Raw genomic sequence first — 69931 nt, 5'->3', positions numbered from 1 at the left:
ACACAGGTGCCATCACACCTACGGGTCCTGTCATCTGGCTTCTTTCTTGGGGCAGTTTCCACATCCATCCATGAGCCGGATGTCGCCAGGGCTCTGTTCGTGAGGGAAGAACACAGGCTCACGTTTCCTCAGCCCCTACCAGCGGCTTTTGGGAAAAGTATTGAGGCCCAGTCAGAAGGGACAGTGCCAGGTCACCCACGGCAGCCTCACACCTCCGTTTCCCCGGAGGAGCAGAACGAGTGAGCAAACCTAGAGGACTGGGCCGGTGGGGGCCAGTGGGGGCGGGAGGGGGCGGCAAGCCTGGCTGCAGGGAGCCTGGGAGAGCGGGCGTGCAGGGGACACATCCCCACTGCGCTGACCGTCACCGTCCACGGCCACGCTGACCTTCACTGGCCCAGAGAGGGGGAGGCCATGCTGAAGAACAGGCAGGGGCCGCCCAAGGCATCCCGGCCAGAAAACAGCTGGGTCTTGCTGAGCTGGAGAAGCCAGAGGACCGGCCAGCCAGGCCCTGGTCCCCGTCCCGACCGTGCAGGGTGAAGCCGCAACTGCCCAGGGCTCCTTACGCCTCTCCCAAGAATGGGTACGTTGGCAAGACCAGGGTCCCACATCCGGGGAGGATCCAGAGGGTCTGGGAACCTGACCGGGAAAACAGTTCATTCCTTCTGCACACGTCGCTCTCTGACCACTTCCCAATCACCGACGCAGGCCCTGCCCAGCTGTCTCTGCCACGGACACGGGCATGTCTGTGGCACGTGCCAGATGGTGCAGACATCATGAAGTATCACCTGTGCTGGTCGTGACTTGCGGGCTCAGGTGCCTCTTCAACCCGCCACCACATCGTTTTAAGGAGTGCATTCAAAAAGGAGCGCATTCAGGGCACCTGGGGGCTCAGCCGGTTGAGCGTCTGCCTTCGGCTCAGGTCAGGATCCCGGGGTCCCGAGATCAAACCCCGTGTCGGGCTCCCTGCTCAGGAGGGAGTCAGCTTCTCCCTCTCCTCCCGGCTTGTGCTCTCTATGGCTGACTCTGTCTCATGCTCTCAGAGAAATAAGTAAAATCTTTTTTTTTTCCCCCCCTAAGGAGCATATTGAAAAGCCAAAAAGTAGAAACAACCCAAACACCAACCGTGGATGAACACATGAGCAATTCTGTCCGTCCCGTGGAATGTATTCGGACATAGGAATGAAGTCCGACACCTGCCACCACGGGGATGAACCTTGGAGACAGTATACTCCGTGAGAGGACCCAGTCACAAAAGACCACATTTTTACAAAATACTCAGAACAGGCAAGTCCACGGAGGACGATCCACAGTTACCGGGTGAGGAGGGGGATGGGAACCATCTGCTCGACGGGTTCTGGCAGAGGCCATGGAAGTCGGCGGGGATGGGGAGTGTGTGAAACAGCGGAGCCCTGAAGGTCACTGAGCCGTACACTTTAAAGGGGATTATTTCCTGTTATAAGAACTTCTCTTCAGGGGCACCTGGGTGGCTCAGTGGGTGGAGCTTCTGCCTTCAGCTCAGGTCATGATCCCAGGGTCCCGGGATCGAGTCCTGCATCGGGCTCTCTGCTCAGCGGGGAGCCTGCTTCCTCCTCTCTCTCTGCCTGCCTCTCTGCCTATTTGTGATCTTTGTCTGTCAAATAAATAAATAAAATCTTTAAAAAAAAAAAAGTTTCTATAGTCAATGTCAAAGAGATTCCTACCTATGTTTTTTTAAAAAAAAGAACTTCTCTTCAACAAAAAAGCATATACAACAATGTCTCATTTCCTAAATATTTCAATCATTATATTTTAATACGATAACCCTAGGAGATCTCTTTTATGGATTTGAGACTATTTTGCTGAGAAGGGGTCTGTTGGCCTCTCCAGAGGCTCCAGGGCTCCTTGGCACAGAAGGGTTGGAGTCCCCTGGACCGGGCTGTCCGTGGCCCACACTTCACTCTGTTCAAACCTGGACAGGTACAGCCCCGCCCCCTGCCCTGCCCCGGCCCTGCCCATCTGGCCGCGAGTACAAAAGCCGCTGGTGAAACCCTGAGCGCGCCCCTCATCCCCACTAGGTCTCTCATTCGGGGGGAAGACTCTCGGATCCCCAGCAGTCGCTCTAAAGCTGCAGAGGTCCCAGGAAAGGTGAGACTCAGCAGCTCACCGGGGGGACGCTGCAGACAGGTGAGACTGGGCCAGGCGACAGGAAGAGGACGCGGGGCTTCGGAGGGGGCTGGGGGCACAAGCAGCAGAACGGGAACGGGGAGACCGACAGAGCCCCCGCGTGTGCAGGAGCTGCCCGGCTGGGGCTGCCAGGCGCGCCCAAGGCCGGCTTGCCGTCCTGAATGGGGACACCGTGTCGCTCCGCACCTGGCAGTGCTTCCCGCCTCCAGGGACGGGGGCAGACGGCCCTGAGCACCCCTCCCTGAGCCCGCTCGGCGATGAGCCTACCTCCAGCCCTCGCCCATCGGACAGCACGGCCTCCCCACCCCGCCCCTGCCGGCAGACCCGGGCCCACCGTTCCTGCCATCTGCTCCTCTGCGTCTGCAGCCCTGGGGAGCATCACGTGCCGTCTCTCCGCCGGCGACGTGCCCGGTGGTCCGTAAGCAGTGAGCGCAGGCGGCCCCTCCGACGAGCCCGAAACCACTGCTCGGAAGGGGACGTGAACCAAGACCCGCGCTCTCTCCGGCAGAGCCCCCCTCCCCCGAGAACATCACCTCTGTCTCCAGAGTCCCCGCGACCCTGAATCATGCGTCGCCTGCACGGAACGGGGCTGGGCTTCTGCGCGCCGGGCCCGTGCCCGTGGGCTGGAAACACAGCCGTACACAGGTGCTCGGGTTCTAGACCGAGAGGGGGGAAGGACACGACAGACGAGAAATCCCACAAGGCGATCTCAGCTTGCAGTCGGAGCTGCGCGAGTGAAGACGGTCTGCCTTCTGCCCCCGGGCGAACAAAGCCTGAAAGCCCCGTGCTTCCTGGGAAGGTCACCCCTTACCCCCGGTCCGTGTGGCTCAGCAGCCACCCTCTCCTCCCGCCGGCGACTCCGGCCCCGGGCTCCGTACGTCCCGGGCTCTTCTGTCTCACACGGGTGGCCGCCTTGGTCACTGGCGAAGGGAATAGCGAGTGTGGACGGTCCCATAAGAGGCTCTGTGGCGAGGTCTAGACGTGGCGTGTGTCACTTCTGTCCCCGACCCACCGGCCCCAACCTAACTGCAAGGAAGGCCGAAAAACACGGTTTTCTTGGAAATCCGGGAAGACGCGAACAAAATGGAATGCGATGGCCACAGGACGTTGTCTCCACCACAAGAAGAGTAGAGGAAACAGAGAGAATGATGGACCAGAAAGTGGCTGGGACGAGGGGCCCAGGGTCAGGGAAGGTCGCTGGAGAGGTGACCTGGGGGAACCAGGCAGGACACAGCCTTCCAGTCCCAGGGGACACACAGGCAAGTGCAAACAGTCGTTGCCTGAAGCACCAGGCATGGTCAAGGGACAGAAAGAAGGTGGGCAGGAACAGGCAGGGGAGGAGGAGACACGAGCTTGGCCACGCAAGCCGGGTCAGATGGGCAGCCCGAGCACATGTCGGAGTCACCTGGACCCTCTCCCGAGGACCCTGACCTGGTTATTCTGGCCTGGAGCCACGCCTCAATTCATTGCTGCTTTTCTCTTTAAGAAAATAACACACGTGCCCCAAAATGCACAGATCCCGTGTGTGCTCCACGATTAGTCACGAGGTGGACCGTCCAGGCACACGTCACTGGGATCAAAACACAGAACATCAGAAACCGCCAGAAGGCCCCTAACTCCCCACTCACTTCCCCTTCCTCCTCCCTCAAGAGCATCACAGTCATGACCTTGCCTGTTCCTAAACCCTGTGTGAACAGGTTATGCGGCGGACACCCAACTTGGGGCCTGGGTCCTTCAGGCTACGTCGTTTCTGGGAGGTTCACTGGCTGGTGGGTATCCCCCCGGGTGAGGTTTTATCACCAGTTTTGTTTGGGCTCTTGGACACCTTGCTGGCTTCCCATCTAGAGCTTTGAAAACAACGGCGCCGTGCCCCCTCTCCGGCACAGGCACCTTGGTGTCCAGGCATGTCCCTCGGTGGATGTCCGGGAGTCGGGCAGGTGTATGCGCAGCTTCAGGAGATGCTGCTAAACGGTTTTCCAAAGGAAGACTGTTCCCGTGGTCCGCCTTCTTCACCGGCCCTGGGGGTCACCAGTCTACCCGTTTTAGGGGCCCTCCTGGGTTTTAGCGGTGTCTCCGTGTGCATTTCTCTGGTGGCAAGTAAGGCCCTTGGTGAAGAACTTGTTCAAGTCTCAACACCCGTCTTCCCACGAACCCCTCTGCAAGTCTGATCTCCAGAAACGTCTCCTCCGGTTTTGTGCCTGCCTTTCCGCTCTCTGGATGGCGACTCTCGGTGAACAGGAGCCCTTCGTTTTAACATAACCCGTTTGTCTGTCATCTCCTTACGGTTAGTGCCCTGTGTGTCATGAGAACTCTCCTGATGGTCTTCTGTATTATCTTCTAGAGGACAGGACTGACTTCCACGGATGGTGTGAGGTAGGGGTCAAGCTTCCTGGGATTTTCAGGCGGCGGTCCGCCTGACCCTGCGCCACTGATGGCAAAGAGCATCCGTGCCAGCGCCTTGAAAGGGCCACCTTAGTCTAATGCGTCGTTTCCCCGTATATGCTGGGTTCTCTGCTCCGTTCACCGGTCTGTTGGTCTGGCTCTCTATTCACTGTTTCAACCTCTCTTGGTGGCCCTAACGTGCAGCCAGGGTTGAGAACCACAGATCTAGGACCTCGCAGTTTATGGCAACAGGTTCGAGTGTTAGTCTAAAGGCAAGTATGTAGATGCCCGACAAGGGATTTTCAGAGAAAAACGGATTAAATTCACAACGTGGGAAGAGCGATGCCAGAACCAGAGGGAGAGGTTCCGTGGCATGGGTGGGGAAACCGGGTAAGGCGCCGGAAGCCGAGATGCTCAGGTCAGGCCGTGCCGCTCCCCACTCCTGCCCTTCTGCCCTCCCCAGACCTCCAGATCCACCCAAGCCACAGTGCAAAATGCCAACAAAGGCCAGAAGAAAGTTTCCTGCCCGGGTCCCCAGCCACGGCTGCAGAAATCTGACCCCACTGGCAACCGGTTTATTCTCAAGTTGCCATGGCACTTTCTGTAATTAATGGCTAGGTTTTAATTAAACATTGATTAGCCACTAATTCGTCTAATGATTAGTCCTAGGGAGGAGACAGGACTGTCAGACCCCATAAAGGAGGCAGGAGAGAGAATGAAAGATTACGGCTTAGGTGGAAATGCTCTTCCTCCCGCCCTCCAAGCCGAATGTTTTCTATGATTTTGGTCTTTTATAAACGATGCTTTCAATGTGAATTTTTCTAATCGGTTTGAGTCTGATGAAGTCCCAGGCGGTTGGTGCAAGGAAGATTGAAACCACTCGCCTTTTCATCAGACTTCAGCCTCTTACCGCCCCTAAAGAGCCTTTTCCCACTTAGAGAGGAATCAGTTTCTGTCTCCACAATGAAGTCATCCTGGGCTGAGGCCGTCCCCCTCCCACGTCCTTTGTGGGGTCCCAGACCTTGCCAAGGACTTCTGAGATGTGAGTGCAGCCGGGCTTCTCCCCCGGAGCGGATCCTGCAACGCCTGATGCCCCACGTCCCCCTCTGCTCACTCCCCGGCCCTCCGCCCTCCCCGAGAAAGAGAGGTTGGGCCGCGGCACGTGGACACCGCTCGGCGCCAGCTGCCTTGGACGCCACCCGGTAGGAAGTTCAGAACGCGGAGCATCTTCGCGGCAGACGGGGTATGATGACGCCGGTTAATGAACCCTAGTGCCCTTTGTAAGTTTGGGTTTATGAACAACAATACAAAATTCCCAGAAAGCCCCGTGCTGAGCACAAAGCTTGGGAGAGAACAGAAGCATGAAACCGGGAACCCGGGGAGGCCTCCAGGTCCAGGGGGAAGACGCCCAGCCCCAAGAAGGCAGGTCCTGACGAGCAGGACTCGCGAGCCTTCGAGAGCCTCGAACGCCCCAGCCTGGGTCAGGTAAGGCCTGAGAAAGACCTGGAAGCCGACAGAAACGCTCACGCTGCTTTTCTTTCTTTCTTTTCTTTTCTTTTTTTTTTTTTTAAAGATTTTATTTATTTATTTGACAGAGAGAGATCACAGGTAGGCAGAGAGGCAGGCTGAGAGAGAGGGGGAAGCAGGCTCCCCGCTAAGCAGAGAGCCTGATGCTGGGCTCGATCCCAGGACCCTGAGATCATGACCTGAGCCGAAGGCACAGAATCAACCCACTGAGCCTCCCAGGCACCCCATGCTGCTTTTTTAAAATTATTATTGTAGTAAAATACACATAATATAAAATTGAGCATTTAACCGCGTACGAGCACACAGCTCTGTGGCTCCGCATCGTGGCGCAGCCGCCAAGACCGTCCACCCACGTCCTTGCGTCTCAGAGCAGAAACTCTGTGTCCATGAGACACCAACCACCTCCCGCCTCCCCCAGCCCGACACCCCCCGCCCACCTCCTGTCCCTACGAATCAGACGACTCCGGGGATCTCGCATCAGTGGGGTCTTACGGGACGTGTCCTTCTGCGACTGGATTACTTCGATCCACAGAATAATCTCAAGGCGGCCCGCGCTGTAGCCGGTGTCAGAAGCCACTTCCTCTTCAAGGCTGGGTAACACTCTGTGCGTGGCTGTTCCCGTGTTCATGCGGCCGTCAACGGACCCATGGCCGCTTCCACCGTCCGGCCGCCGTGCGGAAAGGTGGCACTTCTCCATCTAGCAAATGTTACCTGCGTCTTCAGGTGGAAGAGTGGGTGACACGGGACCCCCGCAAGCCCCCCGGGCTCTGCTTCACTCTCCTGAATGGACAAGAATACCCAAGACCTGTGGCGGCTCCCGAGACACCATCCACGTTCTCACGCCTCCTCTTACCAAGTTTTCTCGTTGTGTCCCGAGAGCTTCTGCCACACGAGCACGTGGGACATGTTCTGCCCAGACTTGGTCATCCTGCTGACACCTGCCGCGAGCTGGGGGAGGAGCCCTCTTCATCGGGAAGGGGGCCGGGGGCAGAGCCCAGAGGGAGGGCCTCGAAACCAGAAGGGGGGTCGGAGCCCAGTCCTGCCCTGAGGCAGACAAGTCCTTGGGCCTCTCTTTGCTCAACTGTAAATTGGGCACGACCCCAGGCCAGCTCTGGCGAAGCCACATGTGGGGCCGTGGGCTGCGAGCCATGCCTGAGGCGTGGTACCCGTGGATTTCCTGGCTTTCGAGCCTGGGTCCCAGGAGCGGGACTCAAAGGGAGCGCTCGCTCTCTGGGAGGAGGAACCGGGCTGCGGCAGCACAAGAAGTGTCCTGAGCTGTCACTGGTGCCTCTCCAGGCGCTTCTGTCTCCATGAAGCGCTGAGTAGCCACGGAAGGCAGATACGCACCTGGTGCCAAGCCTCACAAAAGCCACTTTCCCGATGGTGGGACATGAATCCCCATGATAGTTCTATTGTGCTCACTTCAAAAGTCAGGAAATTTGGGGCACAGAGCTGTCACGTACCGTGGCCAAGCTGAGCCTGAAGTCCCTGGCAGAGGCAGTGAGCGGGCCCCAGAGCAGGCGTCTGGGGGGCCGGCCCTGCGCACACCCCCACAGCATGCCAGCGAGACCAGATGTCCGGTGCCGGCCAAAGAGGGAGGATTGGAAGGACGTGCTGTCACTTCCAGACTGAGGTGGCCGCGTCCTGATGGCCTGTCCCTATGTTGCCTCCACAGCCAGCTGAGTCCCTTCTGGGGACAAAGTCAGCTGGACATTGTGAGCAGAAATAAGCAGGCTGTGTGTTGAGTCCGCGGCGTCTGAGGACTGCCTGGCCAGCGGTCAGCAGGACTGACCGATACATCCTGCTCACAGTCAAGGCCACGCTCCCGGGGTGGCCTCCAGCCCTGCTAGGTGAGGATGAGGCATGGGTTTCAGAGGCAGGCTTCGGCCCTGACAGAGAGCACGGCCACGGCGCGGGCCGCGGTCATGCCCGCTCATCATGGACGAGGCCAGCCTGTCGTCTAGCCTCACACTGGGATCCTGGAGGGCTGTCCCGCTCAGCCTCCCGTGGTGGGCTCCGCAAAGGCTGCGCCAGGAACTGGCAGTCCAGAGAGAGACAGAACACAGCCTTTGGCCTTGGAAGCGGACAAGTTCAAGAGAGGGGGGTGAGGTGAGGTCCAGACATGCAGCGCAGAGGCTCAGGATTCCTGAGGGATTCCTCAGTTCAGTCTTAAAGGCGGACCAGCGGCAGAGACAGGGAGCGTCCGGACACACCAGGCAGAGGGCACCGGTGAGCAAAGACGCAGAGGCCCAAGGAGGCACGTGAGGGGCCCTTACTATGGGGCATGGCGGACCAGCAGACGGCAGGTGACAGGGACCCGCAGGCTGGGCTGGGCAGCCAGGACCACCAAGGGGCTGGGTGTGAGCAGAGGAGGGACCCCCGCCGGTTCCCACCCTAAATCTATCCCCTTAGCGGCAGCAGGGAGCAGGGCTAGTGGCAGGGGGGCGGGGGGGTACCTGATGGTCCTACTGGCCACTGCAGTCCAGACAAGACGAAAGCACCCCACGGTTAAGGGGTTGGCAGCCGGCAAAGGCCCGGCACCGGGCGCCCAAAAGAAAAGAGGTCAGATCTAAGACTTGGCTTCAAAGTGTTGGCGCGGCAGCAGTATTTCCAGCTGAGGCCCAGAAATGAGGGGACGTTCGGAATCCAACTTCCTCTCAGAAAGAACCCAGACGAGGCCAAGGACAGTGTGCCATGACTGCACAGTTAGTGAGAACAAAAAAGCAGCCATTGTTACTGAAGACCACTAAGCACGCACCCTGAGCTCAGGGAGGAAAGGACCACTTCTAGCTGGAGACAACGGAAGGCTTCCCGAAGGAGGTGACATTTGAGTGGGGTTCTGAAGGATGTGTAGGAAGATTCCCAAGAGTGGAAATATCCAGGCACATGCCCCACACACAAGTCCTGGCCCAAGGGACGAGAAGCTCAGTGACCAGACACAGTGAGAGGGGACAGGACAGCCCCCCCAGAAATGCACTCAGTCATTCAACAATCATGAATCGGCTGCCCAGGCCTGGGTTCAAGGCACTGAGACCACAAACTGGACTGAGCCGGTGGGTAACAAGGCTGAGCGTCGCGGGGGCAGGAGCAGATGGAAGGTGAAGCCAGAGGCAGAGAGGCCCCCGGCGGGCCGCTGCTGGAGACATCAGATGAGACGAGCGGCGATCCAGCCATGCCTGCCTGAGTTATTTTCCATCCAGCAGAAGCCCGCTGGGGTCCCGTGAGCCACGTGTGGCTGACCGTCCCTCATCACCGTGCTGATTCTGGGGTGCGGCTCAGGCCGGGGGGGTGGGCTCTCTGTCTGATGGCCGGCCCGGGGCTCCCTGCCTCCCACTTCCCTCTGCATTCGCCTGCAGAAGTGCGTGGGTATTGACCGCCGCCCATGACTCATCGGACGCCGATCGGGGGATCGATGGGGTCAGGTCACAGGGCCAGCACCCCGACAGGACCTGGGCAGCGCGCTCCTTGCTGACTTGCATTTTAAGGATAAAGAGGCAGCTGTCCCTTTTGCCAGAAGGCATTTAAGGATTTTAATCTCTTCGCTGGGGGAGAAGAGGCGGGTCTCGGCCGTGGCACGGTTCGGCGCAGCTGCAGAATGAAGCGGCCTCCTTCTGGGGTGAAGGTCATGGCTGGGACTCACTGCTGCTGGCCGCTCGCTGTGCAACGTGTCCAGCCGGCTCAGCAAACAGAACTGCTCTGGACATTCCCGATACCGTCAGTGCCGGCGAGGACTGAAGGCGGAGCTGTGGACAGAGCGAGGGCTGGGTGGGCAAGAGAGGCGCAGCCCCAGTTGCGCACACACCCCCCCCCCCAGCTCCAGAGACCCAGATGCTCCAGCCCCTGGGCGCCACTCCGGTCCCTGGAGCCCCGGATACACGCACGCACCCCGTGATCTCGCCGTGCCGGCTGCAATCTGCTAGCGGCCGGAGGAAGCCAAGGCCCTGTCTTGTCTGCAAGGGACTCTTCCACTCAACGCTCCTTCCCCAGCAGCAAACAGCGCCTTGCAGACCAGACCCTCGGCACACCCATGCATCCCAGGAGCTGGGGCAGAGGGCTCCAGACGTCCTCCTGGCGGGAAGGGTGAAGAGCAAAAGGTATTTCTCTCCGGGTGTCTGTGGCAGGTCCCAGCGGCTCCCTGCGTGTTCACAGCCCTCTCAGCCTGGAGGGAAGGTGGGCAGCCTGTGGTGGGGCAGGTGGGGTCTCCCTGGGGCACGGTGTGGGGACCGAGGGCCAGCCCATGCCCGTAGGCTGCCTTCTCCAGGCCAGTCCCGGAGCCGTGCCCTCCCAGCCACCCCCAGACCCCCAGGAGTAAAATGGACACTCGTGAACACATTTCCTGGTGCATGGATCGCACTGGGCACCTGGAAACTGCTTCTGTCCCGGTGGCATCCAGAGAGCTGTTTCCCAGGATGCTGATGGGCTGGAGTGTGCCCTCTGCGTAGGGAAGAGGCCCGGCCCTGGTCACCAGCCCCAAAGAACACAAAAGGCTGACAGCCACACAGGTGAGAGACAGGGTCCAGATTCCCACTGTGGCCAAGGAGAAAGCCCACGGACCGCCTCGAGCCTCCAGAGAGCCAGGCCTCGGGCTTCCCCCTGGGCACAGCACCAGCCCTTGAGGAGACACAGAGCACGTCGGCAAGAAGAGTCATCATGTCACCGCAGGTGCCTCTGAGTGCTGTGACAAGAAAACCGAATGCTGTGGTAGGAGGTAGCGGGCCAAGGGCAGAGACGCGTCAGCACCTGCAGGTGGACGGGAAGGAGAGCAGAGGACCGTGGGGCGGAGGCCTCTCCCCAACCCCTGGGTCAGCAGAGCCCCGGGAGCCTGGCCTGTGCACCTACACACACACGTGTACACAGAGAGGTGTGCACGCCCACGTAAACGCACACACACGTATATGTATGCACACAGAGATGTGCACATGCGTGTGTACACGCAGATACTAGACTCTTGTGCATTGATGTACATTCACACGGAGCCGTGTACATGCATGTGTATGCATGTGCATCTACGCACACCAACACAGACAGACACGCGTGTACACACGTGCACATATACTTCTGCAGGGGTACCTTGTCCCGAGACCCGACACAACCCAGCTGCTCCCGGTCGCACCTCCCGGGGGACCGATGCTGTGATGGCAATTATCGGCACCTTCCGGGCTGCCCAAAACCTTTGGGAAGACGCCTCGGGGCCTCACAAGTCCAGCGGAGCAGACACTGATAAGAATAAGGAAAAGCCCGGGGATCCGGGCCGCATCGATTTCTTGTTTTGTTTTGCCCCACGTGGAGGTCATCTTACGGGCAGGGCAGAAGAAATTATGTCCTCACTCCCCTCCAAGGAGACTCTGCCCTCATCCGGTGACACGAGCTTGGCGCAAGGCTTGGGGCCCCGGCCCCGCCGTGACCGGGGACCGGCGGCCGTGAGCAGCTGCCGCTCCTCCGACCCGTCCCTGCCGCCCCGGCAGACCGTTCGCGCCGATTCTGCGTCGTGTTGGCGGCTCCACACACCTTCGTCAGGCACGCATCGGCCCCCGGCGCTGACAGAGCCAGGCTGCTGGGACGATCAGGCCCGACACAGAGGGGTCGGGCTGGTGTGGGGCCGCCGGGCAGAAGACCGGGCAGCCGGCGGGCCCTGGCAGATGGGCACAGGCTTGAGTCGCCAGGGCAGACAGAAGGTTCCGGGAGACGCCCTCCACCCCAGCCTGCCTCCCCAGGCCGCACCAAGCCTGTTCTCGGCTAATGAGCCCTAATTAACATGTTGACGGGGATGTGCGCTGTTTTTATTTGGAAACTGTACCGTCTTGGTTGTTGCTTTTGTTGGATTCGTGGTGCCCAGGTTGGACCCTCTCCTCCTTCCTGTCCCCAACCAGTACTCTGAGCCTGATCACCTCCTGGGGCCACGTGCTAGCTGCATCCACGGCTCTTCTCCAGACCGTCATGGGCTCCCGGCTGTGCATCCAGACTTCCAAGCCCAGCCTGCTTCCCTCCAGGCAACTTGTTGATCCTGGCACCTGCCTCTGGGTTCACCACTCTTGGGCTGGGATGTTAGGGAAGGAGGGTCCTCAGAGACCATTTGGATGAACTGAGGGCCAAGGCACCAGAACCAAGGTAAAACCCAGAGCCTGGACCTGCTCAGAACACTCTCGGGTACCGAGCGCCTCACTGAAGCATCCAGGTGTTCTGCGGGGAGCAGGAGGCACCTGTAGTCATCCGGAGAAAAATACCTTTTTCCCAAGTTCTATGGCAATTCAGGAGCAAGCTTAGATACAGAGGTCATGATAAGGGGGAGGACTGTGCCCTCGGGTAGGGGATCTTCTCTAGGACCACCATTAGCTCGCACAGCCTGCTGCCAATGTGCTTTTCCAGCTCTGCCTCCCACCTCCTCAAACCCCGTCCAGACTCCCTGCTAACCTCACACACTCAGAGTTCTGCCCCCGTGCTTCCGCACCCCTGCACAGCCCTCCTCTCCCCGTGCTTCCGCACCCCTGCACAGCCCTCCTCTCCCCGTGCTTCCGCACCCCTGCACAGCCCTCCTCTCCCTCTTCCAGACCCAGCACCTTAGTCAGCTTCTCCCACTAACGCTGCATAACAAAATTCCCCCAAAGTCAGTGGCTTACAAAAGAGTCTGCCATCATTCCGACATGTCTGCAGACACATCTCCTTTCTGCTGGTTAAAAACGGGCTCAGCAGGCCAGCCCTGTCTCAGGATGGCTATCGCCTGAGCTTGACTCCGGGCTGTGGGCTTGGCCCAGGTCTGCTCCCCAGGTATCTCTCCAACATCCAGGCTGGTGGGGCCCTGCTCCGGGCATATGCACCGGAGCACAGGATCCAAGCACGCACTCTGCTCGTGCTTTGTCCACTGTCATCCCACTGACCAGCACAGGCCACTTGATCTCCCTTGGCATTGATGGGGAAAGGAAATGACCTTTCTTTCTCTGCCCACAGTGGGAGAGAGGCTATGAATATTTGCTAAAGAGCAACCCAAACCATCTCCCCTGTCTCAGTGCCACTTTCCCAGGCTTTCCTGACCACCCAGCCCTCCTCGCCCACCTCGGAACCTCCTGCTTCATGACAGCCTCCTCTGGTCCTGGCTCAGTCAGCAGGAGGTGACGTGCGTCCTGTGGCCTCATCTGGATTGCAAACACCCTGCATTTGAAGCACCTCCCGAGGTCACATTTGCCCTCCACAGCCCGTAGCATGGTTCCTGGAACACAAGAGGTCCTCAGTAAATAAGCGAATGTGAGTTGTGCCTCTGACTCAAAGGTGACTCCACAACCATAAGGCTTTCTTCAAGTTACGTGCAGAAGGGCCAGGTTCGTGGGCGCCAGGCTCCACAAGGGAAGGAGCCTCCCCTGCCTGCTGGGATGGCTTTGACCTGCTGGCCCCACCTCTAGGCTCCCAAGGTCAGGGACAAGGAACTAGGATCTTTCTTCAGCAGCCAAAGATGACCGCAACAAGATGTTCCCTCCCTCCAGACTCCTCCGGCCCGGGTACAATTATCAACCATCCCCACACAGCTTTTCTACCATGGCAGCAACCCACGCTCTCTAAAAGGGATAAACCACCAAAACTACGAAGTCCAATTAACACCCAGGAATGGGATGAATACGCAGTTCTTCTGCTGATGGAAATGTGGCTTCACATCTCCCTGTATGGGCAACCCTCTCACTGGCTCCACACAGTTGTGGGACACTGAATTGTCAGACTCACCCTGGCTGTGGGTGCTGGAGTTCTGGGAGCTGGAACCAGGAAAGGGAAGCCATTCTATAAGAGTTAAAGCAAATCAGTGAAATACTTGAAGGTCTTGTTAAGACACAGTGGTCACCAAGGAAACATTTGTTGGATGGATGGATGGATGGATAGTTGGATATATGGATACATGGACCTCAGAGGTCAGATGGATGGATGGGTGGATGGTTGGATATATGGATACATGGACCTCAGAGGTCAGATGGATGGATGGATGGATGGATGGATGGGTGGATGGTTGGATATATGGATACATGGACCTCAGAGGTCAGATGGATGGATGGATGGATGGATGGGTGGATGGTTGGATATATGGATACATGGACCTCAGAGGTCAGATGGATGGATGGGTGGATGGTTGGATATATGGATATATGGACCTCAGAGGTCAGATGGATGGATGGATGGATGGATGGATGGGTGGGTGGTTGGTTGGATATATGGATACATGGACCTCAGAGGTCAGATGGATGGATGGATGGATGGATGGGTGGATGGTTGGATATATGGATACATGGACCTCAGAGGTCAGATGGATGGATGGGTGGATGGTTGGATATATGGATACATGGACCTCAGAGGTCAGATGGATGGATGGATGGATGGATGGGTGGATGGTTGGATATATGGATACATGGACCTCAGAGGTCAGATGGATGGATGGGTGGATGGTTGGATATATGGATACATGGACCTCAGAGGTCAGATGGATGGATGGGTGGATGGTTGGATATATGGATACATGGACCTCAGAGGTCAGATGGATGGATGGATGGATGGATGGGTGGATGGTTGGATATATGGATACATGGACCTCAGAGGTCAGATGGATGGATGGGTGGATGGTTGGATATATGGATACATGGACCTCAGAGGTCAGATGGATGGATGGGTGGATGGTTGGATATATGGATACATGGACCTCAGAGGTCAGATGGATGGATGGATGGATGGGTGGATGGTTGGATATATGGATACATGGACCTCAGAGGTCAGATGGATGGATGGATGGATGGGTGGATGGTTGGATATATGGATATATGGACCTCAGAGGTCAGATGGATGGATGGATGGATGGGTGGATGGTTGGATATATGGATATATGGACCTCAGAGGTCAGATGGATGGATGGGTGGATGGATGGGTGGGTACGTAGATGAGGCATTGCCTCTATTGTACTATGATGACAGGCCCCTGGCATAACCAACCATCCTAACTGGCCCAGCATCCCAGAGAGGTTTCCGAGATGCAGAAATCTCAGGACAGTTCCGGGCAAGTCAGGGTAAGTTGGTTGCCTTCCATGAAAAACAAAATCCATCAAGTCCTTCAGTGTAGCTTTCCTGTGCCTGGCCTTGGGGAGAGAGGCAGAAATCAGAGCCATTAAAGTGGGAGGTAGACCACCCCACCTGCACACAATCTTCCCAGGCAGGAAGGAAGGACCAGTTCCTGGAGGAACAGACCATTCCATCAGGGTGACTCTTGCTGATGGCACCAGCTAGCTGCTCCTGAGGAGAAACAGTGGAAACCCCTGGAAGCCAGGGAAGCAGGCTCTCATGGGCTTCTTAACTGCTAAGAGCAGCTGTGCTGGGAGAAGGCAGGCTTGTTTCTGGAAGAGCGGAAAAGCAGAGAACTAGGGATTGCCTCCAAATCTGAGGCTTCTGCCCAGCGCCCTCAGAGGTCAGTTGGCCAGAACCCAATGTTTATAGCAATGCAGGCTGACATCCTTAAACACGTGTCCAACCACCGGAAGATGGGGGCTTGTGGTGCATTTGCACGCAGGAATTCTACCCGGTACTGAAAAGAAATGAACCACGTTTCGCATGCGTGAAGCTCAGAAAAAACAACGATGAGTTAAAAAAAATAAAAATAAAAATAAAGGTGCAGAAAAAAATACAGGGTGACTCTATTCAACTAAAGTCAGAAATATCCAAGTAAATCCTACGCCATTTGGAGTAGGCACAGAGCAGTTAGAACCACAAAGAAAAGCGAGTGAATGAACAATCCAAAACACAGGACAGAGTTCCCCTTCTGGGGACAGGGGATAAAACCGGAAGGGGCGGGGGGCTGGAGGCCAGGACCCCCGCCTGTGCCTCGGGGCCGGTGATGGGCCCACAGACACACAGTGCCTATTTATTATTTACACCTCGATGTCTATGCATATTTCATGACGCAAGCCAGGAACCGAAAGGCAAGGCAAGACGCTAACACGGGTAGACAGGGAGCGAAGGGAAGGTGAACCAGGCAGGGAAGAGCTGCCGACGTGATCTCCCAGCCAGGGGGGGCACCCCCAGCCCGCCGATGGGGGTGCCTCCCGGCCCCACACGATGCTTTGTCCTCCTGTCCCGCAGAGGGGGCCATCTCTGAGTCTGACGTCCCACCAGAGCATGGCGTGGGCCAACCCATCTGCCTCCTGCCCAGGGCTCCCAAGGTGTGACCCTGGGGCTCTCCCTAGGGCTGAACTGGGCTGGCCAGGGGTGCTGGCCTGGCTGCTGGTGGGATGTGTCCATGGGGGCACCGGCCAACTCAGCCTGGGGGGACCTGGCCTGGCCCTACCTTCCCTCCTTCCTCATTCCCACCCACAAGCCTCAGAATGGGGGTCCCTGCTGCTCTCCCTCCACTTGGGTGCATTGGGGACGGAGGAGCCGAAACCCAAGGTCCTCAGGGGTCACGCCTTTCTCTGCCAGGGGCATGCAGAAATGCCATCCTGTCCCCTTTGGCCAAACCCTAATTCTGCCCCAGGAGGGACGCCCTAGAAGCCCACTCGGCATCCACATGCACGCAGCAGGAGAACGCCACGGGCCAGCCTTCTCTCTCCCTCTGGCTGGACAGACCCTCCTGATGGGTGCTTTATGGGACCCCCTGGAGGCTGGTCCTGGGAGCTGGGCTGTGCATCCCGCCTGGGGAGGCTCCTCCCCACTCCCCAAGAAGCCAAGATCCTGCCTGTCCGGCTCTGCCTCCCTGTGATGCTGGGCTGAGCTCTCCAGGACACCCCCAGAGCCCCCGGCGCCCTGCTCCTCCGCACCCACCCTGGGGTCTAGCCGCTCCGCTGCACTGCAACGGACCCAACTCCAGCACGTGCGTTCGGTTTTACCGAGCGCTGCGCGAAAATGCTGTGAAATCAGGTCCTGGCACCAATATCACGCTCTGCCCATCCGTCTGCTTTTATGCCCGGCGCAGAGGGGAAAGGAGAGGAACCAGGGCAGGCGGGGGCAGGGCGGGGGGAGCCTGGGGCCGCGGCTGGAGTTTCCAGTCCAGGGAATGGGGGAGGGAGGCGGAGGCGCAGAGGGAGGCCACGTGTGGTCCAGCCGCGCGGGGTGGAGGGGGGGGCAGAGAGCACGTGTGAAAGGTCGGGGCTCTCGGACTCCGGCCCGGCCGGTGCACCTTTGGGCCTGGGCCTGCTGGTCTCGCTAATGCCACCAGCAGAGAACAGCTTCTCTGGGGCCCGAGAAGGAGGGAAAGGGGAGAAGGGGGAGGGGAAGGAGGGGAGGAACCACCCACGGGCCAAGGCCAGACCCTTTCCCCCTGACAGCTGTTCTGAAGGGGCCCACGGGTCCCAGAAGCCCAGGCAGCCTCCCCTCCCTCACCCGCTCCACCCCGGGGCCTCTGGGCTGTGAAAGCCTCCAGCACGAATCTTCCCACAGCACCCCCAGCCCCGGCCGTGCGCACGGGTGCGCAGGAGAACAGGGCACATGCGGCCCCAGCCACGCTCCTCCCACCCCTCGTCCCTCGTCCCAAGGCAGGGCTTCCTCCCCGCTGGCTCCCGCCGGCTGGGCTGGCACCGGACTCGGCCCTCGCGGGGGCCGCCCTGCGCGTTGGAGGCGTTGGAGGCGTTGGAGGCGGTCAGTCCTGCTCCGCCAGGGGCAAGCAGCGGAGGGACTCGCCACAGCTCCCTCGGCCTGTCAGGGGTCGGGGTCGAAGGGAGACTCCTCCATGCCAGAGGCTCCTCCTGGCCGCCCCCCAGGAGGCCTGATGGGGGGGGTCGTCAGGACAGGAGCGCAGGGATAGGAGCTGGCGGCCCAGCGGGTCAGGCTGCAGAGCTCAGCGGCCGGCGGGGCTCCAGGGTCACTGGGAGGAGAGCGAGACCCGGGCACCGCCGGCCGCGCGCTGCCCACCCCGCAGAGAGGGCGTCCCCTCCAGGAGAGGGTGTCGGGCAGCTGGGATGAGGCCGTCTCCAGCTGACCACCCCCCGCCCCAACGGGTGTCGCTTATTTTAAGTAAGCACAACTCTGGCCAGCACGACCATCTGCATTGTTTGTCTGACTCAAAGGGAGAAAAAAGAAGCCGGTCGAGGCGGGAGGCGGGTGCCGGGAGTGGAAACCGGCCGAGCCCCACCCGGAGCTCAGGACCGGCCGCTGACTTGCCCTAAATTTAACCAGCTGGAGATCTTTTTTAAGTCCCATCCTACTGAACCTTTTGAAATAAAGATTTGCCTTTTAATGGGAGATGTGCATTTCATTGTGCAGCGCGAGCTGAGCCGACGCCTGGCTTTGACTGCAAACCCAGGGAAGCTCCCGCGTGGGCACCCCCAGCGCTGCCCCTGGGCTGAGGGGCCGGTTCCCAGCCGGTGGGCACACAGGCTTCCTGGAAGCCAGCAGGGGACAAAGAGAGCCAACCGCGACGGAAAGGTGCCCGCCAAGAAAATAAATAAGACGCTCTTGCTCCTGCGGGACAGGCCCCGCGATCATGGGAGCCCGCGGCACCGACCCAGGCCGGGCTCCCAACCCTCCACTGTGTCTCAGGCCTGAGAGCGGGGCCCTCCTCGTGGGCTGTGTGCGACGTGCAGCTGGACAGCCACGGACTGCGGCCCCACAGGAAACAGGAAACGTGCTCTCCGTGGGGACAGCGTGTCACCAAAGCCCATGGAGGGAGAGATCGCAAGCACGCAAGAAACACTCACTGCATTCGACTCCATGAGCTTGTGCGAGAGGCCAGCTGTGGGGAGCAGAGCCCGGCCCTCCCCGACCTCATGATCTCCGCGGAGATCCCCGACAGAAAGGGGGACCCAGTGCGGGGCAACTCCAGGCCCAGATGACACAGGGCAGAGGTGCAGAGAAGGGAGAGGAATGTAGGGCTAAGAGCCCCCGGGCCCTCCTGGCCGGCTTCTGCCTGGGACGGGGCCGCGGGCTCCCCACCCCACCACAACGCCGTGACGGTGTCAGGATAGGAGCCAAACCCCCAAAGCCTTCTTCCCCAAGGAGGCGAACGGGTCTCTCATTAACCACTGGCCATCTGTTTTCTGGGCTAGCTTGCTTGCCTGACTTCCCTCGTCCTTTTGCCAAAAGAGCAAAATTCACCATTTTTATCTCAACGGCCATGCGAGCCAGCAGCCAGGCCACGGATCGGCTGAGTTACCGTCCTTTGTTCTGCGTCTGTACGTACGTACGACCTGGATGTGGCCGCGCCTGCCTGGCCCTGTAGGGGGGTGACAAGAGCCAGCCCTGCTGCCCCAGGTCCAGGGGCCACATCTGCCCCCCACTCCCTAGGCCCAGCTCAGTGGGACCAGGACGCGCCGTCCGCGTGAGCCGGGATGTCAGCCCACTGAAAGCGAGCTGGAGGAAAGCCCGTCCATCCCTTGGAAACGAGTTTATGGGTCAGGCCATCACGGCTCCCCCAGGGCCTAGACAAAATGTAGAAAAATTCAGGCTGCAATGTCGTCCACACCCACACGCTGTCCCCAACAGTGGGACAATGCTGTCACCCGTCTGCCGGTCCCGCCGTCCCCCAGGGTTTGTGGAGAAGGCAGGCGAAGGGGGAGGAGCCGGCCTCTGGCTGTCCACCGGACTCCTAACTCCCACCCATGGCCTCGCCTCCTCTCTCCCTGCTTGGAACTCCCAGGACGGCCCTAACGTGCCAGGAGAAAGCGGGGCTCCGTGAGCGCATCACAGGAGACAGAGCCCTCCGGGCTGATGACAACTTACCCCCCAACAACGTACTGATCGTTCCTGGAGCTTCCTGCCTCCTGAGTGTGACGGGCGCAGGGGCAGGTGGACTCTGCCCACAGAATCCATCCTCCGCCCATTCAAAGACAAGGGAGCCACGGAGCCACGGTCCTGAGGAAGCAGAGACGCTGCTTCGCTTTGCCGCAGGGGCCTGCACACGTGGAGGCGGGCACAGCCCTGCTGGCATCCCAGTGTTGGGGCTCCATGGGCTGCCGTCCCCAGGGCAGCCAGCGTGCGGTTTCATCAGAGGCTCGCCCGGGGAAGGAGCCACTTCCTAGCTCCCGCTGGCTGTCGGCGCAACTCCCTTCCTTGCGGTCACAGTCCCTCACGTCCTGCGGGCTGTTGGCTGGGGCAGCCGGCAGCACCCGGGGGCCCCCCCCACAAACCCTGCTCTCCCAGCCCCACGCCTCTGCCCCGACTGCCCGTCTGGGAGCAGGGTCCTCCTGAGCGTCCTCGTGGCCTCTGAGCTCTGGGAGGCTGCGGGTGGGACAGTCAGGAGGACAGGCTCCAGGGGCCCCTGGACACCCACGCCCTGGGGCTCTCGGAGGAGACGCTCACCTGCTTCACCCCTTCCTGCCCCCAGCAGGGCTCTAGGGACAGACCCCGGGGGCGGTGACAAGTTCTTTGGCTTCAGGTGGCCCCGTGGGCTCCAGAGGCCCCACATCACGGGCCCGGTGGCTCCCTCTCAGCCACCAGCACCCCACGAAGTGTAGGTGGGACGTGAAGATTCCTGATGAGCCCAGAGAAGCCGGAGGGTGGCCCCTGGGCCACTCCGAACCCGTCTTCTGTCTTGGGGCTTTTCTGCTAGGCCTCAGGGACCTAGAGCTGCAGCTCCATGAGAGAGCAGGGAGCAAGACGGCAGTCGGGAAAAATCCTATGAAAAAGGACACATTTCAATAAAAGGTGTTAAAAGATAAAGCAGAGATACACTTTTAAACATTTCTCACTTGTTTTCCTAAAGGTCTCCACGACGGGCTTGTAGAAGAGAGGACGGTGCGCTTTAGAAAGGTGATTTTGATTATCTCCTGAGTAGCACCCTGGCCCCCCGCAGCCCACCCCCATTTATGGAGGTGGCTTTTCCAGCCCCCACTGGCGGCCCATCCGCCAGGGCAGTGACCGGGGGACCGGGCTTCACAGGTGGGCGACCCGGACACGCGCGGAGCCACCCGGCCTCCCCAGGCTCATCACGCTTACCCGACGCCGGCCCCTTCGGTTCAGGGGCTGCAGAGCTTCTGTTCCCAGCAGAGGCAAAGGAACCAAAGAAATATTTGCAAAAAGCTGAGTTTAGTAAATATTTTATACCCGCTAATGCGATGGCTCAAAATGATGCGCAGGCTTGGCCCAGGGGTGGGGAGCACATGCCACGAAACGTGAAGAGGGTCCCCAGGGGGTCCCCGCCAATGGCGAGCTAAACTCGCCCCCCCCAATTCTCAGTGTGCCGGCGAGGACTCGCTCACCCCAGATACCCGCTGTGCCCCCTCGATGGCTTTCAGACACTGGCTTGGCTTCCAGGAGAGACTAAAAGGAGCAGAACATGAAGTCCTGGGGCCCGGGGCCCTTCCTAAGAGGGGGAACGCTCCCTGAGTTCCCTGAGTTAACGTGGCTCTCAAACTGGGGTCCCTGGAGCAAAGGCCAGATGAAATGTGGAATCTTGGGCCGCACCCAAGACACCACGGAGTGAGGTGCTCTGGGCACAGGACCCCACAACTGGGCTGACCAATCCCTCCAGGAGACTCAGACACAAGATCAGCGCCGGGCGCTGGGGGAAGGGGGGCCAGCGGGTCCCGGGTGAGAGTGGCGGGGGTTCCCAGCTGGCGGCCGCCATGGCTGCTGCCTGGCTACAAGTGTATTTCATAGCTGGGGGGGGGGGCACATGCACCCCCCCCATCCCCAGCAGAGGGGGTTTGGGAAGGAGCCAAGGGATTGTGGCCACTCAGAGCTGGGTGGCACCAAAACTGCTAATCTGGGAGCCCCCCACTGCCCTTCCCCACGGCCGGGGGCCTGGAATCTTGGGTGGGGCCGGGCATGTGGGGACGAAGCAGAAAGGCAGGAGCCCCGCTACAGTCGAGGGAAGGAGAGAGCCGAGTCCACCCCCACCGGCCTGCCAGGGCACCCACACTGGGCTATGTCCCTTCTGTGACACTGTCCTTGGCCTGACCTTTCAGGCAGGAGTCCCTTTCCTCAGCAGGAAGCAGGAGCGGCCAGAGGCGGGGGAGGTGGGAGGGGCAGGGGGTCTGCAGCAGAGGGACAGCAGCCCAGCAAGAAGCCTCCACACGCCCCGCCTGGCCCCATGGGCCCCATCTCAGGGGGCTCCGCCACGCCCCCCCAGGACTCCGCGCGTCCCCAAGGGAGGGGCCTTCCTTGCCGACAGAGGCTTCCCTCCCAGGCAGGTCGGAGTAAAGCCCAGAGGAGGGAGCCTGAGGCCCAAGGCTAACAGGGAGCTGGGGAAAGGGCCTGACCCCTGTCGTGCGTCCCTCCCTGGAGGCTTCACACCAGAAAGTTCCTCTATCAGCTAGATGAGTCCGTTGGTGCCAGGGGAAGAGAGAAGCTCTCCTGGGCCTGGTGAGAAGGGGGCGGGTGGTGGGTGTTCTGCTTCCTTCTGGAGGGCCCCGAGGAGAGGGGACATGGCCTGGGGGAGGGCAGGGATGATGTCAGGAACAGCAGGACCCCAGGAGGGACGCGGAGTTGAGGGGGAGGGCAGGGTGCAGCGGGGGGAGGGGAGGGCTGGCACAGATGCCGGCAGATGTCTCAGGTGCCGCCGTGGGGTGCCGTAGGAGGTGCCCCGACTCTCCCTCCTGAGGATCAGCGGCCAAAGCCATTAGCCATGAAAATGAAATGGAAGAGAAGGGCCTGGTCAGCAATCAAGAGCAGGTTAAGCAGGTCGGGCAGGAGAGGACCCAGCAGAGGACGCCAGGGTCCAGCCATGGACGTCTCAGAATCTCTCCTGCCCCCACCGGGGCCCTGCTCTCACCACCACAGTCGGGCTCAGTGTGGCCCAAGAGAACCGTGGGGGCTCCCAGGGGCGGCTGTGCGGACAGCACCAAGGGAAGGCGGTTTCCAGGGGGCTGGGGGTCCCCAGGGGTCGCTGCAGCAGCACAGGGGGTGGGAGTCCAGGGGGCATGGCTCAGAGGACATGGGAGGCCCAGGGCAGGGGAGGAGCGGAGGAATCAGGCTCAGAAAGGCAGGGCCAGGTCACTGCAAGGGCCGGTGAGCCCGCCTTCCCATCTGAACTCGCCCCCTGTGCCTGAGACTCAGAACGTGCGAGAGGTGTGCAGGAGCCTGCTTCGGGGGCAGTCCCACCGTTGCCGAGAGCGGTAGCCCCCACCAGGGCAGGGGTGGAACCCCCATCCCGCACTTCCACTCCCGCAAGTTCGAGGACACGAGTGCTATATGGCCTCAAGCAGGCCACTGGACCTCTCTGGGCCCCCTCAGAGGCATCTACGAAATCAGTGGTGTAGACGGAGGGCTTGTGCAAAGCCCAGCCATAGCGCCGACGCGGCCGGCCTGGCCAAGGGTGCACAATCTGTTCACAGGGAACAGCAACGACCCTCCTGAGCCAGTGAGAGCCCCTCCTGGATTTCTAGGTCTCAGCAAAAAACACATGTCCCATGAAGGAGAGGCAGAGGGCAACCACGCTGGGGCAGCGGACCACACGCCTCCATCTCTCCATCGCTGACCCGGGGTCCTGGTCCCCTTTCCCCAGGCCCCTCCAAGATCTGGGCAGCACCTGCAGGTCTCCGTCCCATGAGGCATGGACCTGGGTCAGGGGCCAGCCCCCTGCAAGGACTTTACAGAAGCTCTGGGCCACTCTGTCCTCGCCTTGAAACAGGAACGAACAGCAGAAGAGCCCAGGAAAGGGCGGAGTCCCTGTGTGCCTCAGTTTCCCCCATGTGCAGCGCAAGGCAGCATGGAGTCAGCCTTACCCTGAGAAGGAGCCTGGCACTTCCAGGATATCAACAAGGAGCTTCACCATCATCTGTGGACCCCAAAGAAGGACCCAGATAATAGACCTGCACCAGGACACGGGCTTCAGCAGGACCTGGGCTGAGACTGGAACCCGCGGGACACTCGGTGCCACCCTGCGCGGGGACAACGCACGTCTCTGCAGAGGGGTCCATGCATAGAACAACGCAACAGGTGTTCAAGTGAAAGTCTGCACACACACGTTCACAGCCTCATGCCTGACAGGAGTGGAAAGGCAGAAGCAGTCCAGATAGGCGTCGAGGCGCAAAAGAAGATGCGAAATGTGGCCCGGCCACACCGTGGACTGTTCCTCAGCCATGCAAAGGCACGGACTCAGACACGTCCTGCAACACGGATGGGCCCGGAGAACACGGCGCCCCGAGGGCACAACCAGACCACACGCTGGACGATTCCATCCACCTGAAACGTCCCGGGCGGGCGGCTCCAGAGGCAGAGGGAAGGCTGGTGGCCGCCAGGGGTGGCCGCTGAGGCCATTCCAGAAGTAGACAGCGGGGGTGCTGGCAGACACAGCCAGGCACGAGAGGCCACGGACTTTACCATGGTTTGTCTAACGTACGTGGGTTCCACCCCAACGAAATGAAATGAAGACCACAACGCGGTAAGAAAGCGGGCTCCGGCTGGGTGCAGGACGGGGGTCTCAAGGCTACCATCGGGGAACGGTCCCAGCGACCCCACGAAGCACAGATGTTACTGCCTCTCTTTCACACGTAAAGGAATGGAAGCCCAGAAAGGGTGAGCGACCTGTCCCAGGCCACCCACCACTACGGGATGTAGTAGGATTTGCTCCAGGAGAGATGAGTTGGGGGAGGAGCCTAGGGAAGACGGTGGTGGGACACGGGCAAGGGACGGAGGGCGACCTCCAGCGGCTGAAGTGTGGGCGGAGAGCGACCTACGGCGGCGGCCCGGCCCTGAGCCCGCACTGGGGCAGACACCGGGATCACACTCTACCCGGCGTCCTGGGGACCTTCTGGAAGGTGACCTGGAGCCTGTCACACCCCCTCCTCCACCCTGACACCTCCATGCCCCGACTCGGTCCCTTCCCTTCTGCCTGGAGCAGGGGAATGGCCCCCCTGGACAGAGCTGTCCCCGGGACCAGGAAACCCCCAGCACCCAGTCCACACCAAGCTCTGTGGGGACAGCCATGCGTGGCACTCTGTCAGCAAAGGTTTTGCTTTGTAACTGGTCAGAAAGAAAGGAAGAAGGAAGAGAGGGAGGAAGAAAAAGAAAAAGGTGTTTTCTAGCGTCATTAGCAACAGAAGAACACACAGGATCAATTCTCCCAACCCCCTCAGGCCTAGGACACAGCCATGGCGCCCCGCACAGGGGTCTGAGGACTGACATCACAGCGGGGGACCCCACAGCCTCCCTGGGATGCCCAGAGTGCTCACGCCCCCCACAGGGGCGCGGACCACCCCCCCACCTCCTGCCCTAGACTCCCTCTGCCCACCTGCCTGCCCTTGTCCCACCCTGAAGCCTGCATGGGCTCAGCCACCCTGTCCTCTGCGAAGCAGGGCTGACCCCCCACCGGGGTGACCCTCCCTCCCCAGTGGACCCCTCGTCCACGGTAGTGGGCTGACTGTTGACGACAAGGGAGTGCTTGTCGTCTGCCTGTGCCAGGAGCCCCCGGGCTTCGCCTAGTGCCAGGTGCTCTACCTGGGCACCCCCGGACCCTCGGGAAATGCTCGGGAATCCCTCCAGCTCTGTGAGCTCCGGCCCGGTGCCGGCTGCGGGGGAGGGGGCTACAAGACCCCTGAGCAGCCCTAGGCAGGAACACCCAGCCCAGAGCTCTGGGACAGAAGGGACCCTGCAGAACACAAGCAGGCCTGGGCCTCCTCCCAATTCGGCCCCAGGTGGACAAGCAAAGCCCCACCAGGGGCCTGGAGCAGATGGGGCAGGCTCCGGAGCCCTGCCCGGCCCACCATCTGTCCTGAGAGTCGGCCCATCTGCCCGGGCAGCCCCCCCGCCCAGCCCACCATCTGCCGGCCTGCCAGGCCCTCCTCCTGGCTCCTCCGGGGCCCTCGGGAAGCGATGGGGCAGGAGCCAGAGCCCGGACCTGGCTGCCTCGGCCCGACCCCATCTGGCACCCCTGAGGGGAAGGGGCCAGCAAGATCCCAGCCAGGGCAGGGCAGCCTCCCTGGAGGCTGCTCCATGACGGGGGGTGACAAGAGAAGGACAGGAGGGCCTCGCCCCTGGAGGAGGCAGCAGCCACACCCCTCCTCTCCCTGCAGGGCCTGGCGTCCCTGCTGAAAAGGCCTCGACCGGCCCCTTGTCCAGGCCTTCCCTGCCCACCCGGCTTGCCCACTCCACCCCTGCCCGGCAGCTCCTCCAGGGTCCCTGGAAGCTGGCCAGCCCCTCCCCCTCCCTGAGAAAGGAGAAGAGAAATCTCCCCCAGACCTCCGAGGACCGGCTGGTGAGGGCGGACCGGACTGGAAAGTCCTGCTCTGCCTCTAAGGCCCGGCAGCCAGGCCCCCGTGTCGGCGACCCCAAATCCCCCTGCGGCTCGCTCCCGAGGAGCCCAGTGCCGAGAGGGCCAGGCCTGCCTTTGGCGGGTCACCTCGGGTGCGGGGCCTCGCGGGCCCTAGGGGGCAGTGGCTGAGTCGTGGTGACAAACGCACCCAAGAGGTCATGCAGTGCGGCCTCGGACCCTCGCTCTGCTTTGGGCCCTTTGCTCATGAAACCCCCTGGCTCCCCACGTCCTCCCTGGATCCCCTCACAATGTGACATGATCACTCGGCCACAGAAGAAATGTGGGGCGCGTGAGATCTACCTGGTGAGGGGGGAGGGACAGAAGGGCCGGCGGGGATAAGGCAGGGCACGGCGGCCTACCAGGGCCTCTGGCTTCTTCCTGGACGGTCAGACAGGGAAGCAGGTCCACGGTGCAGCCCAGCAGGGGGTCAGTCCCTCTGTCTGGTCCCACAGCACCCCCCACTCCCCATCCTGCCCTCAGAGCCCCAGGATGGCCCCCAGCAGCGAAGGGGGCGAGGGGCTGGAACACAGGAGCCCCCAGCTGCCCCTGCAGCTCCCTCCCTCCCCAGGACCAAGCAGCCGACCGGGATGTGCCCCACCTTCCATCCATCAAGACCGCCAAGCGGGACCCCGGGAAGAGCTTCCTTTTGCCACGGGAGTGGGGGTGATGCCTGAGCTAGACCCAGAGAGATTTAAGAGGCGCAGCGATCACACAATGTGTGGACCTTGTTGGGAACCCAGTTTAAACAAACCAGCGGCAAAAAGATACTTCCGAGGCCATCTGAGACGTCAGTTACAGTTACAGACGAGGCCTTAGCCCATAGGGAGGGATTCTGCTGATTTTGATACTGTGTTACCAGAGCTGTAATTACGTCACGGAGGATGCCTTCCCAGTGACCCGCCACTCACCAGGCCCCCGGGAGCCAGGGACCCCCCTTCCTGCCGTCCACCACACTAGTCCACCCCCCCGCCATTTCCATCCAGGGCAGGAAGCTGGAACCCCAGGTGCACCCACCAGCTGGCCTCCTCACTCCGCGACAGCCACCTGCCCTCCCGGCCTCAGCTGGCTGGCCAACAGACACCGGTTCTCCTTGTAGGAGCAGGCGGAGGAGACCCCCGGCAGCAGGGCTCTGTGGCTGTCACCATGGTCGGCACAAGCGTGCTGGGGTTGGGAACTGCACCAGCAAACCCACATCCACGCACCCTGGGGGGACACGGGGGGACTCTGTCCTCCCTTGGCCCCAGGGCCTGGACAGGAGCAGCGGGCCTTGGAGCCAAGTGGGTTCAAAGTGGGGGAGGCCCCAGCAGCACAGAGCGTGAAGCGGCAGATCGGTGGCTGGACGGCGCCACCTGGTGTCCGTCTCGGAGACTACAGGGCCCGGGGACCTTTTTGTTCCTGATCTGTGGTTTTCCCGTGAGGGATTTCTTTCCCTCTTCCCGGCAGGGCTCCGTGACTATCAGAACGCACTGCCCTCTCATCGGATTCTGCTTAGATATGGCTACTTATCAGAGGGCCCAACCCCGGCACTTCAAACAAGACAGGACAATAAACCCTCCGACAGTCCCCAGGGAGCCTCCGACAGTCCCCAGGGAGCCTCCGGCACGCCAGCCCCCGGGTCACCGGCCGCCCCAGGGAGTCCCCCTTCCTCCTGTTCCTGGTGTGCCACCTCCGAGCGGGGAGAATCAGAAATCCCCGGCCAACGACGGACAGATCAAGGCTAAAGTAAAGACTATTGGTTAAAACATGCTAAATACATAAATATGTAGAAAAAGAGAAAACAAAATCTCCCTAGAAATCCCCTGGACGTAATAGGCCCCCCCCCCTACTTTGGAAAGTGTTCGTGGAAAGAAGCGAACTAAGGCTCTTCCTTGTGGAGCGGCGTCCCAGGGTAATCTGCAAGGCCAGCGGAAGGGGACAGTTTGGTTTGATTAACGGGAGGATTCTAGCTCCTGGCGGCAGATAGATGATGCCATTTGGAAATCGCCATTTTGCAAGCTCTCGTGACCTAGTTATTTCTTGCAACGGCCATGGGCGGATGAGACCATGGATGAGAGGCGTCAGCCAAGAGCCGGGGCGCGCCCGGCGGACGGGCGGACCAGCATCGCAGGTGAGCCTCAGAGGGAGACGCGCGCCTGCCCGGGAAGGGGTCTGGCAGAGAGACGAGCCTGCGTCCCATTAGGTTTCCCAGCTAGACTTCTGTTTCCAGGAGAGAGGGGGACAAAGCGACGCCTCAGGCGGCGATCAGCTCAGTGGGATGGAGAAGGGGCAGACGCCGGCCGGACAGCGGATCCGGCTTCCACAAGTCACGGCAGAAGGGAAACTGGTGGGGAGGGCGGTGATGCCTGAGCTAGACCCAGAGAGATTTAAGAGGCCCAGCAATCACACTTAAGGTGTGGACCTTGTTGGGAACCCAGTTTAAACAAACCAGCAGCAAAAAGATACTTCCAAGGCCATCTGAGACGTCAGTTACAGACGAGGCCTTAGCCCATAGGGAGGAATCCCTGCTGATTTTGATACTGTGTTACCAGAGCTGTAATTACAACACGAAGTTTCCGCATTTGGAAGAGCAAAACCACAGACTGTCCAATCGGGGTTGGAGGATACCTCAAACCCAGAGAACAGCAAAGCTCAAGAAGACAATAAAGCAAACGTGACCATCAGTGACCGTCCCATCAGGGTGACCTTGCGCAGGAGAGCATACTATCTGTCTCCTGGGGATTATGAAATCTTCCATTATACAAATTTTTTAAAAGACATGTCCTGCCTCCTGCAAACTTCACCCAACATGAACGTCCTGGTAGAAGCATCATCACAGAAGCTGACCCATCCTGCATCCTGGACCCCCGTCTCCTCTCTTTCTCAGGGGCCTGTCTTGGGGAGGGAACATCTCTGGCATCATAGTTTACAGTCCGTAGTGTCCCTGAGTCCGTAGGGCTCCTGCAACGGGGCTGGGCCCCTGGGTGGAGTCCCCGTCCCGTCCCCACAAGCTCCAGCACCCCGGGTCCCTGAGCAGCCCGCGCCAGCTGTTCGTCCCTGGTGATAAGGATTTGATGATTCCGCACCACCTTATCCTTCCCAGAAACCAGCTTAGATATGGTTGGTTAAAAAAAAAAAATTTCTCAGCTGGCAAAGCACTTTCTCTAGCCACCAAGACCCTCTGTCCTTCCGCCCACCAAGGCGAGCCATCAATATCCCTGAGAGCAAAGACACACCACCCCTTCCACAGGCCAGGGGGCTTCACAGCTGTGCCCCCAAGCAGGGGCCTCCAAGGGTCACTCCTTCCCTGTCCCCCGCCTACTCTCAGACCTCAACCAACCTGTCCGGGAGGGTCCTGGGTTTCAGATCTCCATCTATGCCCCCAGCCTTCAGTAAGCACCTCTCCCATTGCCTGTCACACAGCAGGTGCCCCCACTCCCGTCTGCTGACCAGTGTGACAGGCTGAGATGGAGGGTCACGGAGACACATGTAAATTAAGGTGTCCTGCTGTGGCCGCATTTCAGGGGACGCAAGGCCGGCCTCCAGTGAGATTTCCCGAACCTTCCCCTGGAGGGTCTCCGCCGCTGGAGCATGCTCTCTCTCCTGCCCTCCCTCAGACCCGGGCCAGGTGGGTCACGGTGGCCGACAGTGTGGTCCTTGACTTCGGCCCTGCACACTTCCCCTGGCCACCGGGAGGGGGACTCTGTGACGACAGCAGCACCCACGTAAAGGGGGTTCTCTGCCTGAAGACCTTTTCTGCCCAAGAAGGACACCATCCTCCCCCTAGGTGGGGGCGAGGAGTTGGAGCAGGTGTAGCAGAGACATGTTACCGTCCCTTATCTGCCCGGGCACGGCCAAAGGTAGTCCCTTATCTGCCTGACATGCCCCTTCTTCATTATCTGGGCACACAGCACCTGAGCGGCTATAAAACAGCTGGTTCTGGAGATAGCAGGTGCTCTGAGCTCCCCGAGGGAAGATCCCGCGACAGTGGCCCTGATGGACCCAGATGCCGTCTGTCTTCTTCCTGCTGCCTGGCGTCAGGAAGGGCCCTGGTCAGGCCTGGCCCTCGGGCAAAGTCAGCACCACCACACCCCCCACCAGGTGGTCGGCCTTGTGTCGGGAGCCAGTGGAGGGACGGGCACCCCTTATACTGTGAAGACAGCCCCAGACACAGCCCCTGGCCCACCCGCCCACTGAGGGCTGCGGGCCCCTCCACACCACCACCCGCCCCCAGAGCTATGGGCCCCTCCACACCCCTGCGCAGCACAGCTCAGCTGCTAGGACAAGATGGAAAGCCTTGAAGCCAGCACACACCCAGCACACCCCAGACACCCCACACACTTTGGAGAGGTTCCAAGCCTGAGTTCTCCTGGAGACCGCGGCTGGGGCCAGAGGCCCAGACTAGCTGGAGCTCTGAGGAGAAAGCAGAGGGAAAGATTGAAGCCTGAAACACCTAGGGGACAATGACAAAGTTCCAGGGGAAAAAAACCCTCATGGACTAGCTGTAGGGGAGTCGAGCTTGCAAGGGGGTGGCAGCCGGCAGCGGGCTTCCCCTGGGGGCGCTGGGGAGGGCTCAGCCACAGACGGAACCAAGGGGGTGACCAGCCTGGCCAGCCAAGGCCAGGAAGAGGAGGGTCCTGGACACACCATCCCCTGCCTCAAGACACACGCAGAGTCAGGGTCACGGGGGGATCGAGGTGGGAAGGCAGGAGTGTCCCCTCAGGTCCCCTCGCTCTGGTCCCCTCTGCCTTCCTGCACCAGCCGGCTGACAGTGCTGCTGACTTCCCCACCCACACAGCCCCGCCTTGTCCTCCAGGGGTCAAGGTCCCTGAGAGGGTGGGGAAGTGCCCACCCAGGCCCTGGCTGCCCAGGAAGAAAGCTCATGCTCCAAGGACAGACACCGCGATGCTGAACCCCTCGTTTCTCGTCTCCCTCCTTGTGATGGACCTGCTGGGGTCTGCTGGCACCGAGCGGGGGAGGGAAGCACGACAGGCCAAGGAGGACTCCCCGGCGCAGATTCTCAGGGTTGGGGCACACTACAGGCCACAGACCCCCCAGCTCTCTCTCCACAGCCCAGCGAGCCTAGCATGACCCGGGGTTGGGCTGAGCTCCGGGGCACCTCCCCTCTCCTCCCCCACGCAGCCCTTCCGGAAAAGTCCACAGACCCAGATGAACCAGCAGGGGCAGAGGCACTACTGGAAAGTGTGGCTGGAGGGGGAACCTCCATCCCAACGAGCAGCAGAGGCCGCCAAGACCTACAGCTGGCAGGAGCAGGAGAGCTGGGTCGGGGCCACCTGCCCGAGGCCTGAGACCCCACGCGCATCTTTCCCAAGCAACTAAGTCCTTCCCTGCTCACCTGTCCTCAGTGGGGACGCAGGGCCTGTGCCTCTCGGGCTAGGGACCTGGGGCCCACCCTTCACCGCCCAGGTGCCAGAGGCAGGAAGGGCTTGGCTGATCCAAGCAAAGCACAGACTCAGCCCCTGCCCAACCTCCCCAGCCAGGCTGGCTCCCCAGTCGTGGTCAGCGCCCACCCAGCCCCTCTGGGGTCCTCCAAGCCAGGCTGGCGGTGAGGGGAGGGGTCTCCTCCAAGCTGATCCAGAAAGTGGGCTGCTTAAACAAGCAGGTGCCGTCGGGCACCAACCAGAAGCACAGGAAGGGCCACACAGAGCCACACACCCTGCCAGGGGTCCCCCTGCCCCCCACCAACCTCCAGGACGCCTCCCCAGGCCCATGCATGGAGGTCCCAGAGGCGGGTCCTGCCGAGTCTGAGCGTCCGGCCAGCCCAGCCCCTGACCAGCTCTCCAAGGTGAGCAGACCTCGCGCTCTCCGGACCTGGGAGTCATTGTCGTGTGACGGCAGCTGGTGTCCCTGAGCAAATGGTGGAGAGCGGTACTCAGTGAGGAGCGCGCCGGGGACAACGGACGGAGGGCAAGAGGAAGCCGGGAGAAGGTGAGCGCAAGGACGGGCGCCAAGCTGTCGGGCAGGAGAGCCGATGGGGGGAGCAGGGTGGGAGGGTGACAGGGTGATGCCCTGGGTGGCCCAAGCAGGGTGGTGGCCCCAAAGAACGGCTGGCGCCGCTCAGGAGCAGCCCCCGAGCCTCCTCCTGCAGCCCCCCCAGGGGAGATCACCGGCCCTGGGAGCCTGCCTGGGGCGTAGGGTCCAGGGCGCAGCCCCCCGCCCAGCCAGGTGGGGAGGAGGTAGTGACGGGTATGGAGGGTGGGGGACCCCCGACCCCCGAACTGGCCTAAATTCAGGGCCTTGTGGCTGTGGACCGTCTCGCAAAGGCCACTGGTGGGCAGCCAGAGGTCCCAGGCCCGCGAGGCTCAGCAGACTCTCCGAGCTCAGCTCGGGGGCCCTGCTGGCTAGAATCCCCACACCCCACGCCCGCACCCCAGCCCCCACGGGCAGCGAGTGCCCCGCACTGGCCACTGAGAATGTTCCGTTCAGCAGCTCATCACTCACTAAGCACTAAGAGGAAGACAAAATCAAAACTAACCTTTAGGGGCGCCTGGGTGGCTCCGCGGTTAAGCAGCTGCCTTCAACTCAGGTCCTGATCTCAGGGTCCTGGGATCCAGCCCTGCACTGGGCTCCCTGCGCCGCACGGAGTCTCCTTCTCCCTCTGCCTGCCCCTCCCAACTGCTTGTGTGCACGCGCTCTCTCTCTGAAAAATAAATATTTCAAAATAAAACTAACTTTTCTGTCACACTCGACCCACATGTAAGTGGACGTTCATGATGCTTGAGGAAAAAGACCCCTGGCTGCTGTCCCTCCGGTCGTGAGCTTTAAAATTATGCTTATTTCCCTGTATAGGCTCGTCTGTATGTTCCAAGTGTTCCGAAATGAGCATGAACCACTTCCAAAATTATCTTCCTAGTTACCACTAAGATTCTAAAACTATTTTACTTATTTGTAAAACAGGGGTGGGAGCGGATAGAGGTTTTCCGGCCGTGATTTCGGTTTGCGGGTCTGGCCTCCACTGGGGGGGGGGGCGGGAGGGGGGAGGTGGGGACCCCCATCCTTCTCCTCATCAGGAAACCCCTGACACAGCAGCTCCCGCTGGGACTGTCCACCGACCAGGCAGCATCTGGAATTCTCCAGCCGAGTGCTGAATCCCCCTTAATATTCTTGGCATCTCAGAAAGGCCCCAGGGTTCCAGGGTCTTTTTATGTTTTTAGTTTTTACTTGTAGTAAAATACCCAGGAGATCCGCATTCACGCTCTTGTGCACGGGACCTGCGGAACTTTGTCATCGCCCCAAAGTGAAACTCTGTCCCTGTTAGACACTAACTGCTCTTCCTCTGACCCCTCACGCCCCCCACCCTACACTCTGGGTATGACGACTCCAGGAAGCTCCCAGAAACGGAACCCTACACTCTCTGCCCTTTCGCGACTGGCTGACTCCACCTGGCTCCATGTTCCCCATGCCCATGCACAGGGCGACAGGTGTCCGGACACCCCTCCCATGTAAGGCGGCGTGACATTCCACTGCGGGGACAGACCCTCATCCGACGACAGACTCCCAGCCTGCCTCCGTGTTTTAGCTCCTGTGAATCACCACTATGAACACGAGTGTGCCAAGGTCAGCTCTGGTCCCCCATTCGGGGAGCCAACCTCCGTCCCTCCTCCACGCCTCAGTGGTGGGGAAAGCAGACCCACAAACTCGGAATTTACACAGGTGACAAGCGGTTCCACAGAATTGTCAAGGTCCCCGGCTCTGCCTGGGGCCACGGGGAACAGCTCCCAAGTTGGGGGCAGAACCTTCCTCCAGCTTGGGAAGGAGATGGTGGCTCTGGGGAAGGAGACCGATGCAGGGGTCCCCCGACACGGGAGACCCAGGGGACCCGCGGGGTCCAAGCGCCCAGGCCCGGGAAGCCCCACCTGAGAATCTGGGTTTTGTCCTTCCGTGATGGAATCAGGAGAGGGACGGGAACAGACTCGCTTTTATAAAATGTGGGTGGAATTGGAGTATTTTTCCAGGAGAAAGCCCCAAAAAGGCCTGATCCATTAAACTTCGAGGCTGTGCCACTCGGGGGGCAGAGACGCGGGGGCCAGCGGGCATCCCTCCGGCCCTCCGGCCCCCCCGCCGCTCCCACTCGGTCCGCCTCCCTTCTGCCCTGGTGGTCTGCTCTCCTCAGGGACCTCGCCCCGCAGGGCCATCCCTACCCTGGGACAGCAGGCCCCAGCACGCCCGCCCCCGACCTCAGGACCCCGTCTCCCCGCACGCCCGGAGGGAGGCCAGGGAGGAGGGAAGGGCAGCGAGGGAGGGAGCCCCGGGAGTCCCCAGAGAGTCCTGCGAACCCACAGCACATAATCCTGTTAAAATATTAATCCTCATTTAGCCGGAGGCGAGGTGGCGGCGGCGATAAAGCTCCTGAGCAGGAGGGAAAGGCAGCAGCTCCTGCCGGAGTGGACGGTCGTGCTGATGACCTGCGGTCGTGAGGTCGGGCCTGGCGTCGGGAACAACCAGCAGCAGGCAGGTCCCCGTCGCAGTGGGCAAGGGAGTCACCGCTGCCCGCAACAGCAGAGGGAGGGTGTTCACTCGGGGGGGGGGGCTGCTTCCCTCAGCTCCTTCTTCCCCCCACAGAGCCGCTGGACAGCTGGACACTGGACAGCTGTGGCCCTTTGAGAACGGCCAGCCTCAGGCCACTGTCTCTCCCCACAGGAACACCACCGTGGCCAAAAATATCATGATGCCTCCCGGCGGTTCACCTGCCGAGCCCAGGCCTGTCTGCGTGTGGCTCCTGATGGCTCCCCACGGCCCCCCAGACACCTGTCCCAGGCTCCACGGCTCAGGCCTCCCAGGGACACGAGGATGAAGCTCCTCGGCCAGCCCCCAGCCAGGGGTTCCCAGGGACCCCCTCCCAAGGCGGCTGGCATGGCAACGGCGGCATCAGGGTCCCTGTCAGGAAAGGGTCATCTGCCACGCCCGCAAGTCAAAGTGTTTGTTTACTTCCATGCTGACGGCAACGCTCCTCTCCATGAAACTGTGTTGGCAACACCACAGCCTTCGCTCCAAAGGGGCATGGACAGGGCACTGGGAGAGGCCCACCAGACCCAAGTTTGCCACCTGTCACCGTGGACATGGGGAGCGTAGGGGACCAGGACTTCCACACGCCTTCAACAGAGGGGATGGCCTCCGGCCGGAGCACCTGCTCCCGTGTCCAGCCCCCTGGCCGGGGTGTCGGGGGCTCCCTGGCAGGCCGCACCTGCCCAGGACTATCCTGGTTTGGAGACATCACTCTTCTGCTCACGCCACCCACACCACCTTCCTGCCTACTGCGTGCCGGGCACCGTACCAGGAGATGGTACAGCCAGAAACAAGGGCACTGTCACTTGTCACACCCAACTCTTGGTCTCTAATATCAGTGCCAAGAAAAGGAACCAGGGTCCTTGAGAAACGCCTGATTCCAGGGCTGGGGCGGCAAACACGGGACGGGAGCCTGGACACCCTCTGGTCCTGGAGGACAAGGATGGGCTTGAGGATACAGAGCGCCGGGCGCGACAAGGGACCCGGGAGCCCACAGAAAGAGCTCCCGGTGGCCAAAGAGGAAGCAGTTAGAGCAAGGGGATGGACAGGGAGCCGCGGGCTATAATCCCCGCTGCGGAAGAGACACCCGTGAGCCCGCGCTGGCATCACTCGCTGAACGGATGGGCCAGCCGGGAGAAGAGACGAGTCTCCCGCTCAGAACTCCAAACAACCGGTGTAGACCCTCTGTCCCCACAGACGTGGGGCATGACCCCTCGCCCCCAAAGTGTGCGGGGCACACGGTGACCTTCCTTCCAAAGAACAGAGCGCGAGAAAGGAGAACCGTTCTGCGGAGATACCCGGAGACACGATCGTGGTTAAAAGTTCATGCCGCAGCGATGAGTCACGGTGATAGGACGTACCTCTGATATGATATAATGGCAGCGACACTTTATCTCTGTGACCCTCTCCCTGAGCCCCATAACCCCCGTGTAATCAATGGAAAGAGAACAGATAATGCCAAAGGAGGGACGCTCTACAGAACGCCTGACCAGCACTTCTCCAAACCGTCCATGTCATCAAAAACAAGCAGAGTCAGAGGAACGATCACACCCAGAGGGACACGGTGATGACCTAACAGGACCCTGAAACAGGGCCAGGGCGCAGGGCAGGCACGGAGTAACCTGAGCCTAACGAGGACTTGTCAACATCGAACAGGACAATGGCTTACCCACCCGCTCACGCCGCCGTGCAAACACCATGTGTGTCACCAGCGCAGGAAACCAGGCGGGCGGTGGGCGGGAACTCGACCATCTCCGCGATGTTTCCACAAGCCTCAGCTTGTCGACAAATAAAGAGTTTCGTTTTAAAAAATGTTCTCCCTAACCAAAAGTACAGTAGATGTTTGCACAAATTCTCCTTCTAAGCAGCATGTTTACTTGTCCGACAAGTACCGGGTGAAGCCTGCTCCGGGCCGGTCCTCATGCCCGGCTCTGGGGACGCGACGTGAACAGTATGACAAGCCCCGTCTTCGGGGAGTGTTGGGTCTACTCAACTACCTGAAGAATGACCCGTGTGCGGGAGGGCGGCGGAAGTTACGAGTGACAAACAGAAACGACAAATGCCTGCGAAAAACAGATTCCAGAGTGCGGATTCCAAAACACCCACATTACAAAATACACACAGAACCCATGAGGCCCCAGAATGCGATGGCCGCTTGGACCCGCCGCTCGACGGTCCGAGAGATGGACACTCTGCCCGTGGGGAGCAGAGCTAAGGTGGGGCGGGGAACATCTCCGAGCCTCTCTGAGGTGCGCTTCCAGACCTCACTGTATGTTAAGGATGCAAAAGGAATAAAAAAAACCCCAATGGACACCGTGGGGCAGAGGAGATGGGACAGCTTGGGGCCGGTGGGACCAGCGACTCACAGCCTAAGCCGCTCCTGACAGCAAGAGGACTTGTCGCACCAAGCAGCCTCTCCCTCCTCGTCCAGGGCCCTTCCCGGGCAGTGCACCCCAAGGAAGTACTGTGAACACAAGGCGGGAGTCGGTGATAGCACCATGGTGACAGCGGCACTGGGTTTAAAAGAAGTCAGCGGGACACCTGGGCGGGGAGGAGGTCAGTGGGTGAAGAGTCTGCCTATGGCTCAGGTCATGATCTCAGGTCTGGGATCAAGTCCTGCATCGGGCTCCCTGCTCCGCGGGGGTCTGCTTCTCCCTCTCCCTCTGCTGCTCCCCTTGGCTGTGCTCTCTCTCTCTCTCCCAAGCAAATAAATCAAAGAAAAACAAAGTTAACAGCCTCAAAGCCCGACAGGAGGGTCCTCAGCGGCTGCTGCCTTGATGGCATTTGGAGGGTGGTGCAGCCTGGCTCCTCCTCTGTGCCGGGTGCGGGCTCGGCTCCCGCACCCACACCGCGAGCCTATTACCGACTCCGCCTTCCAGAAGCACCCGGAAGCCCGGATGAGCTCGCGGGTGAGCCGGGCCTGGTCTGCGGCCATGCCCCGGCACTGCTGGCTTCGGGCGCGAGTACACCCTCTGCCTGCGGTCGCGCTCTCGGAGGCCACGCGGGGAGAGGGAACCGCCCGGGCAGAGCCTCCCCGGAGGTGCAGGGGGGGTGCGCGCTGAGCCGCGGAGGAGGCCGAGGAGAGGCCTTTCCCGCCATCTCCAGGCCGGCCCCAGGCAGGCAGGCGAGGGCAGCAGGACTTGAATCCACAGCCAGGGCCAGCGGGGGGGGGGGGGCGGTGACACCGTGTCCCCGGGGCCCCGCTCACCCTCACCCCTGCACGCACCTGCTGCCCGGAGCAGCGCTGCCCCACACCCACGCCAGGTCTGGGCACGCGTGCCCGAGCCCGGGTCTGCCCCCGGGCCACGGCGCCGGCCCGACTCCTGTCCTGCCCGCCCCCGCCCCCCGCGGCCTGCCCTCGGGTCCCGCCCGCTCACACCCCGCCAAGCCGCCCGGAGCCCGGGCCCGGCCCCGCGGAGCCCGACGGAAGGAGCAAGGCAGGGTGCGTGCGCGTCTCGCTGCGGGGCTGCCGCCCACGCCATCTAGGACGCCCTCGGGGACCGGCCCTCGGCGCACACACGCGCTGCCCCGGAGCCCCTCGCCGTCCAGCCCGGGGCAGGCCCGCAGCGGCAGGCGCCAGAGCCTGGCTGTCGCGTGACATTTTTCTTTCGTCCCATTGGTCAGAATGCGTCACATGACCCAGCCGCGCTGAAGGGGATGCTGGGAAGTGTAGTCTTTATTCTTGGCAGCCATTTTATTCTATACGAACCTACAAAATCCAAGCTCCTCCATGACCTACTCCCTTGCCTCCAGCCCATCCTCCATTTCACCGCCCTTGGGAACCCGGCAGTTCACCTGCACGTCCGCCCCCTACCTGGAAGGCTTCCCTGCCCACTGCTGCCCGCATCCATCCCGCAGGCCTCCTGGGATGTCAGACCCTGGTCCTTGCCCCCCAGCACCGGTGTAAACGCAGCCCCGCTGTTCCCTCCCAGAGCACAGCCGTCCGGTCGTTCCCTGAAGCTGGGGCCCTGTGCCGTGGGAGGGAGGGTGAGCACCTCCACGGTCCCGCACCTGCTGTGCCCTGGCCCACCACCTGACAGCCCAGCCCAGCCCAGCCCGCTCCGCGCTGGTTGTACGAGCCCCGCTGTCCGCCTCTCCCGGGTTCTCAGGGCCCGCTGTGTTTGAGGATTCCTCCCCAGGGTGTGTTTCAGCGGTTTCCGGGGAGGGCCCGAGAATCTGCGCCTGTGGTCCCTGGGCCACACCTCCGAGGAGGCTCTGATGCACTCGGTGGGGCCGAGGAGCTGGGAATCGCTGGATGACCACATCTGCTTGCTGCAGCCGGTGGTAAGGCAGAGCCCCTGTGGGCAGGTTCACAGATGAATCGGGTCCTACCACCTACTGGCCGCCTCCAGGTGCTTGTTTTGTCCTTCACCGTCCCCCTGGGCTCTGACCTCCAGGTGCACACACAAACCCCATCACCCCGGCTCCTGGGGGAGCAGACCCAGCCCTCCCCCACCTGCAGTCTGGCCCCAAGCCCTTCAGCACAGCACCCCCCCAACACCTGTGGCATCTGTCACTGCCCCAGCAGCCACACTGGTCTGGGCCACCACCCCCTCCTGCCCTCCCTGTGATGGGTTCCACAGCCCACCAGGAGCCAGGACCTGGCCCTGACCCCACTCCCCGGGTTCCTACCGGTGCCATCCTGACTCGTCGCTGGCTGTCACCACCCCTCCCCGGGTACTGCCCCTCCCCCAGCCTCACTGTTTTACTCTTTTACTTATTCACTCATCTGTCTCATTCTCTGCTGGGTCCCCCAAATTGAGAACCACGTCTGGCTCACGGAATGTGCTTCGTGGGTTCCGAGAGAGGGAGAAGGACAGAGACAGTGACAGGGGTGGGAGAGGGTGCACCCTGAACTCAGGGGTCCCTTTCCTGTGCACACCCACACCCATGAGCACAGGTAACAAGGGACCCCCCCTCTTCTGAGCCCCTCACGGATGAAGTCCACAAGTGAGATTACCCACATCTGTGTGGTTCTGAGGTTCCATGGGACCCCGGGAGGCAGGTGTGGTGGTCACTAGCCCGGGCTACCAGGCTGTAGCAAGCCCAGCGCATCCCAGGATGCCCCTTCATGGGCATGGCAGGAGGAGGAGCTCGCCTATGCCCCGGGGCTCCCGTGGACAAAGCCAGGCTTGGGCTGAGCTGCTGGTCCTTGGCTCCCAGGTCCTGGAAAGCCCAACCCAGAGCCTGACTGAGGCAGGCCTGAGATCCAGGCACCCTAGTGCTCTCCCTAACTTAGAAGCTGGAGGGGGCCCCTCCCAGTGCTCTGGGGTCAGGGTGAGCAGGGCACAGAGACCGAGAGTGGCTAGGAGAAGTGGAGTGGGGACCCAGGCCTGTGGGATGGAGTAGCTCCGTCTGCTCTCTAGGCCTCTGGGACTGGTGCCCATCCTCCCCGCAAGGACAGGTGTGCACAGGGGTGGGGAATGGGGGGGAGGAGCAGCCAGCCCAGAAGACTCTGCTGGCAATAAAGGCAGATGCCACATGAGGGCTGGGCTAGGGTGGCAGGCACACGGTGACCAGGGCCGTCTCCTGAGAAGCAGATAAGTGCATGGCCTCGTGTTCACAGAGGCGCAGGGCAAGACCAGCCCGGCTGACCCTGGGACTTTGCTCCTCATCAGGAACCAACCCGAACATCTTCATGTCGGGGCGCTTGGCTGTCCTGGCCCTGGCTCTGGCCACCCTCCTGGCTCCAGGGGCAGGGGCTCCGCTCAGCAGGAGGGGTTCCCGGAATAAGCTGCTGCTCGTGTCCTTCGACGGTTTCCGCTGGAACTATGACCAGGACGTACACACCCCGAACCTGGACACCATGGCGCTGGAGGGAGTGAAGGCCCGCTACATGACGCCGGCCTTCGTCACCATGACCAGCCCCTGCCACTTCACCCTGGTCACAGGTGAGCGTGCACCTTGGGCCGGGGCCTGGGGACAGGGAGGGGGCTGAGGAGGGAACCCAGTGCCTGCACAGAGCCCAGTCCTCCGGGCACTGCACAGGGACAAAGGGGACGATGCCGTCCTTGGGAGACACAGCACGGCCGGGGGTGGGGGGGCATCAGCAAGCCTCACTGATGGCGGGAACTTACACAAGGCATCAAAATGCCCAGTGGTCCCATTTTAAACAGTGACCCCCCAACCAAGGTGTCCACGCAGGAGGGCTTCTGGAGGAAGTGAATGTGGCCGGGCTCCAGACAGGCGGGAGAGACGAACCTGAGGTTCTTGCTGTTCCCACGCTGACCCTGGAGATGCCCTCAAACCACGGCTTTGTTTGGGCTGGACGTCTGGCACGCAGATGTCAGTCTCCCTCGGGAGACTCTGGGGGACCCTACCTGCCACGCCCAGCCTCCATGGCCCTTCCGTGGCCCGTCTCTCCAGCCCCAGCTGTCTCCTCGTCTGGTGAGGGTATTTGTGCACAGACGCAGGGCCCACGGTGACTCAGACCACCCTCAACCTAATCTAACTCGTCTCATCGGCAATGACCCTATTTCCAAGCAAGGCCCCATGCTGAGGCTCCAGGTGACTGTGACCTTGGGGGGAGACCCGATTCAGTACAGACGTTCATCCACGTGCCAGCGTTCTGTGACCGGGGTCCCCCGCCGCGAGCATCTTCCCGCACGGCACCTGTTTCCTGACTAGATCCCGGAGGGGGGCGCGGGGGGAGGGGCATGCGGCTTAACGTCCCTCCTGCTGTAGCTTCGGGCACGAGTGACCGTGCATCCCACGCACAAAGTGAATTTTAGAAAGGAGCTCGTGGATGGAGCTCCGCGTGAGACATTTAACGCCTGGGATTCTGTTTCTGCCTGGGCTGAAACTGTTCATTAGTTCCCTCCCGATAGCCATCTGGGTCGCTCCCGGTCTTTGCTAAAACCCACGAGGCTACAGATGACATCGGCACACCTGTGTGCACGTTCAGCTGTAGGAGAAGCCGCTGGAAGGGGTCGTGGAAACCCGGGGCTGGAGAGGATGTGTCTGGGACCCCGAACGGGGACTCCCTCCACCGCCCGCCGCGTATGGGAAAGCCTGCCCGCTTCCCTCCTGCCCCCCCACCTCCTACCTCCCCTCTGCCGTCTCCTCCCCACAGGCAAATACATTGAGAACCACGGGGTGGTCCACAACATGTACTACAACACCACCAGCAAGGTGAAGCTGCCCTACCACGCCACCCTCGGCATCCAGAGCTGGTGGGACAACGGCAGCATACCCATCTGGATCACGGCCCAGCGACAGGTAGTGCGGGCCCCGAGCCCACGGTCGGCCGTCGGGGGGCGGGGGGACAGGGGACGGGAGGACCCGGCCCAGAAAGGCTGTGACCTTGTGAGACCCCCGCCCCACGGTTCTGGGCTGACAGCACAGAGGGCTATTAAGTGGGGCCCCAGGGCGGTGGTTGCGGGTGTGGATAAGCAACTTCCCACGGGCTCCGGGCTCCGGGGCCCTGCCCAGGCCCCGAGGGGATGGCTCCACCCTCCCGAAGGGAAGGAAAACCGCAGCCCGGGCTCTGGGAGAGGGCGTCCACACAGCAAAAATAAGTTCACTCAACAAAAGGGCATCTCACAGTAAAACAGCTTTCTGCCCTCCCCCTTCGGGGGAACTCCTCTCCGGGCGGGCGGCGCCGCCAACTCCCAGGGGCGAAGGGTCAGTAAAGGGCGGATTGTAGTGCCGAACCCAGGAACCTCTCCATCCTGCAACGCTCTGGGGGATCCCTGGCCCCAGAGGTGTGGCTGCTCGCCCACAAGGTCAAACGCAAGTTTTCAGGATGGCCCCAGAATGAACTTCAGAGCCTACACCCATCCTCTGGGCAGGGCGTCCACTCAGGTCGGGGTCCCTTCGCTCTGGAAGGAGCTACGAGGACGTCAGGCTCACGCTCAAAGTCAGAGCCAAGAGCCGGGCCTGGCGTGGTGCCTGGTGGAAACAGAAGGGCAGCTGGGAAGTGGACATGCAGACAGGGCGAACTTGGACCTCTGTGGTTCCAGGGAGAGGGTCCCTAAATAAAGCCGCCATCAATGTATGCAAAGACGGATGGGTGGCCAGGCCGGAAAGGCAAGTGAGGGGACCCAGGTAGAAGGGCCTGGACGAGAATATAGCCGGGAGATGCCAGGCTCCAGGCCAGAAGGGGAGGGCTGTCTGGGCAGCTCCGCCATGGGGACCCAGGGCCATGGTGACAATGAGGATGCTGCATATCTGGGGACATCTTTGTATCCGTTATGTCACTAGTGCTTGGTAACCTGGGCACCCGCTCCCTCCTCTGTAAAATCAGTTTCACCCGTGGGAACCTTAGAGTTCGAAGAGGCCGGTGCCTGCGGCAGGAGCAGGGCTGAGTGAGCGGGCAAGAGGAGAGGCGGCAGGCGGGGGGAGCAGCAGCGACTGCGGCAGGAACCGGTGGGGGCGGGGGACAAGCCCAGGGAGGCCTGTGGCTTTAATGCCCCCTTCCCTGGCAGGGCTTAAAGACGGGCTCCTTCTTCTACCCGGGCGGGAACGTCACCTACCAAGGCACGGCGGTGACCCTGAGCCGGAAGGAAGGCATTCTGCACAACTACAAGGACGAGCAGGAGTGGAGGACCAACATCGACACGGTGATGAAATGGTTCACCGACGAGGGCCTGGACCTGGTCACGCTCTACTTTGGGGAGCCAGACTCCACGGGCCACAAGTACGGCCCCGAGTCCCAGGAGAGGAAGGACATGGTGATGCAGGTGGACAGGACGGTGGGCTACCTTCGGGACAGCATCAGGAGGAGCGGCCTGGAGGGCAGCCTCGATCTGATCATCACATCCGACCACGGCATGACCACCGTCCACAAGCAGGCCCAGGACCTGGTGGAGTTCCACGCGTTCCCCAACTTCACCTTCAAGGACATCGAGTTTGAGCTCCTGGACTACGGGCCCAACGGCATGCTCCTCCCCAAGGAAGGGATGCTGGACAAGGTGTACGAGGTCCTCAAGGATGCCCACCCCAAACTCCACGTCTACAAGAAGGAGTCCTTCCCCAAGTCCCTCCACTATGCCGGGAACCCCAGGATCACCCCACTGCTCATGTACAGTGACCCTGGCTACGTCATCCATGGGGTGAGCTCCTTGCCCGACGCCGGGCCCGGGCAGGCTCCTCCACCGGGCGCCTGGGTCTCTCCCTTGCTGTTAAAAAGCTCCCCCATACCGCTCACGAGTCCCTACTTGGAGAGGCACGGGCCACCAAAGGGACACACCCATCACTGTGCAATCGGTATGACTGTGTGCGCATGTACGTGGGCGTAAACGTGTGAGATCTGTGCGCATGGGGGCGACGTCCATGCTTCGTGTGCGTGTGTTGTGTGACAGCATGGACGTGTGTGTGCTTGCGTGCGGGGTAAAGCGTGGGAAGACGGGCTGTACGAAATGAGAAATGGGGTGGGGGCTAGGAGCCTGGCCCGCGGCCGGCGGGAGAGCCAAGGAATGCCGAAGGGGAAGGAAGAGGCGGCGGGGAGGGGAGAGGGCCTCGGGGAAGGACATGCCACCCCGTGAGCCTGGGGCGCACCTGGGTTAGCAGGTCTTCCCGGAGGCCCTCCCTCAGGCCGCAGGTCTTTGGAGGCTCAGAATTCAGAGACACCCTCCTGCCCCACCCCTGCCAGTGTGAACCCCTCCCAGGGGTCTTCTGCTCCCGCAGGGGCGCTGCCGGTGGGGAGGGCAGGGGTGGGCTGGGAGTCCCCGTGGAGGCTCAGGACCTCCCCTCCCCGGCAGAGACTGAACGTGCAGTTCAACAACGGAGAGCACGGTTTCCACAACGAGGCCATGGACATGAAGACCATCTTCCGGGCCGTGGGCCCCAGCTTCAGGAGGGGCCTGGAGGTGGAGCCCTTCGAGAGCGTCCACGTGTACGAGCTCATGTGCCATCTGCTGGGCATCGTGCCCGAGGCCAACGACGGGCTCTTGAGCACCCTGCTGCCGACGCTCCGGGAGGCCAGCAACGGGACCCAGAGCACCCCCTCGGGTAAGGGGCTGCCGTTCGGTCACAGCGCCAGCAGCCGCCTAGAGCCGCGTTTCCTTTCCTTGTCCTGCACCCCACAAACATCTCAAGCCCCTGGCAGCGACAAGGGGAGGGCAGGTGGATGTGAGCAGCCTTGGGGAGCCCGAGGGCCAGAGAAGCAGGCGCTTTGCCCACAGGACAGGCCCCCTGGTGAAGTCCACCTCGGGGGTCCTGGCTCCCCCTGACCTGCTCTCCCACATGGCCATGGGAGGGCTCCTTCCCGGAGTCTTCCTCTATGGGCCTCCCCGAACACGCCCTCACCCCCACCCTGGCCCATCCCCAGGCCAGAGGTCACCTGGGAGCTGACAAGACAGCAGACCCCAGTGGGGGCCTGGCTGGAGGTGTGTGGGCCTGGTGAGAGCCGAGGTCAGGGGGCTTCTGGGAAGTTGGGGGAGGGCACCGGGCCCAGCCTCGCGGAGCAGGGGTAGTGACCTGCTCTGCCTCACTCACGGGGTTCTCTGAATTTCCTCAGGCTCTCTCCTGCCCAGCGGCCGGCCCCCCGTGGTGACAGGACTGCTGGTAGCCGTTATGCTTCTGGCCAAGGTCGCATAATGCTCTGTCGCTGGAGGTCAGAAGCCCAGGAGGGGAGGGGAGGTTGGACCTGACACCCCCACTAGTGACCGGCCCCCCCACCGCAGCAGAAGGGAGTCCGTGCTCAAGAACCCCCCCACAAGTCCCTTCCAGCCGCTCTGCTCTAGGCTTGGAGCGGGCCTTTCCGAAGCAGACAGACAGCCCATGAGACTCAGACCCTCCCCAGCCTCCTCCCTGCCTGCGTGCAAGGCCTGCGTGCTCCCCCGGGGACGAGGTAGACCCCCGAGGCCGTTGGGGTCAGGTGTGTGGGGAGAGCTGCAAGGGCGGACGTCCCGGAATATTCCAGAAGCCAGCTCGAAGGACCGGGCGTGCCGTGTGACAACCCCATCTTGTTTCTGCCCTGGGCGCCAAGGCCCTCCAGCCGAAGCAGAAGCAAATCATTCATTCCCTCTCACGCCACACGGTGGGGGCCGGCTGGGCGACGGGGTTCTGGGCTGGGCTCTGGGGATCTGCAGTGAATGACGCGGCCTGGGCCCTGCACCAGAGGCTGTGATCCAGGGGTCACGGAGAGCGGACAACAGGGACAGGACAAACCAGTGTGCAAGGTGACAGACCAGGGCGGGTGTCACGGCAGAGAGAGGACTGGGCCACAGCGGGGAGCGGGAGGCCGGAATGCGGAGGCTAAGCCCGCCTAGCCCAACCCAGGGATGAAGCTCCTGGCAGGGGTGGCGAGTGAGAGCCCCCGGGGGCAGCCCTGCCCCTCCTGTTTGTGGACAGGAAGGGAGGCCCGGGCTTGGAAGCTGGTAAGGGAGGTTGGGGACGTATAAGCTCTCTGTGGTCGGAGGGAGCAGTCTTCCTGGACAGGCCATGGGGACCCCCAGCCAAGTGACACCGGGATACACCTGATTCGACACCAACGATTGAAGGAGCGTAGGACCGCCAGGCTCGGAGGAGGGACGACCACTTGGGACAGTCCCCCGGGGGTCTGGGCAGAACATCTCCGGAGCAGAGTGGAGATGGTGCAAAACGGGTGGTCTCGAGAGACCTCTCAGGGCTGCCTTTCTAGGGAGACACACATGGGATACGAAGGCTGCATGGACTGCCTGGGGCCTGGGCTTCCCGGGGAGGGACAGAGCTGCTCACTGAGACCCGAGGAGAGAGAGGGACATGGCAGCCCAGGTGGGACGGAGGCCAGAAGACAGAGGGGCTGCAGGGCTCTCACCACCAAACCGTAGGGCTGGAGGGGACCAGGGAGATGATTTGGCGGACGCCCTCTGACCCAGAGGAGACGCTACAGCCTAAGAGGTTAGCTGGCTGGCCCGGGACCCTAGAGGTGACAGTGCTGTGTCTGAACCCTGGTTTTAACCCCTCGTCTGGAGTTCTTTCAGCGGTAACCAGCAGCAATAAAAGACCTGACGTGTGACCTTTCCCATCTCTGCTGTGTAAATGCTCCCACTGAGGCCAGTTTCAAGCTCCCAAAGCAAGGCCACAACGGCCAGATCAGGAAAAGACCGTAGTCGGCCCTTGGGCCAGAGCCCACGCCCAGCATGGAGCTCAGAGGCGTGGGGACAACCTCCCCCGTGGGGTTGGTCATCGCGGCTGCTGAACCCAGTCCGAATGAGGGCTGCTGCCTGGTGGGCCCCATTCTTCCCTCCAGACACTGCCCGAAGGACTTGCCCTGGCCTGAGAAACAGGGCAGCCCTTCACCGTGACCTAAGATCCTCCCTCCCAGGCCGGAGCGGGCAGAGCGTCAGGGGAGACAGAGGCACCCTTGGGCTCGCCTCCCCTCCGGGTCTGCAGTGTGCATGGCACGACCCCCAGCCAGGCCCAGGAAAGTGCCCCGAGCCGGCGGGAAGGGTGTAACCCCCCAGCCATTCCCCCACCCCACCCTCACCCCACCCACGCGTGCCCTCCTGGGTCCAGCGGAGGGTCTGGAGTCCCCACAGGGACCCTCCTCAGCCTCAACCCAACGTGAGTGTCCGCCCCTGTCTGCCCAGCCCGCTTCCCCCCACTCCCCACCTCCCCGCACCCCTGCTTCCTCTCCTCCCCCAGACCCGGCCTCGGCCTGGCCTGCCCAGCCCTTCCCCTCAGCCAACACACACTTGTTCTTCCAGGCCCGCCTCTTCCAGGAAGCCTCCAGAAGCTGCCCTCTCGCGGTGTGAGTCTGCCGGACACGGATGAGCCTGTCTCCGCACTTGCCCGCAGCCCTCAGCGTCCCCCAGCCCCGGCCCACGCTCAGTCGTTGCGGGGCGGGCCGTTGGGCCGCTGTCCAGGTTTAGGACTGGGAACGCGCAGGGTCCACCTCTGCCCGCCCCGCTTCCCGCAGGCCCCGCCCCAGAGCCGTGCTGTCCGCGGCCACGCGGGGGCGCTCGGGAGTCCTGCGCGCGAAGGTCCGGACCCGACCTGGCTCCGACCGACCCCGACCCGCCCAGAACGAGCCCCGCTTCGGCCTTCGGCTCCGGCGGGGGCGCAGGGCAGGCGGCGGGGACGCTTGGCCTCGTGGAGGTGGAGTCCGCACGCCTCTGCCCTGGTGGCCGCCCCGCCGGGCTGCCGCTGCCCCTGGGGACGAAGGACGGGGCCGCGGTCACTTGCAGGCCTTCTGCTCTGGAGCCTGCGGGGATTTCCAGCATCCTTAGCCGCCGGCCCCAGGTGTGACGAGTTCCCCACGCCCCAGGCCGCCTCACAGCCCCTGGGGAGCCCCTGCGGGACCTGCCGGGAGAGGGGACAGTGGGGGATGGGAAGGCTCTTTGCAGAGGGACAGGGAACCAGAATCCCTAAGCCACGTGGTTCAAGCGAAAAAATGAAAATAATAAAACAGGTGCAAACACCGCAAACAGCAGGCCACCCTGGGTAGGGTGAGGGAGGGGAGGGGGAGTGTGTGTGACCCGCGGCCCTAGACATACAAATGCGGCTGCAGAACCCTCAGCACGGGAAGGGCAGTGACCAGCTGCGGAGAGGGCACTGCGCGCCCAGGCCGGGAGCAAGAGGGGTGTCCTGCGCCCCAGAGTCTGAACACGGAGCCAACCAGAGCATCTCAGGGCCACTTTATTTATTTGCCAGAGAGAGAGAGAGCATAAGCAGGGAGAGCAGCAGGCAGAGGGAGAAGCAGACTCCCCAGTGAGCAGGGAGCCCCATGTGGGACCCGATCCCAGGACCCTGGGACCATGACCCAAGCTGAAGGCAGACGCCTCACTGACTGAGCCACCCAGGCGCCCCTCAGGACCACTATCTAAGAGCACGGGCTCTGCCGTGCAGCCGCTCCTACTCCAGTCTGTCCCCACTCACGGGCTGCAGCCTTGGGGAGGAGGTTAGCCCTCCCCAGCCTCAGTCTGCTTATCCGAAGACGCTGGGCAGGAAGGAGGGCGCACCGCCCTGAGATGGGCCCAGGATAATGCGCGGAAGCAGGTGCCGCCTCGGGGTAGCCACGGGCAAGGCTGAACTGACGTGGGAGCTGCTGACCGGTCCAGGCAGCTCTCAGGAACAATCCAGGTGCAGCAGCAGGAGACATCCCTCCTAGGCCCGAGGTCAGCTAGTCCCCACTGGCGAATCGCCCCTCCCCTCCCCGGCCTCTTCTACCTGTGACTTGCTCCCCACCTCCTCCTCCAGAACCCCACCCACCCTCCGCAGCTGCCTGACCAGCTGCCCAGACCTGCAGTCCCGCCTCGCCTTAACAGCCCTGGGTCCCCAGCCCTACAGCCAGTGATTTTCCTAGAAGGAATGTCCCACCCCCATGGCAGCCTGTTCCAGGAGACCCAGACCAGCCTGCTCACACCAGCTTCCCACTGGACGGGCCCGATCCCATCTTGGCCCTTGGGAATCGGCGCCACTTGGCTGGAGGGGCCCAGCAGGAGTAGCCACGTGCCTTCACACCTGGAGGGCAGTGAGCACACACCAGCGCCCGTGTAACCACCACGACCCACGGGTCTCCAGACGACGCCCTGCCTTTCCCCAAGAGCCTACCGTGAGGTTGCTCAGCCTCGTCTACTTTCCAGGGAATAGAGCGACAGTTATCTTAAGAATCGCTCGATGACTTTTTCAAAGAGAGGAACACTCAGGGCTGCATGCTGGGAGGCTGAATTTCCCATCTGTGCAGCTGTAGGGCTGACGTGTGCACGGAGGGCCCCCCTGAGCTCCCCACCCCGCCCCCACCACGATCACTAATGCCATGCTGTGCAGCCCCAGGCAAGTCGCTAACCTCAGGGCCATTTCCTCACTGTAAAATCAGGAGTGGGAGCTTTAGGGTCTGCTAGGCTGGTCCTAACGATTAAACGGGTTATTATTTGCAGACCTCTCAGAACCGGACCTGCAGAAGGCCCTGCGTTCTGCTTTAGGACTTAACGAAGAGACGGCAGCGGCTAGGGAGAAAGTCACAGCTGCTCTACTCAGTTCCCCGCCACACCATCTTGCTTCTCTCACGGGAAGCGTCGGGTCCGTGACACAAAGCCTTCAGCACCTTGCCGAGGTAGCACAGAGAGGGCCCGGGCTCGGAGCTGGCGTGGGCCACGTAGCAAAGGGTGGTGCCTTGTGACAGCCCTGGTCTCCCTCTCCCTGCCTTGTCTTCGTCTTCAGGATCACCTTCAGTCTGCAGTGAGAACTACTGATTTTCCATTTATATCTGTTATCTCCCATTGTTTCCTTTGAAAATTAACTTAAGTGCAGAAGGGTGAGTTAATTTTTTTAAGATTTTATTTATTTATTTGACAGAGAGAAATCACAAGTAGGCAGAGAGGCAGGCGGGGTGGGGGGGGTACGCAGACTCCCTGCGGAGCAGAGAGCCCGATGCGGGACTCGATCCCAGGACCCTGAGATCATGACCTGAGCCGAAGGCCGAGGCTTTAACCCACCGAGCTACCCAGGCGCCCCAGGGTGAGTTAATTTAAGGGGAAAATGTTGATCACATGCTAGCGGGGGTGGCGGGTGGACAGGACAGAATGTATAAATAGTAAGGGAGGGGCCAGAGATAAACCTGCTGGAGGCTGCCCTGGCTCCGGCCTGCTTCCTTCTCACTCCCACCATGCGGCCAGCCCCGGAAGCTTCTGGAGGGCAGCACTCAGTCTCCCGGGGGCAGGGGAGACTGCCCCCAGGGGAGTTCAGGACACTCCTGAAAACTAACATTGTAATTCCCGGTACAGAGGTCATTTTACTCTCAGTCCGAATAAAACGGTCGGGAGAAAAGCCCAGCCGAAACAGAGCAGAGCACTGATTCCGGAGCCACACCGAGGTGACTGACACTCAACACGGGCCGCATAGGGCCGTCTGTCCGTCGGCTCAAAGCCTTTGTTGAGTTTAGCCAGTTCAAGTGCTGGCAGGAATGGGGGGGGGGGCATCCAAGTACTGACTGGCCAGTTCAGGAGGGACGGGGTGTGAAAGCCGCCTTTGTCGGGAGGCCTGGCCCCTTTAGAGCCAGCCCCGCACGCCGTCACCAGGAGGCGGCGCTCTTGGGCTCTTCAACTCCCTTTGAAGCCTTCAGCAAGCAGTTTGTGAAACCGAGAGGGATTCAGAACCTGCGGACTCTTGTTCCTCTGACATAACCACATCAGCCTTAGGGGGGTGGTCAAAGAGTATTCGTCCCCCCGAGTTTTAGATGGAGCCCCAGAGTAGTAGAACTTTTCAAATCAGATTTGTCTTCGGATCCGTTGAGGGAAGGGACCGCGTAGCCTCATGCTGGGCACAAAGGCCACTCTGGATCTGCCAGCCTCCGGATCGCTTTGTTCAGTCAGACGCCGTGCAGGCGAGCCTGTGCACACGCACACACGCACACGCGCGCGCACACGTGTCGGCATCGGGAGGTCTGGAGTAGGCCCGAGAACCTGCATTTCTGAGGCGCTCCCAGGTGATTCTCGCGCTGCCGGCCACAGTATCACACTTGAGAATTGTCGCCCTTCATCAAAGTCATGAGGCACCTGGGTGGCTCAGTCGGTGAAGCACCTGCCCTGGGCTCAGGTCATGATCCCAGAGTTCTGGGATCGAGCCCCACATGGGACTCTCTGCTCAGCGGGGAGCCTGCTTCTCCCTCTCCCTCTGCTGCTCCTCCTTGCTTGTTCTCTCTCTCAAATACATAAAACATGTTGCAAGGAAATAAAAATAGGGGCGCCTGGGGGGCTCAGTCGGTGAAGCGTCTGCCTTGGGCTCAGGTCATGACCCGGGGCCCTGGGATCCAGCCGGCATTGGGCTTCCTGCTATGTGGGGAGCCTAGTTGTCCCCGTCCCTCGCCTGCGGCTCTGCCTGCTTGTGCTCTCTCTCTCTCTCTCTGTCAAATAAATAATAAAATCTTTTTAAAATAAAAAATAAAAATAAAGGTTATGAAGGATCGAACAGAAACTGGTCCGGCCCAAGCTCCTCAGGTTAACAGGATTACAAGTGGGGCCCGGCGAGCCCCGAGCCCCGAGCGGAAGTGGGAGGCAGCAGGTATCTCCAAGTTCAATCCCAGGAGGGCCGGCCCAGCCCCTTCCCTCCGGCGCTCCCTGAGGTCGCAAGTCGGTCTGTTCTTCCAGAACCCAGTGCACCGCCGGCCCAGACCCTCTCCCCGCGCTGATGAGGAGCCTGGGTCCGAGGCGGGGGCTCGCTCTGGCGCACCGGCCTGGGCCCCAGCAGGCGCACGGCCGCGCTCGCCGTCCAGGCCGCCTTCACCACCCCAGGAGCCGCCGGCCGCGGGGCCATCGCACCCGACGGCACCGAGGGCTTTGCGCGTCCACTGGCTGCGAGGCGGGGCAGCGGGACTCGCTGGGCGCCCAGCCCCAGGCCCGCGGGGGACCCGGGCGAGGGGGTCCAGGTCCCGCAGGCCAGCAGCAGGGGCGGAGGCCCGGCCGGGGCGCCCCACCAGGCGGGGCGTCGGCGAGAGCGACTCGCAAGGGTGTGTCCGAGGGAGCCCCGCGCGGCCGCGCGTTGCTGGGGCGAGCGGACTCCCCTCCCCCACGCCCGCCCTCGGGGTGCGCGGCGCCCCTCACCCGACCGCCGAGCCGCGGGAGCTGCCGTTTCCATGGTTACGCGCCGCGGGAGGTCCGGGCGCCGCAGGCGGTGCGCCGTCGCCCAGCCCCAGCCGGCGACGGGAGCGACGGGACTCCCTCGCGCGCTGCCCTGTCCCACGCCCCCCGCGCACCCCGCACGCACCCCGCACGCACCCCGCACCCGGCAGAACACGCGCCGCTCACAGGCGCGCAGGCCCCACGCGCGCTCACCCGCCCGCACCCCGCGCCGGGAGCGCCACTTCCCAGGCCAGCTGTAAACACTCGCACAACACACACAACACACACCACCCGCCCTGAGCCCACTCGGGCCCGGACACCCGCAGCTCCGCGTCTACACTCGCCGGCACAGCCCGCGGAGGGTCGCGGCCGGGTCCGCGCACGCGCAGCGAGCTGGCGCACCCCTCCCCTTTGTGAGCCTCGGCGCGCGTCCACCTTCTGGTCCCTCAGGGGACGGGCGCCCTCCTAGGCATGCCCCCCTCACCTGGAAGGTCACCGCGGCCGCCGCGGACCCGCCCCCGCCAGTCCCAGCCCGAGCGCCCAGACACCTGCCACCCGCGGGACCCCGGCAGGCGCGGCCAAAGCGCCGCGGGCGTGTCCGAGGGTGTCCGGGCGCTGGCCGCTTGCCCTGCGAGGACCGCGGGGGGCTGAGCCTCGGGACCGCGACGGAGGGGGACCTGGGGACCAGGGAGGGACCAGGGCCCCTCTCAGACGGGAGCGCAGAGAGCGTCCGGAATCTCGCTCATCCGCAGGAGAACCTAACCCCGCCGGTTTTTAAAATTTTGTTTTTGGTGCTAAATGACTGCGTGGCTTTTGACTTAACTCTCCAAAGAGGTTCAGAAAGGGGCTCAGTCGGTGAAGCCTCTGCCTTCGGCTCAGGTCATGATCCGGGGTCCTGGGATTGAGCCCCAGTAGGACTCCCTGCTCAGCGAGGAGCCTGCTTCTCTCCCTCTCTCTGCCTGCCTCTGCCTGCTTGGGATCTCTCTGTCAAACAAATAAATAAAATATTTTAAAACATTTTTTTTTTAAATAGTTCAGAAAGAGGAGGGACATAGCCTTAGCAAAACTCAAAAATTCATGTGTGAATTTATATAAACAAGTTTTCCCATAGACGACACTAATAAATGAAAAACAGGAATGAACCAAGTCTCTGGAAAATAAATAATATTCATCCAAAGACACATGAACCATTTGAAACATGCAGCCCCGCCCATTTTGTTAAGAGATGCAGTTCAACATTTTAACTTTCATATACATTACATTTACATATATTATATATAATATTATATATTACATATTACATATATCATAAATATATATCACGATTTAATATACTTACGTTGGTTTGGTCATTGATTAATTGCATTACTCAATCCAGAATAATTTTTTTTAATACCAAGAGTCTTAGAGCTGCTGGAAATTACACATGTTAAATTTGAATCATGTTCTTGTTGCAGAAAACCATGCTTGAGCGATTAGTGAATTACTTTCAAACAAAAAGTGTTTTTATTAAAAATAAAATTCAGGAGAAGAAGGGAAACAAGCCCCCACCCCAGGTGGAAGAGGAAAGAACCAAGAAGAATTTGTCCACATTTTTGGTACTGCGGGGTCACATCCTACGTCGTATACATTTCCTTTGATATAATTAAAATAATTGCCCAAGGGAAATGGGAGGCAGTTGCATTTAGAAAAAGAAGAGAAGCCTTTCTTGCAAAGAGTGCAGGGGAAGTGGATTTCGACAAACAAAAAACACTATCACATTTTTAAAAGGCAAAAAAAAAAAAAAGTAGTCACAAGAGAACCAAGTTTCCAGCAGCCACTTTCTCCAGTGATTAAGCTAACCCCACGGTCAGGACACATGACAGGAAGAGCAAAGGTCAGGACTAAAATTCTTATTCTCAGAGGTTTGCAGGAAATAAACAGGTTTTTCTTATTAGGGGACGCTAAGATTTGGGGTTATCTCAGACTTTGTCCGGTTTGTCTGTGACTGAGGCCAGGACTTGCTCCATGACCTTGAAAGCGGGACAGAATGCCAGGTTTTCCTTCTATAGAGGGAGGAACGGTTTTATTTTTTAAAAGCTGGTATTTACAACACACCAGAAACCCCATCCTTTGCATCCTTGTGAACTTAATTACAAAAAAAATCACGGTATGTACCGACCTCAAAAGGTGCCAAAAGGGCATTTTCCCAAATTCTTGCAGGGGCTCCATGGACAAAGCAACTTGGAGGCTGCTGACCTAGTTCCCCTTCCTTTTGGACACAAGAGTCGGAGAGGGTGTTGGTGACAAGCAAGTCACCCAGAGCGCAGAGAGGACATTCGCCTGGAAAATGCAAGTCCAAACCACGCAAGATGCCACCTCACACCCGAAGGAGGACTATTGCAATTCAACAAGAGAAAGAAAGAGAAGCGACAGGTGTCTCTGTAGACGTGGCATGGCCAGCTGCCAGAGTCCCACACAAGGCCAGCGGCCAGGAAGCAGGTGCAGCCACAGGGAAAGCAGGCCGGTCCTTCCTCTGCAGGCGACAGGCGCAGGCACGGGTGACCCAGCGATGCCACGGCTTGTACGTGCCCCGAGAATGCATATCCAGAGCGGCATTCTTGAGAATCACCGAAACGTGGGAATAGCCAGAAGACGCGTGCATAGACAGAAGCAGGGGTCCCCGAAGTGTGGTGTGTGCCCACGGCAGGACACGACGTGGCCTAGAAACGAGGGAAGCAGCCCCCTTCTCCTCCCCCTGCCCATGCTGCGTGGATGGGTCTTGGAAACCTGTTGAAGGAAAGACAGCAGCCACAAAAGGCCACATGTCATAGGATTTCTTTCCTTCGGCATGTGCAGCATAGACAAATCCCGGGAGGCAGAAAGCAGGGGAGGGCTGCTGCGGGGCTGGGGGGAGTGGGGGCAGGGGGTGGTGGGCGACGGCCCAGTGAGTACAGGCTCCCTGTGGGGAGATGAAAAAGTCCAGGACCCTGAGAGCAGTGGCGCTGGTACAGCCTCCGGATTGTACCAAGTGCTACTGAACTGCACGCTTGAGAGAGTTAAAATGGTAAATTTCATGTCGTGTGTATTTTAGCACAATTCTTGAAAAAACAGATTCCAGGACCCCATCGAAAACCAAAACAAAAAGCAGGGAGGCTGCAACAGGGTCTGTGTTTCAGCCGGGGAGCCTCCCCAGCACGAAGGGTCGGCTCAGCGGGCTTCCCCAGAGCTCCTCCTCCGACTGGCGAATAAATGTGCTGCCGGTGAGGGACCTGAAGGCTGGGCTGGAGGCGGGGAGCCAGGAGGGGCAGCTTCACTGTGCCCCCAACACCCCTGAAGCCTGGCTGAGTCCCCGTCCGCTATCAGAGAGGCTCAGCAAGGTGGTCGGGACACTCTCGTGAGCACCAGGCTTCTTAAGGCTGTGCTGGTGCTGCCTTGAGGGTCTGGGCCCGCCCGCTGGGCAGGCATCCCCGGTACTGGAGGGGGAGGCCCAGAGCCTGTCCACACCCGCCAGCTTCCACACAGTGGCCAGGTCTGCTGAGCTGGGCCGGTGGGGCTGGGATTCGGAGCCCAGACTGGGTCCTGGGAGGCGAACCAGCCCTCGGGAGAGGCGCCTGTCCACCGGGCCAGCCCGAGCTACCCCACGAAGCCTTGAGGGGTGTGCGTGGTCTTCCTGTGCAAACCCAAACTTGGGTTTACTATAGCTTTTCTCCGGGCCATACGGCGCGTCAGTCCTCTTAGAAGCATGAAGTCCTCCTCCGTGTACCACGATCAGACGCAGGGAGGCAGATCCAGAGAAGACCACCTTGATGGGCGAGACCGTCGCCCTAGAGATGGAGCCCCTGACACCACTGAGAAGGACAAAGCCAGCATCCGGGACAAGGAGAGCACCCGCCTGACCGCTGCGTCTGATTTTTGCAGGCAAACGGCTGGAAGACAGCTGCGCGGCCGGACAACAAAATCCAGAAGAGTCCATCCTGCGCTTGGTTCTTCCCCCGTGGACCCGGGAAATACAGCTGCGACCGGACAATCTGCGGCAAGTGTTTTGCTCGCCGGCACCCTGGAGCTGTCAACTGCGGCCACACCAAGAGCTGGCGCCCCAGAAAGGTCACATAAGGCCCCTCCACAAGCTCTTCCTTTGCCTGCTGGGTGACCTTCTGCCCAAGCCCTGAGGCCCTGCGACCTCAGTAAAGTTTCTCTTTCATTGACTAGAGCAGGGGGAAAATGTCTTTGCCGGGCCACATCCCAGTGGGGTGCCTCCTGCTGGCTCACTTGGCAGAATGACCCTTTTTAATCATCAGGTTGAAGCAATCATCAGATTGCCTGTTTCTTAAGCAGAGAAAACACCTTCACGGATACCTCTCCCCTCCTCAAAAAATACGCAGGTTGAATATAGTCCCCATCTGGAATTAACTAGGGAAGGGGCTCTCTTGACCAGCAGCCCCTTGGGAGGAACTCATTCTGGAAAACAAACGCAAGAACCAGCCTTTCTGAGCCAACCATGCCGCAGACAAAAGCCGTCTGGAAGACGGGGTCTTGCGTGAAACCCCAGGTAAACGGGCAGGCTAGGGCAGGGCCGCGGGCCCAGAATCCATGGTGTCTGGCCCTGGCAGTGGGAAGGGCGGCGTGTGGGTCAGGGATGAGTTCTTTCTCCTGCCGCACGCACCCGCGAGGGAGGGCCGGCCTTGAAGGGTCTCTGGCTTGGGGCTCCTCTCGGTCACGTGATTCTTAATGTTGCTCCTCTTACAACTTCGTTAAACAATTAGTGTTTTCTACTTAGGTTCTTTTCTGCTTTCCTGCCAAGGTTTCCTCCTCTTCCAGCTCCCTGTGGCTGCCCGCACCCGCAGGCTTGTGGCGGTTCACGCCAGCCTCTGCCTCTGTGGTCACGTGGCCTCCCCTCCGGCCTGTACCTTCTCCTCGTCCGTCTCTTGGAAGGACCCTTGTCATTGGACTTAGGACCCACATAGTTAACCCAGGATGATGTCATCTCAGACCCTTAACTGCCTCTGCAAGCAGACTTCCTCCGTAAAGGCTCGTGTTCCGCGGTAAGGAGTCAGGACTCGTGCGTGTCTTCCCGGGGGCTGCCACTCAACCCGCCAGGCCTGCCTGCTTTCTGTGCCTACCAAGTTCACGGAGGCCACGGTTAGGATTTCGCTGACTGGAAACCAAACCCATGATTAGGATATCATGACTTAGATGACTTAGTGACCCGCTAGGAGGAGCCGAGCCTCACCCAGAACCCAGAACTCCTTGAAACCCCAGCCAGAGGCCCACTGAAATGCCCTGCAGGAACCAAGACGGGACCTGTTCGGTGGGGATGAAAGAGAGCCCCCCCCCCGAAACAGGAGTGCTCGTCTCTCCCCGAAACACGGAGACCTTTCCACTTGTTCCCTGTTTCTCACGTTTGATAGAGATGCAGGTAATGGAAATATTTTGCTCTTTTCTTAACTCGACTAAAAGGAAAACAACAAGGAAGCACGATAACATCTAGCGGTCAGCCTCTGGTCTGTGTCCAGATGCCACCGTCCCGGGATAAGGGGCTGCTCGCGGCCGGTCACTGGCACACAGGGCCGCAGCCCAAGGGGCTGCTCGCGGCCGGTCACTGGCACACAGGGCCGCAGCCCAGGGGCTGCTCGCGGCCGGTCACTGGCACACAGGGCCGCAGCCCAGGGTGGCCCACGGAGCTTTCTTTCTCACGAGAGGCTGGACGCTGGATATTCCTGGAGGGTGAAACCTCCCTGGCATTGAGTGTTGACAGTTCAATACACTGAGAAGCCCAGTTGGTATGTGACCCTCCTGTGTCCACAGAAGCACCATCACCAACAGTCATAGGACCCCAGGTGGCCATCAAGGGATGAACGGAGATGCAATATGGCATCTGTCCACACGCAGGGATCCGACCCACCCTGACACCGACCACACCTGGAGGAGCCTGGAGGACACGGAGCTCGGTGAGATCAGCCAGTTGCAAAAGGACAGATCCTCTCGGATTCCCCTTGTGCGGGGTTCCCCAGGGTCGCCGAGAGGTGGCCTGGGACCGGGGCTGGGGCCGGGAGCTGGTGTTTCACGGGGTCACTGTCAGTTTGCGAGGATGAAACACCCAGTGATGGTTGTAGTACAGTGTGAATGTGCCTCGTGGCTTTATGCTATGTACATCTCATCCCAATTTAAATTAAAAAAAAAAACCTACCCCCGCCCCCTGGGCTCTGCATTGGCCAAGCGTCACATCTGGATGTCAAAGGACATCTGCCAGTTTGGGAGTCGGGCGACGTTCCTTGAAGGCAGCGACCCTGTCTTATTTGGCGGCGTGCCCCTGGCGTCCAGCCCACCCCATCCCCCACCCCCAGTCCCCTAGCAGGTGCTCAGGGCTTGACATGTAACACGGCTTTGGTGGTTTGGCTTTTCGGGGCAGGGTCTGTGGTGTACGTTCAGGACAAAGGGACTGTGGGCGCAGAGAATCCTGTGACCCTGCGCGTGCACACACACACAGACACACACGAGGAGATGCATGGGTAAGGAGGGTCCGGGGTGCCTAACGCCGCCCACTTAGCCACCCAGACATTCAGGTTTCAAGCTCTGGTCACCTGGACCTTAAGATCCTTTCCTCAGATTATGTAGAAACCGCTCGTTGTTCAGGGGATGAGTAAGGGGCGTTGAGGGAGCACAGAGCCAGAGAGCTAGTTGGAAGGATGCACGAGGGGCTGTGGGAAGAGGCGTCGGCGTGTCCAGGTTCAAATCACAAAGTCACCTGAAGCCGGAGGGGGAAGCCACTCTTCACAGGAAAGAGAAGAGGAAAATGTCATTAAAGATCCTCGGCCTGAAACACGGGGTACGGGCAGCATCTGCCCCCAAGCCCCGGCCAGCCCAGCGCAGAACAAGACCTCGAAGACTTTGGGAAGGGGACAGCAGTGCTCCCCATTGTCATCCTGGCCGCCACCCCCTGCCCTTCTCTTTTGTCCTGGGGAGGCCCCATCCTTGCCCCCAAACTTACCTGCCTGCCAACAAGCACGGCAGGAGCCAACGGACGTGGTCCACACAGGTCTTGCTCCAGTAACTGGGTCTCCATATTTATCATGAATCCTCTGGGCTCCCCCTCCCCCCCGCACGCCCCTCTTCAACCCTACCACCTGCTCCCCCACACTCCTCCCCACCTCTACCCTCTCCTCAACACAATAGCAGGTGACACGGCATCATGGGGCGAGGCTTGCTCTCACAAGTACGATGGTGCCTTCTGGTGCTGGGGGTTTTATTCTAAAGCGGTTACCAAAAGCAAACAAATGTTTCGTGTTGACACGGTGCGTCTGTAAGCAAAGGAATGATGGGGTTGAGCATCGGAGTCTCAAAACCACCTACCTGTTGTGCCGTAGATATGACCCGTGCCTTCCAAATACGGGGTCTTGATTTCTCCGGCCGCCCGTCGGTCAGGGTTTCGGGAGGAGCGGCTGGCTTCTGCTACCCTCCGACCCCCAGATCTCACATCCGGAAAGTGTCTCCTGTGTCCTCGCACACCTGCTTCCTGTGTGGAGCTCACCGCAGTGCCACCTGTGCTGTCTCCGACGTGACACTAGCCAGGTCCCGTCGACAAAGCAAGGAGCCGATCCGTGGTGTAGACACTCAATGGAATACTACCACGCGGGAACCAGGTGAGTTCTCCAAACCTGACAGATGACGGCAGACAGAAAGGAGCACATTCTGTACAATCCCATTCACACAGGTTTCTACAACGGGCCGGCCAGTCTGCGGGGTTGCCCGTGAGAACAGAGGCGAGCTCCGGGGGCTGGAGAAGGCCTGCTCCATACCACTGTGCGTCTCAGCGCGGTGGCTACGCAGCCAGCAACGGACGTGAAAATACGCCGAGCTAGTTCCTTCCGATCTGTACCCTTGATCGAATGTGAGTTAGAGCTCAACTTTAAGAATTACTTTTCCCGGGAACGGATGTTTTACATATATGGAGAGCGCGCTATACAAAAGCATTCTTAAACTATCTTAAATATAGATATATGAAAACACAAAGTATAAATATATTTGTTGACTGTGAGCATGTATTATTGTCACGTATGTGGACAACGCAGTAGGTGAGGGAAATAGAAGACCGGCCTCTTGGAGAAATTTATCTTGGGGCACCTCTGAGGCTCAGTCGGTTGAGGGTCCAACTCCGGATTTTGGCTCAGGTCGTGATCTCAGGGTCCTGGGATCGAGCCCTGCATCGGGCTCTCGGCTCAGCGGGGAGCCTGCTTCTCCGTCCGCCTGCCGCTCCCCCTGCTTGTGTGCTCTCATATAAATAAATTTAGGGCAAATAAATAAATAACATATTTTTAAAGTAACAAAAAGTAATAAAATGGATAAATAAATCTTTAAAAAAAGAAAAGAAAGCTTATCTCCCGGCCCCTCCCTGAGCCCAGGGGTCCCCGCTCGGAGGCTGTCCGCAGCCCCTCCCCAACGCCTCTGTCTTCCCTCTCCCCGCTGGCACCTGGGCACCCCAGCTTTGGGGCGGGAGACATTTCTAAATACTTGCACTCCAGAAATTGTGAGGTCCGAGGAAGCTTTACGTGTGTTTCCAGAAACCACCTCCAAGGCCCGCGACGTCTCCAGCCCCAGGGCTCTGAGTTGCCGAAGACTGAGGGGAGGGCTCTGGGGGGCTCCCGCGCCGCACCCAGCACCTGGGAAGAGGCTCCCCGCGACTGACTGCAGTGGAAGGCAGGAGGGCTCAGGGTGAACCCAGGCAAGGCTCCCGGGCTGGCAAGACAATCCTGACTTTTCCTTTACGGCAGCGGGGCCCGCCCCAATGGGGTCAGGGAGAAAGAGGCGCCCACGGCTGTGCTCCGGGGTGACTACCGCAGCCCCCCACAGGCACCTGTATCCATAACCAGGAAAACAGGGTCCGCAGGTGTTGGGGATGGAGTTCTCTGGTTCGGTCCAGGGGGAAACGGAGAAACAGAGGAAAAAGGAAACCAGGAGATACTCCCCACGGATGAAGCTTCCAGACTCCTGCTGTCACCCAGACGTGGCAGTTTCCTCGGTGAGCCCACTGGTGTCTCCCGGCTCGGGTCCAAGCCGCGGGAAGGGGAGGGCCCCTTGGCAGTTTGGCCTTCAGCAGCATGGTTCCACCGGAAGCCGGGACACCCGTGGGCTGTCTGAGGGCGAGGTGGGGGCATCTCCTCTTTCCAGAGGACGGGAAGCGGAGATGTGGGGGGGGTTAGCACACCCCCAAGGACACACAGGGCTGCCGAGAAGGCCACGGGCACCCCCTGCCTTTTCCTAGCCCCTGGTATCAACGGTCCACTGAGCCAGAAGGCCCCGAATACTAGAGAACGCTGACATCGAGGGACAGACCGGGCAGGAATCGTAACGTAGAAAGTTACCAGTCGTGACCCAGAGAAACCCCAAATGCCGTGGGAACCGGAGCGAGCTCATGGTTTTGACTCGAGTTACAAAGGCCGGGTTGACCAGCTTTCCTGCTGTGCTGGGGATTCTCCCGGCTTTCGCACTGAAAATCCCTTATACGGGGCAGCCACGTGTCCTAGGCGGGGGTAAGTCCCTACCACAATTTGGAGGGCTTTATGAGGGGCATTCTCTCCCCGTTCTGGGGACCAGAGGTCTGAAACCGAGACGTCAGAAGCTTTGGTTCTTTCTGGAAACCCACAGAGAGATGCTGTCCTTGCTCCTCACAGCTGCTGGCCGCTGTCCCGGGGCCCTTGGCGCATCCCTTGACCTGCAGACATATCCCGGTCTCTGTCCCCATCCTCACGTGGCCTTTCTCCCTGTGCCCGTCTCAAATCTTCCTCAGAGAAGGACCGGCTGTCATGGCAGTTGGGGTGGCCCTAATTACCTGGGGGGATCCCACCTTGAGATCCTGGCCATAAGTACATCTGCAAAGACCCTTTCTCCAAATAAGATTAAATTCACACGGGAAACACAAGTCAACCCACTCCAGCAGAAGAAAAACCGGGACGGAATCAGTCCCAGAGAGACCGGGATGACGGCCGCCTGTACCCCCCCGCCACCTCCGCGACTAAGGGGGACCTTCCGCAGGAGGCAGAGGCGGGGCGCCCCGATCCGCTCCTGCACTCACCTCAGGGAATGGACACCTCGCCATCATTGCTGGGCGACGCCTGTGTGGCCAGTTCCTGGGCAAAAGACCCTCTTCCCTGGGGTAGAGAGAGAGAGAAGAAAGCCTCTTCATCTGCCTGCAAGCGTCTCTGTTGGGATGGAAGGCCTGTGACCCCACACGTGCGGCTTCTCTTCTCTCTGTCCTACTCTCCGACATTTCCTCACTACACCCCACTCTTGGCCTCTGCTCTACGACTCAGGCTGTTCTGGGAGCAGACACATAATATCAGCATCTCCTACCGGCCGGGGGCCCAGACCCACACCTGCTGGACACCCAGAGTCCGCATGGCAGCGCCCCTCCTTCCTGGGGGCGTCCATCCAGAGGCCGGGAGCTGGGTAGGCCCCCACGTCCAGAACAGCAGACGGAGTTGGATAGAGAGAAAGCAGGCGCACGCAGGAGCCCTCGTGGGGAACCAGCCCCCGCTGACCTGTCTTCCACGGGTGTCAAGGGATGACAACAAGCGCAGCTTCAGAATTATCCCACCGCTCGGTGTCACCACCCCCGAAGTCATGACCTGAGCCAGGATCCAGAGTCAGACGCTTCACCGACTGAGTCACCGAGGCGCCCCAGAAACATCCCGCTCTCGGAACCGCAGCTCCGATGCAAAGGAACATGAGTGGACGCTGAGTGGAGGAAGCCAGGCACCCGGCCCCGCGCTGTGTGGCTGCACTTACAGGACACGTCCAGAATGGACGCACAAAGTAGACCAGGGGCTGTCAGGGCTGGCGGGCGAGGAGGGACAGCTCCTGGGCACAGAGTTTACAATTCAGCCTCTTGTCCATCTGATTTCTTTTTACTTTTGTGTTGGCGTAAGGAGTGCGACTTTATTATTTTTCCCCTAAAGGATTATCAATTAATCTAACACGTCCTATGGGCGATGCCTACCTTCCACCGATCCCGACATCACTACCCTCAGACGGTCAGAACCCTCCGTGTGAGCCTCCCGGGGCTGCCGTAGCCAAGGACTACAAACAACGGGACATTAGTCCCTCGGGGTTCCGGACACCAGAACCCTGAAATCAAGGCATTGGTGGGGCCACGTGCCTTCTGAAGGCTCTAGGGGAGGACCCTTCCATGCCTCTTCTGCTCCTGGTGGCGTCCGGCGTCTCCGGAGGTGACCCCTGGCAGGGTGTGACCTCACAACTGGGACACTGTCCCCACACACCACAGACCTTGGATACGGATCTCTCTGCTTCTGCTAATTTTCCACTTTTAGGGGTACAGTTTCCACACAATAAAGCACACCCGTTTACAGTTAGTTTTATCAGTCTGGGGAAAGGTATGCAGCCGTGCGACCACTGCCATAATTAAGGTTTAGATATCGAAGATGAGGAGGAGGAGCCCAGACTGGCGGGTCCCCGGGCTGCTCACAAACACCTTCTGTAGGTTTCCATCATGGAAGCAAGACACACTCATGGAGCGAGACACTATTGTTTTAAGTAAGCAGCAGTTGGACGAGCGTATTTCCAGACTTTTGTGTACATAGATCTAGTTCACAAACATGGAATCGTGTGGGGTACTTAGTTTCAAAATTTGGTTTTTTTTTTTTTTTTAGAACTTAACATATCCGTCCACCCATGACAAGAAAAAAAATCAGGACGCCTGGGGGGCTCAGTCAGTGGAGTGTTGCCTTCGGCTCGGGCCATGATCCCAGGGCCTTGGATCCAGCCCCGCACTGGGCTCCCTACTCGGTGGAGAGCCTGCTTCTCCCTCTCCCTCTGCCCCTCTCCACGGTGCATACTCTCTCTCTCTCTCTCTAGCAAAAATAAATAAAACCTTTAAAACAGGGGGCGAAAAAGTTTTATAACTTTCTTTGCCGTGATAAGACATTCTGTTCCAAGGCCCGTCCCATGAGAAAGGCCCAAAGAAACCCCTGGGACAGAGAGGCAGGACGCCAGGACCCCAACCCGTGGCTCAGGTCTGTAAGTTTTGCCTTTTCTAGATTTCGTAGAAGTGGAAGCGTATAGGCTGTCACGCTGCGTCCGGCTTCTTCTGCGGAGCAGAGCCGTCTGAGAGGGACCCCGCCGTCGCCGTCACCAGCCGCCCCTTCCCTTCCGTCCCCAGCCGCCATCTCTGTGGCTGTCCCCAAACTTGTTTATCCGTTTACCCCCTTGACGGGCGCCTGGGCTGACTCCGCTCTGGGGCCATCAGGAGGGTCGCTGTCCTGAGCGTCCGGGGACAGTTTTGGGCGGACGTCTATTTCCAGTTCTCTCCGGGAGGTACCTGGGGGATTTCAGGGTCCTATGGTAAGTGTTCATGTCACTTTTAAGCGACTGCTGACCTGATGCCCAACCTGCTCCCCGGCGGTGTGTGGGGCTCCCGCCTCCCCCAAATCGTCACCAGCACGTGGTGGCCCCGGTCTTCCAGCCCGGGCCACTTCACCGCCTGCGGCCTAATCTCACGTAGGCCTTGACCTGGAGCATCCCTTGGGCTCCACATAGGTCGGAACGTGCCTGCGTCTGCACTTGCAATGTGTCCGCTCGGTCTTTCCCCGCACTGCGCCCCCGCAACACCCTCCTGTCCTGTTGCATCGTGACCCGAGAAGGGGGCCCACAGGGTGTCCATGCGGGGACTTTGATACTGTTTCTGGCCTAGAACGTCGGCGAGTTTTACAAACGTGCGACAGGAAGTTGAAATGAAAACACGGTCTCGCGTTGACGGAGGGGACAGAAACTGAGCTCGGACAGAGCCGAGCCACCAAGTGGACGTCCCAACCAAGAAGGCTCTGGGTGCGTCCCGATACTCGGGCTTGCCCCGGGTTCCTGCGGGTCTCTCTGCTCCTGCTCTTCTCTTCCCACCCTGCTTCTCCCCGTGGGCTGTCTCGGCCACTCGCCGCCGAGGCGCGTGTCCGGGGCAGGGACGCATGATGGACAAGCCTCCGATTTAGCAGAGGAAGCAAGACGCTCCTGCACGGTCCTCGGGCAAATGCCCAGGGGAGGGCCCAGACCCACCCCCTCCCCCAACACTGGACCCCACAGAGAGGGGAAGGGGAGGGTCACGTCCTGGGGGAGGTGGGCGCTCTCTCCAGAACCAGACAGAGTGAGGCCCCCAAACACACACATGCCTCTTGCAAGACGCACAGCAGAGCGTCGGGAGCGGCAGACTCCGGTCCTGGGAGGCCTGATGTGTTCCCGCGCTCTGCGATTTCTCAGAACAGCGCGCTCACGTCTCCTAATGGGTGCTCTGTGCTGCTCTGTGCTGCATCTTTCCTGTATGAAAATTCACGAATAGGAACCCTGGGAGGGGTTGTAACTTTGAGCTGCAAAAACTTCCTTTCTGCTGTTTCATGATTTTTGTGGATGATGCTTTTTTTTTTTTTTTTTTTTTTTAGGATTTTATTTATTTATTTGACACACAGAGAGATCACAAGCAAGAGGTAGGCAGAGAGAGAGGGGGGAAGCAGGCTCCCCGCCAAGCAAAGAACCCGATGAAGGGCTTGATCCCAGGACCCTGAGATCATGACCTGAGCGGAAGGCAGAGGCTTTAACCCACTGAGCCACCCAGGCGCCCTGATGCTTTTTTAAAAAGATTTTATTTATGTTAGAGAGATAGCAAGAGGGGACACAAGCACAGGGGAGCTGGAGAGGGAGAAGCAGGCTCTCCGTCGAGCAGGGAGCCCAATGCGGGGCTCGATCCCAGGACCCCAGGATCATGACCTGAACCAAAGACAGATGCTTCACCACCTGAACCACCCAGGCGCCCCCCTAATTACTCATGTAATGTTACACTTGGTTTCCACCGTGTCGTAGCAAAGACCTTCCAGAACTTGAATCATAAGGGTAGCACTGAATGTCCTTGCATGAACACAGCGTACTTGATTGAATCGGGTGCCCACGGAGGAAGGCTGAGCTGTTTCCGACGCATGGGCCAGCTCTGCTGCGGGGAACACGCTGGTACACAAATACATCTTTCTGTGCCTCTCCGGTTCTGTTTTATTTCCTCCAGATATTCCCTATGTGTGGAATTGCCTGATAAAAGAGGCGGAGTGGTTGAAGGACCTGGGACGGCTCCGGCGAGCTGCTTTCCAGAAACGCGGAACCCACTTGTACCCCCATGCACCTGCACGGGTGCTGGTTCCCCACACGCTCCCCCAACCCTTACCAGGGCCTTCACAGCGGATTTTTAACTTAATTGGCAGCACGAGGTTTTAAAATTACAAAGACGCTCTGTCTGGGGATGAGTGTGCCCCGTGCCTACCTTCAAACTACTCATTTTTAGGGATCAGGCTGGGGTCCCAGTTCTGTGGCCAGTGTTGAGGCCAACATTGCGAACCCACTGTTGGGGGTTTCCACCCTGATGGGAGGAATTCAAACCAAGAAACAATTAAAGAACAACACGCCAATTAACTCAACGAAGAAACCCACATTCACTAGCAGGAAGTGATCAAGCTGGAAGGCGGGAACGAGCCTGTAGAAGAGAGAAGGGGAGGGCACAGCTCGGCGGGGAGGGTAAGACAGAGGATTCTCTCCACGCGGCAATTAGGCAATTCATGTCAGTCATAAAAATGCTTGGGTGTTGTAATGAGCTTTTCACAACAAAATCAGTGATAAATTTTGATCAAAAGGAATCATGCTGATGAAGCCACAAGGAAGGCAGGCATTCTGGTGCACACTGAGCCCTGGCGCTTACTGCCTACTGACCCCCACTGCATAGTGACCCCGGGTCCATACTGACCCTTGGTGCCTGCTGACCCCTGATGCCTACTGACTCCTGGTGCATACGGTTCCCTACTGCATACTGACCCCTGGTCCATACTGTCCCCTGGTGCATATTGACCCCTCATACATACTGTCCTACTGCATACTGACCCCTGTTGCACACTGACCCCTGGTGCCTACTGTTTCCTACTGTAATAGTGACCCCTGGTGCCTACTGACCCCTGGTGCATACGGTTCCCTACTGCATACTGACCCCTGGTCCATGCTGGCCCCTGGCGCATACTGTCCCCTACTACATACTGACACCGTGGTCCTTACTGTCCCCTGGTGCATATTGACTCCTGATACATACTGTCCTACTGCATATTGACCTCTGGTGCACACTGACCTCTGGCACACACTGAGCCCTGGTGCCTACTGACCCCTGGTGCATACTGTGCCCTACTGCATACTGACCCCTCACACACACTGACCCCTGGTGCATACTTACTCCTGGTGCATACTGTCCCCTGGCGCATACTGACCCCTCGTGCATACTGTCCCCTACTGCATACTGACCCCTGGTGCAAACTGACCCTGGTGCGTACTGTCTCCTGGTGCACACTGTCCTCTGGTGCACACTGAGCCCTGGTGCCTAGTGTCTCCTGGCGCACACTGCCACCTGATACAAACTGCACCCACCATCTTTTTGCAAAGCCAACGGCAGTACAGAAGCTCCCGTACTATTGTCACAGCCTTGGGACCCAGGACCCGGTGCTCATCTCCTGCCCATGAGGATAATGTGTGCTCAAGTACGGTGGCATTTTCAGAGGTCAGCAGCAATCTGTTGTCCCCTCTCTTCCAGGTAAGGGACCCGGGCTCAGTCGCAGCACTATCCCACTGGCTTCAAGTCGCCCCTGCCTCAGCCTGCCATATCCCAGTCCCTCCCTGGCTGTCTCCACATTTGAGTAGCAGGCACAGCCTTCTGCATTCATCCTGCAAGTGTTGGAGGTTCCGCTGTGCCCCGGGCCCTCTCTAGGGGGGCCCCTGAGCGAACCAGCCGGGCCACACTGCCTGGCCTCTCGGACTTCACTAGTCCACACCGCACCACGCTGGTTCCGTATTTACAGCAAATCCTGACTGGGGGCTGTGGGTCCTCCTACCGCGTTCTTTTTTGAGATTGTGTTGATGACTCAAATTCCTTGGTATTTCCCCACAAATTTTTTTTTTTTTAAGTGTGCGGAGATTATGAATGGGATTGTGTTCCATCCTTAGATCGATTTGGAGGGAATCGACGTCTTAAAAATAGCAAATCTTCCAATCCATAAACAGAATCTTCTTTATCTAAATCTTTAATTCCTCTCAGCAATAAAGAAATCAGAATTTACTGAGGGGAGACCAGGACCTGAATACTTTTATTATAGAAAATGTTTATAAAATTTAAGTTTTAAAAACTCGATTAAATGTTATCAAAGCTCAAAGCAAGCCAAGAGCTTAAATACTAAGTAACTCAGGAAACTACACTTTGTGTAAAGGTATACATGCACAAGGGGGTGCCTGGGTGGCACTGCCTTCAGCTCAGGTCCTGACCCCGGGGTCCTGGGATAAGCCCTGATGGCTCCCTGCTCAGCGGGGAGTCTGCTTCTCCCTCTGCCTCTGCCACTCCCCCTGCTTGTGCTCTCTCTTGCTTGCACTGTCTCTCTCAAATAAATAAGTAAAATCTTTTAAAAAATAATAAAACATCGCACACAGTTCATGAGGTCAAAAATGGATCATTAAAACACTCTTCACTGCCAGCAAAAGACAGCAACGGCTCTCAGCGTCCTGGGTACCCTCGGAGGAAAGGCGCATGCACCCATGGACACACTGATCCCTTTTGGCTGCACAACAGAAGTAAAACCATATATTATTTGTAGAGGGTCGAGTAGTGGCCCCCAGAAAGACGTGACCAAGTTCTAGTCCCTGGGACCTGTGGGTGTGACCTTTTTGGGAAACAGGGTCTTTGCAGACATGACTGAGTGAAGGATCACAAGATGAGATCCTCCTGGGATGAGGCTGAGCCCTAAACCCAATGCCTGGCGTCCTTAATAAGGCTGAGGGGAGGGAGGTCCGAGGCACAAGGACCCAGGGGAGAAGGCCCTGTGAAGATGGGCGCCGAGAGTGGGAAGGTTCCTTGTGAGGCCAGGAATGGCCGGCGTCCTCCTGAGGAAGCTGGAAGAAGCAGGAAGGCTTCCCCCCTCGAGCCTCTGAAAGAAGCAGGCCCTGCCGACACCCTGATTTCAAACCAGTAGCCTCCACAACTGCAAGAAAGACTTCGGTTGTTTAAGCCCCCACGTTTGTGATGATTGGATATTGCGGCCCTGGGAAACGCAAGCAATGTCGTTCCACACTTAGGGGTTTTTTTCCCACAGAGTAACACGCCACCTTGGAGATCTTAGGTGTCCACTCGGCTAGGCTATCAGCGCCCCGCACTCGATCAAACACGAATGGAGGTGTTTCTGTGAAGGTATTTTGCGGATGTGACTCACATCCACAACTGGTTGACTTGAGGTCAGGGAGATTACTCTGAATAACCCCGGTGGGTCTGACCTAATCAGTTGAAAGACCTTAAGAACAGAGCTGAGGTTTTAGAGGAAGATGGCAGTCTGCCCATGGACAGCGGCTTCGGTACCCAGAGGTCCAGCCCGCCCTTCGGGACAGCCTGTCCTGGGACTTCCAACCTATCCAGGAGGCACCCCGGTGATTGTGTAAACCAATTCCTTGCAGGAAATCCCTTTATGTTTGGCATTTCTGGTCTTGGGGAGCAAGCTAGATAAAATCGAGGGTCCTCGTCTGTGCTTTCTTTTTTTTTTTTTTTTTTTTAAAGATTTTATTTGTTTATTTGACAGACAGAGATCACAAGTAGGCAGAGAGGCAGGCAGAGAGAGAGAGAGGGAAGCAGGCTCCCCGCCAAGCAGAGAGCCCGACGTGGGACTCAATCTCAGGACCCTGAGATCATGACCTGAGCC

The 69931-nt window shown here is 59.9% G+C and overlaps 1 protein-coding gene across 1 annotated transcript; it reads left to right on the top strand.

The window, feature by feature from the left end:
* The first annotated feature begins 40246 nt into the window (after positions 1-40246).
* On the top strand, positions 40247-48065 carry ENPP7 (ectonucleotide pyrophosphatase/phosphodiesterase 7). Its single transcript, XM_013054342.2, has 6 exons — positions 40247-40604; positions 41786-41931; positions 43140-43766; positions 44415-44664; positions 45173-45268; positions 47346-48065. The coding sequence occupies exons 1-5, from the start codon at positions 40262-40264 to the stop codon at positions 45250-45252; spliced, it is 1446 nt and encodes a 481-aa protein (XP_012909796.1). The 5' UTR covers positions 40247-40261; the 3' UTR covers positions 45253-45268; positions 47346-48065.
* The last annotated feature ends 21866 nt before the right edge of the window (positions 48066-69931 follow it).

This window comes from Mustela putorius, unplaced genomic scaffold (genome assembly GCF_011764305.1).
Source record: "Mustela putorius furo isolate JIRA1106 unplaced genomic scaffold, ASM1176430v1.1 tig00000873_pilon_pilon_pilon, whole genome shotgun sequence".
Taxonomy (NCBI): Eukaryota; Metazoa; Chordata; class Mammalia; order Carnivora; family Mustelidae; genus Mustela; species Mustela putorius.
The sequence above is the reverse complement of the archived record's forward strand: the minus strand, read 5'-3'. Positions and strand labels throughout refer to the sequence as shown.

Excerpts from the sequence above, each read along its gene's own strand:
- ENPP7 (XM_013054342.2), top strand. The coding sequence starts at position 40,262 with ATGGCCTCGTGTTCACAGAGGCGCAGGGCAAGACCAGCCCGGCTGACC. Across the intron at positions 40,605-41,785 it reads CCACTTCACCCTGGTCACAG|GCAAATACATTGAGAACCAC; the intron begins GTGAGCGTGCAC and ends TCCTCCCCACAG. Across the intron at positions 43,767-44,414 it reads CTGGCTACGTCATCCATGGG|AGACTGAACGTGCAGTTCAA; the intron begins GTGAGCTCCTTG and ends CCTCCCCGGCAG.